At 38.3% G+C, this 72,089-nt stretch overlaps 2 protein-coding genes across 3 annotated transcripts; one reads left to right on the forward strand and one right to left on the reverse strand.

Moving 5' to 3' along the window:
* Positions 1-5,056: 5,056 nt before the first annotated feature.
* LOC132631911 (oxygen-dependent coproporphyrinogen-III oxidase, chloroplastic-like) lies at positions 5,057-14,510 on the reverse strand. Of its 2 annotated transcripts, none has more exons than XM_060347649.1 (9): positions 14,174-14,510; positions 12,448-12,773; positions 10,944-11,019; positions 8,188-8,282; positions 7,617-7,700; positions 6,235-6,322; positions 5,620-5,744; positions 5,429-5,527; positions 5,057-5,337 (listed from the first exon to the last, which is right to left on the reverse strand). In XM_060347649.1, the coding sequence occupies exons 1-9, from the start codon at positions 14,418-14,420 to the stop codon at positions 5,266-5,268; spliced, it is 1,212 nt and encodes a 403-aa protein (XP_060203632.1). In that variant the 5' UTR covers positions 14,421-14,510; the 3' UTR covers positions 5,057-5,265. The 2 variants fall into 2 exon arrangements, with proteins under 2 accessions (XP_060203632.1, XP_060203639.1); XM_060347656.1 differs by having other exon boundaries at positions 12,448-12,764; positions 14,174-14,506.
* Positions 14,511-22,257: 7,747 nt separating this feature from the next.
* LOC132631924 (jasmonate-induced oxygenase 4-like) lies at positions 22,258-41,352 on the forward strand. Its single transcript, XM_060347669.1, has 4 exons — positions 22,258-22,707; positions 23,255-23,419; positions 37,006-37,327; positions 40,807-41,352. Exons 1-4 carry the CDS (start codon positions 22,406-22,408, stop codon positions 41,029-41,031), a joined length of 1,014 nt encoding a protein of 337 aa, XP_060203652.1. The 5' UTR covers positions 22,258-22,405; the 3' UTR covers positions 41,032-41,352.
* The last annotated feature ends 30,737 nt before the right edge of the window (positions 41,353-72,089 follow it).

The following is a 72,089-nucleotide window of genomic DNA, read 5'->3' on the forward strand; positions in this document are numbered from 1 at the left end:
CGTTTTCACATCAATGAATAAGATGATTTAATAGGTATGCGTCTTATCTCGATTCACAATATTCTTGATCTATACTATATTCTTGGATTAATAAAAATTAACTTGCACTTACCTCAATCAACACATGTAAGAAGTAATTGTGAAATAAAATCTTATATCCTATTTTTTAAAAGTTAGCTTTCAGACTTGAGTAGATCAGCTTAGTTCTTCTCCTTTCCTCTTAAGTACTATTTATTATCTTACTCTATGAAATAAAACTGAGACCAGATTATAGTCCAAGTAATTAATGACGTGGCTAATATTTCTGCGATAAAGACTAAAACTTTTGTAATTTTTGTTATAAGATAAAGTTTAGGGGGGAAAAGGAATATCAACAACTAGTTGCGTGTAAGGATTATGGTTGATGTGACTCAAACTGCTACTGCTATATATGTGAACAGTGTATGTGAGAGGGATGGAAGACTTTTTAAAATAAAAGATCAATGACACGTAGCAGCTATTTGAGAGAAACTTCTATTTTATCTAATTTAATTTTGTCTCATCAGAATAACCATAATTTTCATATGGATTTTTTATCATATAATTAATTATCAACACCAAGGATATAGCTTATTTTTTTCCTTTTTAACCAACAAATTAGCGTGGTAATCCCAAAATGAGATTTCACTCTAGCTCCAATTAACTCCTGAAGGAGGCCTAACCCAGGTAATGAATCACAGCGTTTAGAATTTAGATAGTATCGAATTTAACCGACATACACTGAAAATGCAAAAAACTTACATGAACACTATTTAACTGACATACACTGACAATGCAAAAAACTTACATGAACACTATTTAATTTAAATCATGTGTAAGAATAATAAAAATAATATATGTAGATTATTCAGAAAGGAAACAAGGGATACATCAGAAAAAATAAAAATCAATATAACAGATAATACAACTCAATTCTGATAGAAACCAAATTCAATTGCCCACACGCAAGAAACTATGTGCTAAGCAAGTTGGACCAATTATGTATAATAATAATAACAATAATAATAATAATAATAATAATAATAATAATAATAATAATAATAATAATAATATTTGAAATTGATGTTTCAAGGGGAAGTTTGATTGAAGCAACTGGGCATTAAAATTATCATCATTTAGTGCATTATCAATTTGCTCATAAGAAAATACATATATATATTTGGCTTTTCTTCATGTTGCGTTGGTCCATTCAGCAAGCATACTTGTTCACTTTGACCAAAGTAAACTTGAATAAAAAGAGACGTGTGGATGGCCTACCAATCATTTTGCCATAGAGGTGAATTTTTATTAGCTCCTTCATGCATTTCCTTAAAAAAAAATATTTCTTTGATCTTCTCATTATTTTCCCTATCTTGAAATTTTTCTTTCCACATCTTTAACAAAGACAGTAAATTCCATGCAAATATACTACTAATTGCTTTCTTCGCATCTGACTAAATCTTGGTGGACAAGGTTATCCAATACTTATGGCTAGCGAAGGTAACAGGTACCTCGTGGCATTAGTCGAGGTGCGCAATCTGACCTGAACACCATGTTATCACGAAAAAAAATTGAATTACGTAGCAAAGATTACACCAAATCACATGGTTTTATCAAGATTAAGTAATAAATCACAGTGAGAAACATATGTTATGAATCCATAAATTTGATATAAATATTGTGTATTAGTATTTTTTTTTTCCCCTTAATAATATTGCGATTTAAATAATGTCTTTCTGGTCATGAAGCAATATACGTCATGCAATTAGATAAGTCTATTGGTGTTTATCATTTTTCCACCAAAGATATTTGGTATTATAATGTGATGCATGACAAGTGGAAGGATCTTTAATTCAGAGATAGCTAAACTGAATGCGATTTAATTGGTATTTAATACTCATTTGTCCAGACCCAACATGCTTTCAATTTCCTGAGTAAATGCCCTACCCACCTCCTCCTGAATAACACAAGTTCCGACAGAATTTTCTCATGGTTCACAATCAATAAAAAAGATCTATATTAATTTTATATGAACCATACCATTTGCTTTGAAAGAGTTTGATAGTAACCATCTTCTTCTTAACTCAGGGTGAGAGTAAACGAACTGGAGGATCCATTAATGGATTCATAGGTTCGACTAGAGGTGGCAATTTGAGCCCATATTTAGAAAATTAGCCTATTTTATCCACATGTTAGGGAGTTGGTCACTCATATTTCAGGAGGGTAAATATGGGTTTCAAGTCTCTCTTTAACCCATAAAAATATGGGCAAATATGGATAAAATATGGATATCCATATAAGAACACACTAGACTCAATAACAACTCATTTTGAAAATGAAAAATTTCTTTCTTACTTCCCACCCCAATCCTTACCCCACCACACACGCCGCCATGCCCCCCCCCCCCCCCCCAACCTTTATTTCATATATTTTATTTTTCTTTTATAAAAAGCTTATAAAAAAGGAGAAATTTTTTTCTTACCTCCCACCCCAACCCTTACCCCACCACCCACCCTGCCATGCCCCCCCCCCCAGCTCCACACTTTTTTTTATTTCATATATTTTATTTTTCTTTTATAAAAAGCTTATAAAAAAAAGTGAAATTTTTTTCTTACCTCCCACCCCAACCCTTACCCCACCACCCACCCCGCCATGCCCCCCACCTCCACACACTTTTTTTTATTTCATATACTTTATTTTCTTTTGTAAAAAGCTTATAAAAAAGGAGAATTTTTTTTCTTACCTCCCACTCCGGTTCCCACCCCCACACCCACCATACCCCCTCCCCCCCCCCTAAAAAAAAATTCAATTTCATATATTTCACCTTTATAAAATTTTATAAAAAATAGGAAAAAAAAATTCTTACCCCCACCCCACCCCCCACCCCCCCGCCCCAAAAATCAATTTTGAAATATTTTACTTTTATAAAAGTTTTATAAAAATGGAAAAAAAAATTCTTACCCCTGCCCCACCCCCCACCCCCCCCCCCCCCAAAAAAATCAATTTCAAATACTTTACTTTTATTAAAGTTTTATAAAAAATGGAAAAAAAAAAAATCTTACTCCTGCACCACCCCCACCACGACCTCCCCCCCCCCCCCCCCCCCAAATTTCAATTTTCCTATATATTACTTCTATAAAAAAAAATATAAATAATGGAAAAGAATTTCTGGTCCCCTACCCCACCCCATCCCCTACCTCCACCCCCTACCCTGCCCCAAAAAAAAATCAATTTCATATATTTTACTTTTATAAAAAATGAAAAAAAAAATTCTTACCCCCACCCCACCCCCCTCCACGACCCCCACCCCTCACCCCTGAAATTTATATGAAAAAATTAATTTAACTTGACAAAAGAAAAAAATTATAAATATACACTTGAAATAATATTACACTTGTATAATATGGGTTAACCCATAACCAACTCAGTCATTTATCACTCAACCCATATTTATCCATATAAAATATGGGCGGTTTGAAACCCAACTCATTTTTGTTCAAACCCACCCATTTGCCACCCCTAGGTTCGACATAACTCGATATTTCAGTGTCGAACTCTATATATGTGTCTACCTATGTGCAGTGGCGGAGCCACTCATGGCCAAGGGTGGTCACCTGCACACCCTTGGCTAGAAAATGGTATTAGTATATGGATTAGATATTATAGTTAATTGGATATAAATTAAATTTTGAACACCCTTAAAATAATTGAGATAGATAGCTTAGAGTTTAAGGGTGTTCAATTTACCTAAAAGTCACGGTTTAAAGCTTACGTCAAACGCTCGTCATCTTCTTTCTTTTAAAGAAAACATACAAACAATGTCTGAAGCTACTTAGTTGATTTGTATTTGCACTTAATTTTTTTCATGTTCCGACTAAACTTATTTGTATTTGAGTTATGATTTGCATTTGGTTTATTCCTACGTTGGTTTGGATTACGTTGGACTCATTTGTTGAAACTCTTTTAGTCTTTCTTCTTTCCTTGTTATTTCCTAGAAAAGAAGAAGACGTATTGTTCAAAAGAAGACAACGAGATCTAATAGCAAGTTAACAACCACTTATTTTGTTCTCTTTTCCTTTTTAATTACTTCTATGAACATTTTAACTATCCCAATTTGTTCTCTTTTTTTTTTCCAAAGAATATTAATTAACCGTTATCTCTCGCTTTGTAACATTCTTGGAATTCTCTTGTTGTTCTCCACTTGTGGGATAACGTACACTGGGTATGTTGTTGTTTGTTGTTGTTGTCATTTGAAATGTAATCACCGTAAGAATTTTCTAGCAATGAAATTTATCAAGAATAACTTGCGAAATCAAATGGACCATAAATTTTTAAGTGAGTGTGCAGTGATGATGTTAAAAAAAAAAAAATTGTTGCACTCATTCATCAAAAAAAAATTATATAATCGTCAACATTTGAACAACCTTAGCAAAATTTCTGACTCCGCTACTGCCTACGTGTCTATGTGCAAAAAATAAGTATAGATAAAGTTAGATATTTATTTTAGAACTCATTAAGTCTTAATGGCAGAACTAGAGCATGCCGTGCGTGTTCAAGGTATCCTAGTAGCTTTTGCATAGACCATGTATATAGTTAAGAGATCAATTAAATATCTATAAATATTATCCCGTGAACACAGTTATAATTGTATATTAACTTGAGATCGTTGTAGGAACCATAAACTTCAAATCCTGATTCTGTCTCTGTAGGTCTAATGTCTACAGTGTTGAGGACAATACACGACTGAGGTTATGGTAAGACTCATGTACAAGTGATCAATTCAGCAATACACTAAGAATTACAAAATTAATCAAAACCTGTTGAAATTGTAAGTTAATAGAGGAGAAGATGTCTTTGGTCTGTTTTCACATGTTCTCAATCAGAGTGTCCAGATATATTCTGTCTTTCAAGGATTGAGATATCCGGGGTTTATGCTTACTACATCAATGGTAGCCACTTCTACGAATGATATTTAACACGAGATGGATATATACACGAGATGCTACAGAAGTAGATTTAGGCACCTTACACATCCACATAACAAACTTTCCTCTCATCATATTTAGGTTAGAAGCCTCACTTTTAGTAATATCATGAATCCTAACACATTTCTACATCAACCATTTCAAACCTTTCCTCAACCCCCTCAACACGACCCCCAACTAAAAAGAAGAAATCTAATCAAAGACATGGGAAGAGGACAAAATATAGAAGACCAAAACAAGTAAATTTTACATGGATTTGGTACTAACAGATCCATTCCTTAGGGTTGATACAAGCATCCAAGAGTTTCCATTCTTCAGACCCCTCTACTGGTTGCTGCATAGAATAACAATCATTTCATTTATTTGTTCATGTCCTTAAGAAAGATATCAACAGAAAGGACAACCAAAGCAGAAAAGAAACTTACATGGTCGTACTCCCAACGTGCAGTTAATGGAAGAGAAACAAGAATACTTTCAATTCTACCGCCTGTCTTGAGACCAAATGTAGTTCCACGGTCATAAACCTTCAATTACGAAGCAAAAGAGAACCAAGTCAAATCAGTTATTTCTTTTATTTTCTTAGCCAAATAAGACCTTAGGGAACGGAGTATTCTACCAAGTTGAATTCAACATAGCGTCCTCTCCGCAATTGTTGCCATGCCTTGTGTTCATCATTGAATGGTGTATCCTTCCTCTTCTCTACGATAGGAATATATGCTGGAATGACGGAGTTAGCACACTCTGCACTCAACAACTGATTCATCAGGAGAGGGTATTTTAATCCATTCCACCAATTGAAAAGTTTATTGTGCTTGAATTAACTTCCATCAGCAGATTAAGCAATCAGTTTGAAGTTTCAAATTATCAGAAAAAGGATCGGAGCGAATCTAGTTTCTAGCTATTTAAGCTTCAAGTAATTTTTCCTACTTGGCGAAAGACCAGTCAACTAATGGAGAACTGAAAGAGTGAACAGTAACTCATTTTAGCAGTTCTTAAAATCTTTGGACCAAAATGTATTTCCCATCTAGGATATGCATCTAAGAGATGACAGGTGCGCAAACACAATATAACTTCTGCTAGAAACGAGCTTCGCGGAAAAAAAGAAAAAAAAAAAAAGGAGTGAGTTTGCCTTTTGCACATAGAAGGAAGCTTCTCTATGATTACTTGCTTTGTTTCCTCCTTATTATGGAATATTTTCTAAATACACATAAGGTCTTTTCACACCATTTACCTGTAGAAAAGGAGAGAAGCATCTCCTGATCATAGTCGTTTAAATCGTCAAAAAATATTCCTCCAAGACCCCGCCTCTCACCACGGTGCTGCAAGACAATGAGCTCAGTGCAAACTTGATCGTGACATAACTTTAATCGGACAAAAAAAAAAAATGAATAGGCAACCATGGAAGAGTAACCCCATTAAAAGGTTCTAGTACTTTATCCCTTAATAACCGGAATGCAGCTTCACGATTCTTCACAAAGACTGCTGCCCTCAACAGAAATTCCAGATATGGAATATGAAAAAGGCAAGACTAAATACTGATTGTTTATACGATATTGCTTCCCATCTTGTTACTAGAGATGTAAAGGAATGCATAACTACATCCAAACAAAGGATCAAAAGCTCCTAGGAAACAGAAAAATTCAACTCACGCATGGATCAAACTCACACAAGTTAACCTCGGAAAAAGACAACGACACAAAGTAAGTCTGCTATTATCTAGGCATACAGTTCCATTAAAGGATCAATTTGCTTAGAAATCTCCAATGTTTTGTAAAGGTTTTCCTGAAACCCTCTGAATGCCTGGTCTATCTTCTCACAAGGAAAATAGCAACTTCAGCAAAGGGAGGTCAAATTCACATGTGAGACTCCTATTAGGTACTTAAGCAAGACTGCAATTAATTTATAAATTTGATCCTTAATTGACATTACCCCTGGCAGCACGCTTCAAGGGAAACCAAAGCTTGAATTGCAGTTTCAGGAATTGAATATGGAGAAATAAAAACTGATCAGAGGCAAACACAAAAACCAAAGAGCACTAAGGTACACCTTAATCAGGGGAGGTGCTTAGAGGGTTTTGTGTAACTTGACACTATTGTCCTTCGTGTCTGGTTAGACTTTGGGTTTTCTTTTTCTTTTTTTGGAAAAAGTTGTTGTTTTCTGTTTTGGTTCTTCAAGGAAATTTTTGTTATGTTTCAAACAAAGTTTAGTTATCAAATCAAACATAAGCTTGTGAAATGATTTCTATATTTTTTCCAATCCAAATGCCACAACTTAGATGCTGTTACATGTTAGACACATAACAATGGCTCTGATGTGGTTGGATTGAAATGATTTCTATAATTTTTCCAATCCAAATCCCACAATTTAGATGCTGTTACATGTTAGACACATAAACAATGGCTCTGAAGTGGTTGGAAATGTTAAATTGTTTAAAGTTCGATAATGATGGCTCTATTACAGCATTTTCATGTTTAGTGGGTAAATCTTCACTCCAGATTCTTTAACAGACCCTAGAGAAATTACCCTATTATTCCAGTTCTCCGGCAGATTCTGGGAATAGAAAGTTCATAAGGAAAACAACTTCTATCTGCTAGTAAAATGAAGCTCTAATACCTTTATATAGAAATAATCATCACACCACTTCTTGAAACGAGGGTAGAAACTAGCATCAAATTTGTCACAAGCACCTTTTTGCACCTGCAAAACAATGAACCTACTTCATGCAATGTAGACATAGGGTCGCAATCAAGTTTTAAACATCCAAGAGAAAATTCTGTGATAGACTATGAAGATCTTTCATTCTGGCCAAGCATGGTGTTGATGTTGGATAGTGATGCTCAAAGAGCAGTAACTACTTCGAATGGAGAAACTGTGTGGAAACACCAGGACAGACTGGGAAGACTTTGCAAAAGATAGAGATTCTTAGATGGTAGAAGAAATAAGGTCAGGTCAGATAGCGGGGAAGGACATACCCCAATGAAGGAAGCACTTCCAGAATTTAGATTTGTTGCCAACCAGGAAAGACATGGGACTTTTCTGTCACTTTTGCATGAATAAAGCAGCTCGTTCATGAAAAAAAAATCTCAATGCTTTTCTCCATGTTATAATTTTCAAAATTAGAATTAGAAATTGTGAACTAATGAAACAAAGATCTACAAGGTATAATTTTTTTGCATGCTTATACCGAATGGAAGTGCTTCACATCCTCCTCGAAAATGTAAGCAGGTGTCAGATCAGTACCACCTCCAAACCACCATTGCCTAGGTGCTCCTGGAGCATCTGCATTAAAATTGATCACAAGTAACGGATAATTAATATAGTTCAGTTTAAATTAAACAAGGTGCGGATAATCACAGTTATGGACTTACCAAAGGTATACTTTCGCAATCCTAGCTAACGACTAATTTACTGCTAGTCTCATTTCTGATGCAGACCCATATCATGCATTACTAAACTTTACCGGCGAACAGATTCATAAAATGCAAGAAGCACACAAGAGAATTGGAGCAAGAACACAAAATCCCAAACAAAATTTCTTAGTTAGTGATTTGGCATATTTCTATCTTAAAAAGGTAACAAATTTTTGAAGTAACTCTTTCAAGAATTAGCACTTCTGCAATAATATTCCAACTTTAAGCTCTACTCCAGTCGTTGTGGTCTGATGTCAAAGCTTCCTCCACCACATAGCTGTGTTTTCTATCTCCATGGTGTGCTGCGTACTGATGCAGTGCTCTCCACCATGACTGCCTACTACCATAGCCTCTCTTCAGGTGCAGCCACCCTCGCGTGTATCTCCCTGTGTGCACAATAATCCTTCATATTGCCCTTTCGATGGTGCTGCATGAGTCATGCCGGGCAGCCTCCTTCACATCATCGCTTATGAGCTTATCTAGTATAAAAGCAAGCTTGAAGCTGCTATTGATTGGCTCAAGCTATGAACACCCTAGGCAAATTTTACATCAGCATAACACATGGAGAGATGTTGAGTATATGAGGAAGCAAGCATTTGATCACAGTAACGCATTCTAAAGCCATGCAGGCAATTGTGTACTAGAATGTAAAAATAGGTGTCAGAGCCATCCCTCATGTATCCTTGTATATTGGTGGAGCAATCTCAGTGATGACGCTGAGTCCCTAAGGAAATCCTACATCGGCAAAACATGATAAAGTTGTTGGATATATAAGGAAGAAAGCCTTAGGCCTAGTGCCGCGTTCATAAGCTATGTATGCTCAGATCCAATGCAGGGAATAGCACTGGTGAACTTGACTGTTACACTCAGCTTCCAAAATGGCGGTTGAATCAAGCTCGAACACAAGTCGAGCCAAGCTAATAGGTAATGTTTGGTTAATCGGAATATAATTTACACCGAGTTTGGTTGCATCATAAACAATATATATGATTAGATCTTTTCGCCAATGACCAATTATATTATCCAATGAGCAAAAAAATAATTTGAGGGTCATAAACTAGCTGATTAGCTACAGATTACACCTCATGGGAACATATTATATGTAACTAATCTTCTTGCCTCTCTGACAACTTTATCTGTTAGATCAGGTGGTCACATAATTCAAGTTGGTATTAGAGCACGTAGAGGTCCTTCAAGTCTCAGCACGACTTATTATTACAAAATAATTTTAAGATGTTTGGCCAAACAACAAGGATCAGGGTTGGACGTGAGGTAATGCGTTACAGACTAATAGACCCAATAAGTAAATATGTGTAACATGTCTTTATCAATTTAAGCTTTTAGATTGAGGTAGTCACACAATTCAGCACCCTTCATGTATAAATAGAAGTTGGGCAAACCCACGACTCATTCCTCTTCCTTATCAGTCTTTCTTTTTCATCCTTTAATTTCCCCCAATGCCAAACTTCTGTCACTTGTGCCACAGCATTCATTTGGTACCACTCTTTTGCGCATCTCAAAAAAGCAGTACGTATCTCCTCCCCCATCCACAATTCCAAACGTGCACCACCCACCACCGTTCTATTCTCTTCTCCCTCCCTAGATCGCAATCTATTCTCATTCCTATACCAGGCAGAAACTGCCCTCCTGTACACTCAACCCCATGCCCACCTCCCCCTTGATGCCCCTGCATTCCTCAACTGACCTATTTTCTTATCACTCCCTAGCTGCAGAAATCTACTCTCTTCGACTCTTCCCCATCCCCAACCATTAATGTATCCTTCCCACTCAACCCTCATGCACCCACCCCCACCCCCCCCCCCCCACCCCCCACGTTGTTGCTACATTGCTATGGTTTTACTTTCGCAATGTATCTTCTTCCTCTAGTTGCTGCTCCTTCTCTTACTTTTTTCTTTGTCATTTGAGGATATTCTAATGACGGATGGAGATTAAGTTGTATATAAATAAATGTTCACAAAATTTACTTTTACACTAGAAAGATTAAATTGTGCAAAAGGTGCTTTTATTTTGAGAATAATGTTCTTATCTTGTTGTACCCAAAAGAAGGACGGAATTAGCATGGCATATTCTTCCATTTTAAATAAACAACAATCCCAGAAAATGACCTCCAGTTCATTGTGGCCCAACAGCAAATAGGAAGTAGCAAAGGAAATTACGCTCCACCTTGGAGCTGCATTAATTTTGATATCCAGTCCAATAAGAATTACTCTGACTGTTAAAAGGAGAAAACTGCAAAAGGTACACATGTGCTTTGCATTCTTAAACATTACTAGTTCCTGTGCAAACCAGGACAAGTGGATTTCACTCTCTAGTCATATGTCTATAACTGCAATATCTTTTCTATTATTATTTTCTTCCAAAATCTCAAAGAAAAGCACAATAGGTATCATTAAGATTCACTAGTCCTGCACAATCTCTTCTTTTCTCATAAACTCATAGTTTCTATTCCATCTCAATCAAAAGCAGATCAGCATCACAGAATAACAACCATAATTAAGAAGGGGAATACCTTTAGGAGCATCAGTCTCAAAGTAGCGATAATTAAAATGTACAGTTGGTGCAAAGGGGTTCTTTGGATGCAGAACCTGGTAAAAGAAATAAAACCTTATTAGTGATAATAATGTTTGGCTCGTGCTTTCAGGGACACATTCAAGTAGAAGGGACCAAGATTTGCCCAGAGAATAATATTAAAAGAAGTTGGTTACTCTAGTCCATGCTTATTCTTAACTAAGCAAGTGTAATCAATCAACTACCCTCAATCCCAAACTAGCTGATCCCAGAGATTGAAACCCCTATATGTTCCAATCTAATCAGGCAGTCATTATTACTGAGATTTTTAAGCTTTTGGTGTATATTAGCGAGAGAGTGATAAATCATAACAGCAACTCTTTTAAGGGAAAACTTACTTACCTCTTAAAACTATCTATTCATATATGATATAGTGACTCTAAAAACATTACTCCCAAAAATTAAATGCTGATAACCATAAAAGAAACAGAATTTTACATCATTGGCCTACAGCAACCTTCTAAGCTCACAGTCACATAGGTGGAGTTTAACTAAGCAGGTGACAACAAAAAGAAAACAAATTAACAATTAATGAATGCAACCATCTGTCCAAGCCTTGGTGGACAGAGTTACCCAGTACCTATGGTGGTGGGGTAGCAGGTACCCTGTGGAATTAGTCGAGGTACGTGCAAGTTGGCTCAGACACCACGGTTATAAAAAGAAACTAATGAATGCAATATACTTGTAGAATGCCATAATTTTTCAGAAAGGCATTCCAAAATCAATTAGAATCTCTTTGCATAACCTTTGGTTCTTAACCAGGCAAGTGCAATTGATATACTAAGACTCAATTCAAACCTAGTTGGCATAGGCAATTTGGATCCCTTTATTTATTCCACTCCAGTGTTATTAAAAGCGAAAAGCGCAAAAAAGCTCTAAGGTCAGCTTGGGCTTTAAGCGCAAAGAGCAAATAAAGTGTGGGCTTTAATGAAAAAAGGCGCAATGGTGAAAAAACACAATTATATATATGTTTAGTCCAAGACTAATAATAATAAGCATGAACAACAAATATATGGACAAAGAAATTGTAAAAACATTGCGATAAAGTGAAATATCAATTATGTAGTGTCACCTCTTCAAGAGAGGCTCATTGTCAAGGAAAACTATATCTTAGAGCCTTGTTGATGCACTGAAGCGCAAATAAAGCGAGGCGAAGCGCTCAAAATGTTTTGAGCCTCGCTTCAGGGCTTAAGCGCGCTTTAAGGGCGCCTTTGACAACACTGTTCCACTCTATTAGGGTATCCATTATTATGGGATTCATTCATCATAAAGACTGGTACTTCATATGGATAGAGTTTAAATATGCAAGTGGAAACAGAAAGAAAACAAACACAAAACTACTGAATGTAATATACTTTTTAAAGTGAATGCAATATACTTGAATCCCTCTGAATCACCAGAATCCGATTGCGACTAAGCCAAAGTAAGAAATGTGAGAAAATTACCGAGCTAACCCCAGCAGCGAAAAAGGGGATAGGACCAGGTTTAGCATTTCCATTGTCAACTGGCCTAGCAGCTCGATAAGCTTCAGGAGGCATAGTACCATAAACAACAGAGACATTAACACCAGCCTTCTCAAAAACATCTCCATCCTGCAATACCCTACTAATGCCACCACCACCACCAGGTCTCGACCAAACATCTTCCTTGAATTTAGCCCCTCCATCCACAGCTTCCAAAGCAGAACAAACACTGTCCTGTACTTCTCGAATCATCTTCTCGAAACGCGCTCTAACCGAATTCGACTTTGATGAATCATCCCCTGAAGAACCTCGAAAGAAAAAATATTTATTTAGAATTTCATAAATCTTTGAATTCTCTCTACAACTCTCCACTCTATTAACATAGCTAGTAGCACCCCTATTTATAATAAGTACAAAACCTACTTCAACTCAAAACTGGAAAACCTAATCCTATATAAATTTGACTATAAATCCTACTCCCTCCATCCATTTTTACTTGTCCATGTTTGACTTGGCACACCCCAAAAGTAGCAATAAATAAAATGCTAATTCTACTATATCACCCCTAATTAGTATAAATTATCTCAATAATTGAGATCAATCAAACATGCTTGAAAAGGCATGCAACCACTAACAATTCTTTGAAGTTTCCAACGCAATAATTAACAATAACGGTAAAATAGGTATGAATTGGTAAATTATCTCTTGATTTTCCAAACTGGACAAGTAAAAATGGGAGTAGTACGAAAACTACTTTAACTCAAAATAGGAAAAGCCTATTCCTACATAGATTTGACTATGAACGCACATAAATTAAAATACCAAATCCTAACCAACTTTGAATTAATTTTTTTCCAACAAACCTTCATCAGATTCTCTTAGAAATGTGTGTGGGCTAGCAGCACCCCTATTTATAATAAAGCACGAAACCTACCTTAACTCAAAACAGGAAAACCTATTCCTAGATAAACTTGACTATAAAACCTATTTATAGTACTCCCTCAGTTGGCACTATTTGACCAGGCACAGAGTTTCAGAAAGTTAGGAAGACTTTTGAAATCTGTGCCCCAAAACAAGCCTTAGATATTTATGTGGCCGTAAATTAATCCCTCCATTCCACAATAAGTGGTTTTTTAGGCCCATACACACCCCTTTAGAAATTGCTCACTCCTAGAAAATTAGGAGTATTTTTACTAAACTTACCCCTAATAAAGTTTTACTACTCCCTCCGTTCACGTTTACTTGTCCACTTTGAACTTTTCACGCTGTTTAAGAAATAATAAATGGAGTACATAATTTACCAATGTACTCATATTAATTGATGCATATTTTTATTGATTTGAAAAATGATTTGAAGTGAGTAATTAATACTATAGGTAAAACAGGAATAAATTGTCTTCTTTTCATATGCTAAAAGTGACAAGTAAAAGTGAAAATTTATTTTTAGAATACTAGACAAGTAAAAGTGAACGGAGGGAGTAATTTCTAGAAAAAGAAAAGGTAATTGATGAATCTTGACTATTTACATAAGAACCACTTATTATGAAACAGAGGGAGTATCTCATAGAGTTAAATTATTTTTAAAAAAATATACAAAGGTGACGTACGAGACTGGTTTTTTAACTCAGAACAGGAAAAGTTATTCCTATATAAATTTGACTATAAATCCTAACTAGACATAGAATTAAAATACCAAATCCTAACAAACCTTCATCGGATTCTCGTAGAAATGTGTGTGGGCGTTCAGTTTCGGGTGTTTCCTTCTCAATCATCCGTGATGATGAAGACATGGCTTGAACTTTTAACGAGTAGTGGTATTTTGGTCTTTCACTTGAATTGTATCTAATGGTAAGTGGTGGTAGTAATGGTGAAGAAGTGGTTAAGGATGAAGAAGGAATTGAATATTTGAGTGGGAAAGTAGAGGATGAAGGAGAAGAGAGAATTGAAGGAAGCATTGTGATGGTTGTTAGAAAAAAAATTGGGAAGATTGGGCTAGTGTCTAAATTGGATTTAGGAACGGTGGGGTGAAGACTATGTATGACCAATGGGAGATAAGAAATGGATTATTGGGATAAGAATATACCTTGCAAAGGGATAGCCTATTTTACTTAGTACAAATATGCTTCAATATCAAATGAGTTGGTTATGATTTTTCACTTGAGTATATTTTTCAAGAAAAAGGGCTAAAAATGACCCTTAAACCTATTGAATTTGACTTAAAAACATTTTTCTTCCAACTATTGAATTAAAAATGTCCTCAACATTATTCTTTAATTTAAAATTATCCTCAAAATTAACATTTGATCTGATGGCTTTATAAAAAAAACACGTGGCATTGTATGATTGGTCCAAGTGTTAATCCAATGTGAATTAAATTAGAGAAAACTTCAAAAATCACTATTTTTAGTAGCTAATTACCAACCGCACCTATTGTCACGACCCTAATTACCGATCGTGCGGGCACCTACCTTATTATCACTACTAGGCGAATCCTTACCCGTTAACTCATTAATCACTAGCCAATTTCAACTTCTTTAATCATTTATACTCTAACAATCAATAAATAAGTGAATAAATAAATTGTCTAACCAAGTCATAAATGATAAATAATATAAGTGCGGAAGTCTAACTATTAAATTCCCAAAATCTGAAAGTCATCGTACAAGGACTCTAACCAATAATGTCTAAAGAATGAAATATCTGTCAAATATAATAATAAATAATGCTTGTAATGAAAGTAGACATCTGGAAAGAAAGATCTCCAGCCGGCATGGCATGGATAGAAGCTCACCCTCGGATCTGATCAAGAAACTAGCTTCAAGCTAGAGATGTGGTCTGGGTGAAATCTCTGGAACACAATCTGCACTCAAAAAGGGTGCAGCAAGGTAGTATCAGTACAAACACTATGTACCGGTAAGCATCATAGGATAAGCATAAAATCAACAAGATAAACAAATAGGCACATAATACTCAAATCCAAGTCACAGAATATCCCATAACTAAATCACAACCTAAGATGAAGCTTCTAAACCACAAGTCTGTCCAGTCTCAATAATCTCACCCGATAATCACAAGTCCAAGTTCCGACCCTAGGTAGAGTCACTAATACACAATTTCACTTAGTCAATAATCATATCTATACCACAACAGCCGTTTCAACAAATCATACCAAAATCAGAACTAAACGAGCCATATAATAATGCAGAATAAAATGTAATGAAGTGCAATGCAAAATATAATGATGTGCAATGCAACGCACTGGCCAAATAATCCAAACCTGTATGCACATGCTAAATGGTAATGTTTTCCCCAAATAGTCATGACCTGCAGGGGACCCATGGTGTCCATGTACCACTCGTTCCGGAATGAACCTCGGACCACGAGCTCACAAGTAGGCCACATCGTCACTCTCTGTCGAATGTGTCTTAATAGATGTATATGTTCCATCTCAAAATCTCATCAACAATGCCTCATGATCTAACCACAAGGAATGACTCAAGAACACATATCAAGGCCAAAAACAATGAAGTACAGTCATAGTAACACAAGTCATAACAAGACTCACCAATAACTCTGCTCAACCATAGCCTAATTATACAACTATCTCAATCAATCAGTGAAGGGTATATATAAACACCTTCCTTTCAACAATTCCAAACCATTTCCATAACGTATGAATGTATGAATCCAGAAATGGGTGTAAATATGGTAAGTCAATGCACTAAAATAACAATGAAGTACAAGAAGTCATAATGCCATAAATCATATCAAGACTTATATAAATCAACTCAACTATGGAATGAATCATACAAACCATTTCAGTCAACATAAAGAGTCATGTTCCTCTTTACTTCCAAATATAACGAGTACACCTCACAACTAAGTCTTGTATCACCAAGGTGCTCCATTTTCTCATATATCATCATCAATACCAAGTCATAATTCAATATCAATATACATATGGAATGAGAATGCATGCCAAGTATAATATCACCATCAACCATAATCCATACGTCAAGTTTTCATCTGCGTATTATGATAAGTTTATATCACAATTCAAGTCTAAACTCATTATCCTTCCTTTCTCTGATGATATGTGTCACTATAAAAGAGAATTGGGTACAACATGTATCACAACACACCCATTCAGGTAGTAAGTCTAATCACAATAACAGTGCAGCAAGCCACCATCAACAACAACCAAACTAATAGAATTCCATCCCGAATCGCCACGGTATGAATACAACAACACTTTCACAATGCGTAAATAACTGTGACAAGCCCACATAATCAGAAGTCATACCAACCTAGCTAATATCCAACCAAACACCATGTCCGAAGACTTAATCATGCTTTCTCCCGTCAATTCTACACAACATATACGTTTCGCTAATCAAAGTCTAACTAAAGTGAGTCGTAACCTACCTCGAATTCAGAACATGAGCCACGAACTACTCCACACGAGCCTTCTGTTTCTGAAACGCCTTAGAACGGTCAAAGTCTAGCAATACAATGCTAAGTAAGCGATAAACCTTCTAATAAAACAAGAACAACAATTGGGAAGAAGACCCAATTACTTCTATCCTTTTCGATCGGATGAAACCATCTTTTAATGGTGAATTTATCATAACTTCTATCTCAGCAATCATACTATTCCAATTCATAGGTTTTATATTCAATTAAACCCCTTTCAAACAGATTTTAGGCCAAAGTTGCCGTTTTTATTAGAACCTCAAGTCTCAACATACAATTCTCATAATTAATAATGAAATTTCCATCCTAGAAAGTGATAGCCTGCACTCCTAGATGTTTAAGCAACAACAAAATCAACAATCCATTAATTATTTAAGGGTTTACTAATTCTAGGGTTCTAGGATTTTCACCCAACATTGATGGAACTTGAAGAAGAAGGGTAAAGGAACAAATAAAAGTGGGGACTTACCCTCCAAGATGCTTTCACCAATGAATGGAATAAAATTCGCCTCTTTCTCTCTTGAAAACTGTGTTTGGGGTTTTATGGGTAATGACTTCGAAATTTCAATATAAAAATAGGTTTCTGCCCCCGAGCTTCGCTTCAGCGGTCACGAGTTTCGCTACAGCGGACTTGCTGGTACCGCCCGCACGAAAATGACCATAACTTCCTCATACGGAGGCGAAATGTGACGATTCTCTTTGCTATAGCTTTGTAATTACGATATGGATCTAATGGTTCAATCGAAACACAAAACAAAGGTCATTTGATCAATCTGGAGCCCTTTATCCCCAAGGAACTACGGTGAAAACATCGAATACAAGCGCGACACAACCCAAATCCATATGAAACTCTTCGGAATCTCACCAAAACTTATGGACAAGTCCTAAATCATCGTACAAACTTGTTGAAACTTTCAAAATATTGACACGACCACCTTAACCCGATGTTGACCGTGGTCAACTCTAACTCGTTAACTTAACTAATTCCTCTACCAATGACTCAAATCACACTCAAACCTTTCGGGAACCAAACCAATGACTTCACTAAGTCATAAATCATACTAAAGGGTCCCGGGGAAGGATCAACATGGGTAAATGGGTCAAAAACACTATAACGACCAAAGGGGTCGTTACACCTATAATTTCAGTAATTACCATTTCGTATCAAAACTTTAACTGTCAGGCGTCTATATCAAAAAATTTCCCGTGATTGATTTCAATTTCTCAGTTCTATTACCGTCACATTTATCAATCATTCAATCTCAATCCAACCCTGAGCACGGCCATTTCTGGTGACCGTCTTTGCTCAGTCACACGACCATTAATGATTTGGTTTGGTTTGGTTTGGTTCTGTTTGATGTATTTTGTTAAAACCAAACCAATTATGATTTTTTTTTTTTGCAATACCAAATCAAATTAAAGTAATTCTTGGATTTTTTTCTCAGTTTGACTCAGAAAATTAATTTAGTCTGAATTTTCTTTTCTTTGTACACTTCTATTGTTACCTGCTATATTATCTTGTATTGTGTTATTAATTTACACTATATAATAGTATTTGTTTTGATTGTTATTTAAATTTTATTATACGATATTGTTTAATCAGTCATTATATAACGACATAAAATCTCATTTTATGTAACGACTAAACGGTGGAATCGTGTCACTATCTTAATTTTTTTTCATTTTATCTTTACTTATTATCTAATAATTCTATTTTATTCCTTATCCTGTTTTTTTTTTACTTCGTATCCAACCTTCTTATCCTCCAAATTGCTAAGTGACATATGTAAAGGCAGGAAACTATACAATCTACAGAAAAGGTGCAAAAATGTCCTTGGATTATCCCAAAAGGTTTAAAAATACCCTTCATCTATCTATTGAACTAAAAATACTCTCCATCCACATATTTTGGCTCACTTATACCCTTAAACTTAACAATCCACTCCTTTTTTTATTATTATTTATTACGTGGCGCCTCCTTATTGGTCAGGGGAAAAAAACCCACCCTCCCCACCAGATCTTTTCCTTCTACACGACCTATGACCTATGACCCATGACCCGATTCCCCTTTAAAAAAAACATATGCACATCATATCCATTTGACCTGCTTAATTCAGCACAAATTGCCATTTGGCACCGATATTAACAAGGAGAATGGAATTCTTTGAAGACGAGGAAAAGGAGAATTAAGACATTTAATCAATATTCTCCTTCTCATCCCTTTACGGTAATTACCAACAAAAGAAACAAGAAAGAATAAGTATTGAAGCACATGAATCAGTGGTTACCATATTTTGCATGAGCTCTATTTCTGAGAAGAGCAATTCATTCTGGAAAATCATAAACTTATGTCAGTGTTTTCCTCACAATAATAGGAACCAATGAAATCGGCCAACAAAACTGAATTTACATGGGTCATGGGCCATGTGTCATGGGTCGGGTAGAAGGAAAAAATCTGGTGGGGAAGGGTGGGGTTTTATTTTGAGAAAATTACACCCCATGTCAATTAGGGTAGCAATGCTACTAAAATTGACCCATTTTTTAAAATCTTACAAAAAAATGACCCACTCCCTCCTCCACCTCCTCCCCTCTCAACACTCACTCTCACCTCCATCACCTTCACTGCTCCACCGATCTAACTCCGACGAAGCAAGCCATCTCTAGCCAAACTACGCCCAACGATTTGACTGGATTTGCTTTTTAACGCCTTCACCGATTCCGGAGAAACAAGCCATCTCCGGTCAGATCTTATTGTTCCGGTCTAAGCAAGCCATCTCCGGTCAGATTTATATTGTTACAGATCTGACCGGATTCTCTTTTTAACGCGTCACCGGTGACTTTTTGTTTTTGTTTAAATGTTAATTGTATTGTTACAGATCTGACCAGATTCGCGTTTTTCCGGCGACCTCCAAGAACGCCGGCGAGTGCCCTTTTGGTGTATATGGGTGTATATGGAGGTATATGGGTGTATATGTATATAGGTGTATAAATATGGTGGTTGGTGTTGCTCCGGCGAGATCTGCGGCGATGATTGGTGGCAGGTGTATATGGGTTATAATATTGTAGATGAATGTATATGGGTTATAATATTGTATATGGATGTATGAGGGTTATAATATTATATAATATTGTATATGGGTGTATATGGATATATAGGTGTATATATGAGTTCTAATATTATATATGGGTATATATGAGTTATAATATTGTATATGGGTTAAAGCTTTGCAATGTAAGTTTTGGGCTATTTTTTTGCAATGTAAGTGACCAAATTGTATATTTATGAAATTTCCCCTATTTGATTTTCGACCAATAAGGAGGCGCCACATAATAAATAATAATAAATAATAAAAAGGAGTGGCTGTTAAGTTTAAGGGTATAAGTGAGCCAAAACATTTTTTTTGTGAGGAGTGCCTTTCAAATGCACTGGTCTTTAATTTTTGTCCCCAAATTGGTGGCCTTTAATTTTTGTCTCTTTCACCTAATACCATGAGGTTTGGGGTTTTAACCTCGGCTCAGTAAAAAAAAAAATCGCAAGATAGAGTTTTGTAGCAAAGTTAGGCCTGTTAGGGCCAAAGTTAGGCCTTAAGACAGAGTTTAGGCATGCCTGAAAGCAAAACTCTACGTTAAGGTAGAGTTTGCCTCAAAACTCTACCTGAGGCAGAGTTTTTTTTTTTTTGATTGAACGGGGGTTCAAACCCGAAACCAAAGGGTTCTAACAAAGGGAAAAAATTAAAAGCCACCAATTTAATGGCAAAAATTAAAGACCACCCCAAAACAAAGGCATTCCTGCGAATTGCCTGAGCCAAAATAGATGGATGAAAGGTATTTTTTAGGGAAAATTTCAGAACTATACAAGTTGATCACTTACATTGCAAAAAAAAGGGCATTTTACATAAATAGCAAACATTTAGGGGTTAAACAAGCTGCATAGCTAATGTTTCAATATTTACGTTCTGTAGCAAATCAGCCCAGCTCCCACATGTGTATTCAATTTTTTTTTAGCTGTATTCATGAATACAACAATTTTTTTTCAACTGTATTCATAAAATAACTATCTGTATTCATAAATTGGCTTGTTGTATTCATGAATACAACGAGTAAAAATTGAATACATATACACCAATAATTATTGTATTCGCTTTTTTCCACTGTATACAATTTTTTTCTGCTGTATTCATGAAACTCAACTGTTCATTTGTAGCTACTTTTTCACTGTATTCATGAAATAACTATTTATATTCATAAATGAGCTTGCTATATTGATGAATACAACAAGAAAAACTGAATACATAAAAATATATATACATAAAAAATTATTAAATACACTATAAAAAAATGAATACAATCTAAACATTTAATAAAAAAAAAGCTCAAAAAAGTGAATACAAACGCCGTATTCGTGTATACAACAACACCAACCATTAGCTCCGGCCAAATCTGCCGATGATTTCCGGCTAGATCGGCCGAAAATTTCACAATAACAACAACAACAGAGAGAGATAAAACCACAACCAACAGCAACAATAGCAGCCCTCACCGGAGCTTACTTCTCCGGCGAACCACAGCAATAACACCACCAACCAGATCTGGAGGATGCACAGGCCGTGGTCACGACGGCGACGAGAGGCATGGCGTCGTTGCTAGCAACCAGATCTGAGTGCACCGGTGAGCAGATCTCTTTTTTGGCTCTCACCAGCACATGTCTCACGTACGAGTCATCGCTTCCCCAGTCAGACCTGGCTGCAATTAACCTCATCAATACATTTTCATTTTATATAGACAACCTTACTTCTTTTTTTTTTTTAGATGAAGCAATAGGAAGAAGACTCACAAGCAAAATGAGCAGCGGGGAGTCAGGAGGTAACAGGCGATCATCGCCGGAAACCCAATCAAGAGCAACAGAGCCATTAGTGGAAGCAGTCGGCGTTTTCACCGGAGAATAGCAACGGCATTTTCGTCGGAGCAGTAGGGAGAAGAGGGACGGCATCTCCAGCGGCGGAGCAGTGGGGAGAAGAGGGGGGGGGGGGGGGGCGAGAAATGGGAGGGATGGGTTGGAAGTGAATAATGAGATGAGTATTCAATTTTGTGTGTATATATATATATATATATATATATATATATATATATATATAGTTATTAAATGGTATTAATACACAAATATTTGCTATGAGAAGTAATTAAGTTAAACTATAGCTACTAAATGTCAATACCCGCTATATGTTTGTTATAGCTACTAGTTTTTCCAACTTTTAAACCTTTTGATAGTCCAAGGCATTTTTGGACCTTTACTGTACAATATATAATACATACATTGCGAAAACAATCATCCGAACAAAGTGTTTTATCAATCATTCAATCATCACAATCCTCCCTCGACAGTTTCTCCTCAAGCACCGCCCATCAACCTCTTAATTTCAATATATTCCGATCATCCCTCCCTTTTATAAAATTCTATCCAAAAATCATGGAGGCTCTAAGAGTACAATTATTAGCTGAAAAAGCTGAAAACTCAGTACCATCTCAATACATACAACCACCACAAAACAGACCCCAAATACAAAACTCTAACCCTAACATTAAGGCAGCAATACCGTTAATCGATCTCGGTTCACGAAGTTCGAACCTTCTAGATGAACTGAAGAAAGCGTGTAAGGAATGGGGAGCATTTCAAGTGATAAATCATAAGGTACCGATTGGTTTGTTGGATGATATGAGGCGCGTTGGTCGCACTTTCTTTGAAGAGCGTACCATGGAAGAGAAACTTAGGTAATCGTTGAAACGTCCTACGTGACAAATTTAATACCACGAGATTCAAAGGACATTTTAGTACTCGCTCCATTCATTTTTACTTGTCCAGTTTGAAAAATCAAGAGATAATTTATCATTTCATACCTATTTTACCCTTATTATTAATTATTGGGTTGGAAACTTCAAGGAATTATTAGTGGTTACATAACTGTTTTAGTATGTTTGATTGGTTACAATCATTAGATGACTTAGTAATAATTAGGGGTGATATAGTAAAATTGTCATTCTATTTATGGCTCTTAACGGTGTGTCAAGTCGATACAGGACAAGTAATGGACGGAGGGAGTAAGTAGATTAGTTGTTGGATGAGTCTACTTTATTTGAGTTTAAATTTTAAACGAAGATTAGGTTGTTGAGATATTTTAGGCTTTTGAAATTATTCTGCAGATTTTTTGTTGTTAAGTTGGCTATTTAAAGCCCTCTATGCTTAATAAAAATATTGAGGGACATTTTCAATCAATACTTACAACCTTTTTTGCTACACCATCTTTTAAAAAACCAACAGGTATGCTTGCGATTCTGGTTCTCCTGCTTCTGAAGGATATGGCAGTCGCATGCTTGTAGCATCAAATGACACAGTTTTGGACTGGAGAGATTATTTCGATCACCATACTTTGCCATTATCTCGTCGCGATCCTTCTCATTGGCCCGACTCTCCTGCCGATTACAGGTTTTGCTGGCTTCTTCTCCTAATACAAGTAGCAAATTTTCTGATTTTTTGTAATGAACTCTCGATATATTCCATCCTTGCTAGATTTGGAATGAATTTACTGCATAGAGCAAATGGATATGTATGTGATTCATATAAATGACTACAACTAATTTGGATTGAAGGTCATTTGATTTGATAGATTCTGAACCAATGAAGGATAGCTAAAGCTAGCGTTTGGCCATAGATTTTGTGAAACTTGAAAAAAAAGAAGAGTTTTTGAAGCTGTGTTGAAAAATAGTTTGTGGAACTTGAAGTTGTGTTTGGACATGCATTTTACTTGGAAATAATTTAAAGTTTTGTGAGTGGAAGAAAAGTTTCACCCAAAAACTGGACTTGAAAATTTTTCCTCAATTTTTTTTTTGGAAAAAAAAAAAAATTCCAAAATCTATGGCCAAACGGGAGCTAAGTTTCCATGGTTAGTGCCTGGAAATTGGGTACGTTATTGTCTCTCATCGAGCTGACTGCGAGCAGAATTAGACCCAGGGAAAGATAATTCTTTTTTTCCTACTGAAAAAGTACTTTGTTGCAACCCAATATTGTGGCCTGGTGATCAATGGAGTGGGTGGAACCTGGGAGACCGGGATTTAAACCCCATCTACCTATGACTTGGTAGACAGAGTTATGTGCTACTTGAGTTGGTGAAAAAAGAATACTTTGTAGGCTTTAGTTGATAATGGCTTTACTTCATCAAGTAGTTCGTGATGGATTTTACTTTCTGTAAGCCTTACGATTTGGCATAGAATACTAAGGAAATGATAGTGTAGATTTTGCAAATTTTGGAGGTTTCAAGTTTTCTTATTTGATTAGTAGGGAGAAAGGGGAAACTTGAGTGCTTTTACTGCCTCCTCAGCGTCTCTGTTAAATGTCTGTTATGGTCATTTATGTTTTAAGACTGCTTTTCTAGAATATTCTTTCTTTTAATAAAGATAACATTATATATAAACTCCATAGCAGGGAATCGAAAGGTAATTAATAGTTTCTTGGTATTCCTGCAGTGCTTGTAGAAGTGTTAATATATTCTTTTATGAGAAACTAGTTGAAGTAATAGTAATTAGAAGTTGTTCAGGATAGGAATATCAATTTTTTTCCTTTCCTACCCCTTTGGACCCTGATCTGCATTATTTTGAGCCTAAAGCTGACTTTGTCCCAAGTCACCATCATCAAGCTGCTTTGGTGTACAGTGTACTCATGTTCCTACTTTTTTTCCACACCAAACTAAATATGAGAGAGGATTCTGCTCTTTTTACTTCATGAAAGGCTTGGAGTGGGAAGCCTCAAGCTCTTCTATGTGCTACTGAAATTGTTTTAAGTTTGTTATACATCATACAGAACTCTTCTTATTGCTATTAGGGATGTTGCTCTGTCTAAATGTGCACGTATGCTCCTGGTGCTTTGTTAAGCATGTCCATATATATGGTTTTGTTAACCCACTACCTGAAGGTACTAGGTTAGCATCCTCCCCATTTTTTAATTCTCAAAAATATCCCTACCAACATAATGCAAATACATTAAGGGCCTGTTTGGAAAGCCACCCTGTAATTGGATTTGGGTGTAATTACACAGTTTTGGCATGTTTTTCTGACCAAGTAATTACTTGGTCAGCATGTAATTGGGTGTAATTGAGGGGGTGTAATTACACTCTCCAATTCTCAGGGTGGGGCTGAGAATTGCAGGTAATTACATGGTGTAATTACAAGGTTATTTTTTTATATTTTAATTTCTATTATTTTAAATTTTTTCTTTTTTTCTTTTTAATTTTTTTTGTTTATTTTAATTTCTATTATTTTAAATTTATTCTTTATTTCTATTCTTTTTTCTTTTTTCTTTTTAATTTTAACTTTTTTATTTTTTTATTTATCAAATATTATTCTTTTTAAATTATTAATTTAATTTCTCATATTGCAACGTTCACTTCACGAGCCTCTCCATAATCTCTCACTTTTGTTCCTTTCTTATCTATTTTGTTATTTCACTTAGCTATATTATTATTCTAATTTTAAAAAATAACTATACCTCCTAATCTTAGAAATAATGAGTTATCCACAAACTTGACTTATACGGGAGATGTCATTAAATTTGAATTTCGTTGTTGAATGAGGTTATAGACAAACTTAACTTATAGTGAGTGATGTTAGGATTGATAGATTACTTCATATTAAACATTTGAATAATATTATGAAATTATGATTGTAAATATTAATTTTTTTTGTCAAACATATTGTAAGTATACGTGATGTTGTTGCAAAATGTACGTTTAGTTAGAATTTTTATTAATTGATTCAATTAAAGTTTTAATTATTTGAAATATGTATCAATTTTTTTTACAATATTAGTTACAGATTTATAATGGTTTAATTTTATATTTTCAATAAATAATATGTATCTTGAATACAATTGATAGGTTATTTTTTTGTCAAATTGAATAACGCCATTATATTTAAAAAATTTAATGTCAAACAACCATTCCATGATGTTCTTACAAAATGTGTACTTTTAATTTTAATAATTAATAAAGTAAAATATTATTAATTTGAAATATATGTATGATAATATTCCACCTTCATACTCTAATGTCCCTACTGAAGATGATCATGAGGACACAACTTCATATGAGCAAAGTGATAATAGAGAGGTAATACTACTCCTTGAAGCTAAAGACCTTCAATGGAAGGATGAACCTTGACAAATAATGCAAAGGTATTTGGATACAACGTCATACGCTGGTCATACTTATAAATACAGGATGAATTATGAAATGATTCTCTCTCCCACAGGATCGGGAGAATTTCAACATTTTTATCCTGCAAATACCAGAAAGTTTATAACTTTTCAAAAATTATATTTAAAAAGATCTTTTCTCCAGAAGAATGGGGAGTAAGTACGCTCAAAGAAAGAGAATATCTCCACCCTGAGCAAAAAATCCTGTTTAAATTCAATTACTGGGACTATGTGGAGAGCTTTCATAAAGCTTTATTATATGAAAATGCTAATAAAAGCATTCTTGGTTCATTAAAATATGTGCTAATGTTTATAAACAAAGCATACCAAATTGGTTTTGTCAATGGTGGATAAATTATGGCCCATCAATAAAAAATTTACCAGAACCATTCAAAAGTTTATATACTGAATGGGTCGAGGTTTCTCTTAAATTAATAGACTTGGAGAATGATAATACATTTATTGAGAGACTTGCTAATATGTATTTCTTCATCGAATTTTCAATTCCTTGGATTATGAAATGGTCTGTGGAAGTGGGTTATACCTCTCAAAATATTCCTTGTCTTCATAGAAATTTTTATACAAAATTCACCCAAAAGTCAGACTATGGTAATATCCATGGTCAAGAACTAATTGATCAAATCAGTGCTACTATAGTCCATTATAAGGAATTAATACAAACAAAGCAATAGAAGGAAGCTCATAGCCCGTTCAAGCATATTGCAAAACGGATTCAGATGAACAAAGGACTAATGTCCAAATCAAAGATTATAGCTTCTCACATGGAAGGAGTTAAGAAAGATTTAATGCAAAATTTGGACATAGAACTGCCTTCCGATATATCAATGGCATCAGTGAATACTACAGATAATGATGACGAAGACAGTAACTATTTAGCCGGAGAGTCTCAGTCTTTAGATCATATCGAAGATATTGAAGAATATTTGAAGAAATTTCAAAGCCAGCTGGAAGAATCTTCTACCTCAACAAAAAACAAAGGGAAAGAAAAAGAATAAGGGACCCAACAGCATTATATCAACTCTTGCTAAAAAATAATGGACGACCTTTAATAATGAAGGAATTAACTTTAATAAAGTTTTTTGTTTGTTCTTTATCAAAAAAAAAAAAGAAGTTTTTTGTTTGTTTTCCAAAAGGCATTGCATTATTTTGCCTTTGATAAAGTTTTTTGTTTGTTTTTCAATAGGCATTGTATTATTTTGCCTTTCCTTTTTCTTTGTCGGCCAATTATGAAAAAATTGTCGGCCATTTTACTGTTTTGGATGTTTGTTATATCGATCCTCTATATAAAGGATCATTAGATTATTAAGAGAGGCAGGTTTTAGAACCATCTTCTCTCTCTTTGTAAAATACTCCTATTATAATAAAAGTTTGCAGTTTACAGTATCTCGACTTCTTCTGAGCACAACCTACAAGTTTAAGGTCATTTTTCCTTTATTTTGTTTTAAACTTTAATTTAATATTTATATTTAGCCTAAATGATAGGGTAAACACCTCGTGTTTGAACTATATCATTATATACTACTAAATATTATGACAAAAATGCTTTGATTAATTAAGATTCACATAAGATGGTACTAAGGTCAGGTAGAGAATAACCCAGGCGGGGAATGTCCAAACTCAAGTTGATGGTCCTGTTTGTTTGTCCGCTTTAGGGCTGTTTTGGATCTGTTCTGAGTTAGACAACCTTCATGCTAGGGTTATTGACCTAGTAAACGTCCCTCTGTAGTACTATCTTACCGTGCGATCCGTGTTGTTATATGGTATCAGAGCCATGGTACAAACGTAGTAATAGTTGATATAAGTTGAACACACACTTTAAAAATGAATATAATTAGAAGAAAGGATACTGTTAAAAACAGTAAAAAAGAGGAATATGATATGCCTCAATAATTAGATCTGCTTAATAGGTGGACTATCCCTAAAATTCAGCCTAGATTAGTATATTAAATGGGAACCTTTGAGAAATTAGGTCTCAAACAGGTGGTAAAAACCACTGAAGAAACTATTACAATTGATAGTGATCGTGCTACTTTTAGATTATTATCTGAAAGTGATTTATCCCCTTATAGGGAAATATGCGTATTGGGTTACTACAGGTTGCATTCAAGCCGCTTACATTAAGAGGCTTCCTGAAAGCTTTATAGCAGTTTTAAGAGATGGCAGGAACCAAAACTGGAAAAAATCCCTAATAGGGACAGTCCAAACCAGTTTAGCATATGGTACTCTGTATATTTTAATGCTTATCCTAACTTGCAGGATGAAAATTCTTTAAATGCTTTAATATTAAGTGTCAAGTTACATGGCTATGATTATATGCCTGGAACTGAAGTTATATGTATTTGCTATAGGATATATTTTAAACCATTATATACTATGAATCCTATGTGCAAAATTATGGATTTCAAAAATGAAACTATTTTAATAGAAACTAACTTTGGCAAATCCAAAGTTACTACTCGCAGACCTATTAAATGGGTTGAAATTGATTTTCTCAAAGAATGGGTCATAGAGGGAGCTGCCCCTCCACAAAATACATATATTGCTGAAATTGAGCAGACCCCATATGAGACTATGAAGCTAAGGTTCGCAGAACCAAAATCCTTGATAGGCAAAGTTGAACGTAATAATATCGACACAAAATGTGGGCATTCAAGAGGAACTTAGACCCAAAGGTGGATCCGATTGATGTGCAAGGAAAGACAGTTGGATATGTTATGTACTGAACCCACAACATCATCTCCTAAGTACATGGAAGAGGAACAGTGGCAGACTGTCACTAATAAGTCCGGGGTTAATTCTCCAGGGAAGATATCCCAAGCACAGGATACAATGCTCAGTAATGCATACATTGCCTTAATGGAGGATACAAATGGGTTTCAGGTATCTGCTTCCCAACCTATAGGAGAGCCGATGAAGCCAGGTGTAGTAGGGAGTAGTAGTAGTGGTTCCCTCCCTCCAAATAAGACATGAATTTAGTTGCATGGAATGTAAGGGGCATGAATAAAGTGTATAAGCACAAGGAGTTAAGGAAGTTTTGCAATACAAATAAAGTAGTTTTGATAGCAGTTATAGAAAATAGAGTGAAAGAGAATAATGCACCAAAAATTATAGAGAAAATAGCTGGCACATGGCACTGGACTGCAAACTACCTGAAGCTCCAGGGGGGGAGGATATGGATATTATGGAACCAAAATCATGTGGAGTTTAACACTACACATACACACCAGCAATTTATACATGGACAAGTTACTGTCTTGCATTCTCAGGTGGTGTTTGACCTTAGTATAGTATATGGGATGCATACCATACTGGATAGAAAATCCCTGTGGAGTGATCTCAATGGCATACTCAACAATTTGAGGGGACCTGGACTTGTTATGGGGGACTTTAATACTATCTTAACTGCTGAAGATAGAATGTATGGCAATCCAGTACTAGATAGTGAAGTAAGGGATTTTGGAGAATTCATCCAAGACTCCGGACTGATAGAGATGAAAACTGTGGGCAAGTATTTCACCTGGTCCAATAATCACATTCTCAGTAAGATTGATAGAATTTTTACCAATGCAGCATGGCTACAACAATGGCCTCGTATGGAAGGGACTATTCTTGAAGCCCAATTCTCAGACCATAACCCATTGAGTGTGTACTTTGACAATGCACCTATGAAGAGGCAGGGGTCATTTAAATTCTATAATTACCTAGCTGACCATCAAGACTTCCTACAGGTAGTTAATACCTATTGGCAGAAGCATCAGCAGGGAACAACAACCATGATGAGAGTATGGAAACAACTGAAACAAGTACAAAAAGGGATAAAAGGGCTAGCCCAACAACACTATTCCGGGGTGGACAAAAGAGTAGACGAGGCAAGAAATATTCTACAGGCTGTTCAAGTCCAACTCAGAGATCATACAAGATTCAATGAACTGGTACAAGAGGAGAAAATAGCAAAACAGCAGTTGGAAAAATGGCTCATGATTGAGGAAAGCATTGCACGACAAAAATCAAGAGTTCAATGGCTTAAGTTGGGGGATACTAATACAACCTATTTCCATGCGTGTTTGAAAAATAGGCAAGCTCAGAATCAGATCAAGAAATTAGTCAATAGTGATGGAGTGCTGTTACAATCAGAGGCTGAAGTGGAACAAGAAGTAGTGGGGTTCTATAAAGGCTTGCTGGGGACGGCAACACCACGAATTACTGCTGTGATACCTGAGATCATGTTAAATGGGCCAACACTTAACAGACAACAGCAACTTGGATTGGTTAAACCTGTTGATAGAGACGAAATAAGAGCAGCACTACAGAGCATTAACGATAACAAAGCTCCTGGTAGAGATGGGTTTAATGCAGTATTTTTCAAGAAAGCCTGGCCTGTGATAGGGAAAGATGTGGAAGATGCAGTTTTGGAGTTCTTTCAAACAACAACTATGTGCAGACCTGTTAATTGTGCAGCAATAACACTGATCCCAAAGGTAAAAAATCCTTCATCCATCAAGGAGTTTAGGCCTATATCATGTTGCACCATCCTCTACAAAATCATTTCCAAGATTTTAACAAGTAGATTGCAACCAGTGATGGGCCATTTAGTAGATAATTGTCAGACTGCCTTTGTGCCAGGAAGGCTGATATCAGACAATATACTTATGAGCCATGAGCTAATAAAGGGTTATGGAAGGAAGTCAATATCTCCAAGGTGTATGGTGAAGGTGGATATGCAAAGGCATATGATTTGGTGGAATGGCCATTTATTGAACAAATCTTGAGACTACTGGGTTTTCCTGAGATATTCACTGCATGGATAATGGAGAGCATGACCACTGTCTCTTATTCTGTGGTGATAAATGGGAAGGCAACTGTTCCCTTTGCTGCAAAGAAGGGACTATGCAAAGAAGGGCCTACGACAGGGAGATCCAATCTCCCCTTTCTTGTTTGTTCTGGCCATGGAGTACCTAAGCAGGCTCGTCAAACCTTTGAAGCAAGTGAAGGACTTCAAATATCACCCTAGGTGTGCCAAAGTCAACTTGGTACATCTAGGCTTTGCTGACGATTTGTTACTATTTTGCAGGGGGGATGTGCAGTCGGCCAAGACTCTAGATGATAGATTCTCACTATTCTCTGCTACATCTGGACTTACTGCTAATAAACAGAAAAGTTCTGTGTACTTTGGAGGGGTGCCACTGTCCACTCAACAAAAGATCTTGGATGCACTTGGGTTCTCCAAGGGAGAATTTCCATTTAGATATCTTGGTGTGCCTTTGAGCACAAAGAGATTAACAATACTCCAATGTGAACCTTTGATAGAGAAAATGCTAGGGAGAATCACATCTTGGACTGCGAGGTTTTTATCATATGCAAGCAGAACTGAATTACTTAAAAGTGTACTGTTTGCCATACAAACATTTTGGGCGCAAGTGTTCATTCTGCCGAAGAAAATCATTGAATTCATTGAGTCTATATGTCGGAGATTCCTCTGGACAGGATCAGCTGAGTTTTCCAGGAAAGCTCTCATTGCGTGGGAAAAGTTATGTTGTCCTGTGGTTGCGGGTGGTTTAAATTTGATAAATATAGGGTTATGGAACAAAGCAAACTGCTTTGGTACCTATGTAAGAACAAAATGAAGCTATGGGTGCAGTGGGTTCATGCTTATTACATAAAAGGCCAAACAGCTTGGACAGTGTCACCTAAATCTGCCTCTTGGGTGATTCAGAAAGTGTTTAAGGCAAAGCATTATATGGAAGTGGCTAGATACTGTGAGGAGGAGGTCATACAAATGGAGAGATTTTCCATTAAAACAGTATACAAGCGGCTTCAAGGGGAATTCTCAAAGGTGCAATGGAGGAAGATAATTTGTAACAACAAAGGAAGCCCCAAATGGGTCTTTATACTTAGGTTGGCTATATTGGGCAGGTTGGTAACTAAAGAAAGACTGGCTAAATGGGGCATACAAATAGATCCTGATTGTGTCCTATGCAAGCAGTCTCACGAAACTCTATCTCATCTATTCTTCCAATGTCCATACACTGCTGGGATATGGAGTAAGATGCTGGCTTGGCAAGGAATATCTAGGGGGGTTAAAGGATGGAATGAAGAAGTCATTTGGGCTATGAAGTACTGTGGTGGCCAAAGTAAGGGTGCAGCAGTTATCGTGTGACATTGGCTGCAGTCATATACCAAATTTGGAACGAACGAAATGCGGTGATATTCCAAGGCAAAACCAGACCTCCTCATATTATTATCAAACGGGTTATCCAAGAGGTACTACTTAGGTTGAGTCTGGTCCCTAAGCTGGCAAGATATGTGAGCCGGTTGAATTTTTATCCTCTTTAGGCTGAAGTTAATGTAGTTCAGGTGCAGGTGCGTAGTAGTAATGCGAGCATACAACTGGGGTTTGTCCAGTTGGCTGCCTTGAAGTGTAGTTTTCTTTTCGTTTGAGCTGTAAACAGTCCCTTTGGTAATGAATGAAATGTTTATTTACCAAAAAAAAAAAAAAATCGACACAAAATCTAGATTGACTAGATCATATTCTTCATATCATTCTTATATTTTGCTCGTGGATTATATTGTCAAATCTCCATCTAGAGCTTCTACTTCTCAGATCAGAGAAACGGATAATAATAGAATTGATAGTATTATAATTGAAAAGGATAATATTGTCAGTGGTTTTCAAGACCCGGAATTAACCGAGTCAGAAATGGAATTCCCAAGTATTTAATGGATAAAGACCAAAAAATTAATTTTAGTCGGGGATCACCTGCAAGAAAAAAGATCAGTGAAGAATTTTTTAAACCCAGATGGGAACCAATTAAAATATTGTTTTTTTTGAAAATTTTGATACTGAAGAAAGAACATTTTTTCAAGAGGAATTTTACAAAGACCTTTCACAAGTTAACAAGATTATATCTTTTGTTCCTTGGTTTATGGCCAAATATGTCGGAAATTATATTTCTGTTTTAGAAAGAGAATATAGGTTGACTAATGGAGAAAGTGTTAATACTATTTTTCCTCCACAACAATCTTTTCAAATTGAGAAAGACGATAAGGTTCTTCATTTTGTAGCTTTTTCAAATTATTTGAAAATGATACTTTACAAATCACTGCTAAGCATATTAATATTATGCTAAAACAACAAAATTACACCAATATTTGGGTGAACAAATTATTTTATTACATGATAGAATTGAAAAATTGATTTCCGAAATCGGAAAACTACATCATTCTGCTGGCTCTAATGAGAAAAAGCAGGAAACCATTGCCATTCCTATTGTGCAGCCTCTTCCTGAAATCAAAGACTTTAAATCAAAAGCATTTTCAGAAATGGAAAAATTGCTTGATGAGAAATTTAAAGGTTTGAAAATTAGTCCGTTAACTGTGGAAGGAGAAGATGCGTATGATTTTGACCTTTCTGATGATGATTACAAACAGAAAGTGTCTGATGAAGTTAATAAGTTAGAAAAGTATTCTAGTAAGCCTACTCAAATGATGTTTTACAATCCTCGTCCCGCTCCTCAAGATATGTTATTTGAAGAACAGAAGTATATTGTTAATAACAGTTATAGTGGTAAACATATTTATGAGTGGAATATTGATGGTTATACTGAAAGACAGATTTATATGTTTGTACATAGAATGCTTATGTACAGTACAATTTGCAAAGCAAATACTAACGGCGGTAGGACTATTGCTGAGATGATTATTGCTGGTTTTACTGGCTAATTGAAAGAATAGTGGGATAATTATTTAACCCAAGACCATCGTAATCGGATTTTCAATGCTGTCAAAGATGAACCGGGCACAGCAGGAACAACCCAAGGACAGAATGTTGTCTATTCTTTGGTTATTAATATAATCGAACAGTGAAAACATTAGGACTATGCTTTAGAATTTAAGTGCAAAACCCTTACCTCATTTAGATGGTACAATGATGTATTCCTTAGCAGGGTTATGGAGTTACCCGAGTGTAATAACTCCCACTGGAAGTCCAAGTTTATAGACGGACTACCTAGTCTTTTTGCAGAAAGATTTAGGAAAGCTCTTAGAAAAGGGGAAACCATTGTATTCAAGAAGGTTTATCCTTATGTAATGAGATTAAGCTGAATCAACAGATTAAAGGACATTGTCTAAATGAAAGACACCAATTAGGGGAATTCTGTGGACAATTCGGTATGGAAATTCCCAAAACCAAAGAGCCTGATAGGCATAAAAAGAATAAGAAGGAAAGAAAAACGCTTGGAAAAGAAAGCAAGACGAAAAAAGGAAGGATTTTATCAAATCCAAGATCTTGCTGGAAATGCGGTAGAACAGGTCATTATTATAAAGACGGAAAAGTTAAGGAAAAATTTAAAAGCCTTAACAGTGATGAAGAATTGAAGGATACATGTCCAAATTGTTATTGAATTCAGAACCAGAGGATTCAGGTTTTGATTCAGATACATCAAAAAATTCGACTTCAGATGAAGATCTCAGAAAGTTGTAGTTCTTCGGATGCTGATGAGGAATGTGCTCCTTGTCAAACATTCCCCGTCTGGGTTATTCTCTGCCTGACCTCAGTACCATCTTATGTGAATCTTAATTTTTTTTTTTTTGGTAATCATATGTGAATCTTAATTAATCAAAGCATTTGCCATAATACTTAGTAGTATAGAATGATATAGTTCAACACAAGGTGTTTAGGCTAAATATAGATACTAAATTAAAATTTAAAAGAAAATTACCTTAAAGTTGTAGGTTGTGCTCCGAAGAAGTCGAGATACTAAACTTGTAGGTTGTGCTCAGAAGAAGTCGTGATAATGTAAACTGCAAACTTTTATTATAATAGGAGTATTTTACAAAGGGAGAGAGAAAATGGTTCTAAACCTGCTTCTCTTAATAATCTAATGATCCTTTATTTAGAGGATCCATACAACAAACAGTAAAATGGCCGACAATTTTTTCATAATTGGCCGACAAAGAAAAAAGGAAAGGCAAAATAATACAATGCCTTTTGAAAAACAAACAAAAAACTTTATTAAAGGCAAAATAATGCAATGCCTTTTGGAAAACAAACAAAAAACTTTATTAAAGTTGATTCCTTCATTATTAAAGGTCGTCCATTATTTTTCAGCAGTAGTTGATATAATGCTGCTGAGTCCCTTATTCTTTTTCTTTTCCCTTGTTTTTTGTTGAGGTGGAAGATTCTTCCAGCTGGCTTTGAAATTTCTTCAATATCTTTGATATGATCTAAGGACTGAGATTCTCCTGCTAAACAATTACTGTCTTCATCATCAATATCTGTAGTATTAACTGATGTCATTGATATATCGGAAGGAAGTTCCGTGTCATTACTAATCTGTGTAATTACTACCAGAGTAATTACACCAATTCCAATTACCAGGTGGCTTTCCAAACAGACCCTAAATGGAAGGTCATTTTTGTCTTTCACCCAAACGTCCTTCCCGCCTTTACATTTTGTCATTTCCATCGAAACCCAAGTCTTCAAGGCCTCATCCTCCTCAATATTCTCTTTGAAAGTGTTGTGGTGGATTTTCTGGGTCATCTTTACAAGGGTAAGAACCGGGAAAGCTCTATAAGGTGTGGTTTTTGAATATGGAGAGGTTGTTGACAATAAGAAAAGGAGAAGTCTTAAAGATGTTCAGTGAGGAAGTGGGTACTGAAGATTCTGTATTCTTTTATCAAGCCCCTATTCATAATGCTTTCCGTAGGTTGTTGGATTATTTTAGTTGCCAGAAACATCCTTAATTAGAAGCTTACTTGTCCTAATTCTAACATAACACTATAATAGTACCCAATGGAAGGTCATTACTTCATTAAGTTTTTGGTGTAAAGAACAATATGTAGAAGAGGAAGTTCGGTTAGTGGACTTTTTACGATTTCTGTAAGTATTTCTCTTCAGTAAAGTGTAAATTTTTGGACGTGGCCAGCATACTCTTAATGCTGAGGAATACAAAGTTACCAGTTTCAAAAAAAAAATAGTACCTAATTGGGTAGTTCTGGTCTTTTATTGAAATGAAGGCTTTTCTGGGCAGCTTTTTTTTTAAACCCGTGAATTTTTTTCAATTCAGAAAAAATAAGAAGATTGCTAAGAATTTTTGTCCAATTTCCATATTATAGATTTTTTCGATTCCGAAAGCAATAGGTGAATATTAATCTGGGAATAAATAACATGGGGGGATGAAATGAAAGGAACGAAGAGATCTGAACTGGGTTCAAATTTTTTCTTTGAGTTAAAAAGACAAAACTGTCCCTCTAGTTTTTATATTTTAATGTGTTGTTGAGGGCATTTAAGGAAAAGACAAATGGGGAGGGTGCTGACATATATATATATAATGTAATATGTGTGTGTGTGTTCATAGTAGAGCAAAATTAAGCTCAAATCTGTAATAAATGGCTCCTGAGAAGGTACTTGCTGCAGTTAGTTCTTGAGCCAGAGTTACTGCCCATCAATTGAGAGTTCTAAATGAGAAAAGAAAACAAAATTGAAACGGCAAAAGGAAAAGAAATAGAGGCAAAGCAATCGAATCCTCTTTTGCCTTATCATCCTTACATGGATCTTTCATTTGGCTTGATATACCGTGTTGAAAGGGTGTGACTTTGGTAAAAGTATGTTTTATGGATTCTCCGAATTACACTAAAAATTAGTAAAAGAAAAACTGCACATATCTAAAGCGGATATTTACACACGCGTATCGGATATGTACTTGTAAACTTCTGCATTGAGTGTCCATCTGTTCATGGATTATCTAACTCATCTTTTTTCCAATTATCACCTAAAGTTAATCACTGACAATGTCAATTTGTTGCAGAAAAATTGTGGCAGAATATAGCGATCACATGAAAGCCCTTGCTCAGGAACTTCTTGGTTTTATCTCTGAGAGTCTAGGCTTGACATGTCAGTGCATAGAAAATGTTGTTGGGGAGTTTTACCAAAATATCACTATTAGTTACTATCCACCCTGCCCTCAACCGGAGCTTACTCTTGGACTGCAATCACATTCTGACATGGGTGCCATTACTCTTCTCATCCAAGATGATGTAGAAGGTCTTGAGGTTTTCAATAATGGAGAATGGGTTACTGTAAATCCAATGTCAAATGCTATCTGTGTGATCTTAGCAGACCAAACTGAGGTTCTGTTTCTCGCTATGGTTACTGATTTATTCATGCTTTTGCTCTTGCACTGTTTTTGCTATGTTTTGCTTAAAATATTCAAAATAATACTATCATACGGAACCGTGAGGTCTAAACTTCAAATCTCAGCGGAAGCAATAAAACACTAGGTGATTTCTTTTCATCTGCCTAAACATTAGCGGGTAGAGTTACCTGGTAAAAGTGTTGGTGAGAGGTAGCAGGTACCCGGTAGAATAGTCGAGGCGCACGCAAACCGACCCGGACACTGCAACAACAACATACCCTGTGTAATCCCACAAGTGGGGTCTGGGGAGGGTTGGATGTATGCAGACCTTACCCCTACCTTTGTGGGGTAGAGTGCTTGTTTCCAACAGCCAAACTAACCCGGACACTAATCATAAAAAATATACTATCATACTGTTATGATCCCCATCCAGTTGTTTTGTGTCATTAATTTAAATAATCTTTAGAAAGATTTGTAGAGAACAAGTGTGCCAGGCTCAGGAAAGAATTAAATGCTCAAGTTATGGAGTCTGAATAAGGTCATCTTGGCTATAAAATATTCTTTAAATATTACTCCGTCCCAATTTATGTGATGTTGTTTGACTAGGTACGTAGTTTAAGAATGAAATAAAAACTTTTGAAACTTGTGATCTAAAACAAGTCATAGATATTTGTGAGGCTTTAAATGATCTCATTATGGGTAAAATGAGAAGTTAAAAGTTAGTTTCTAAATATAAAGGCAGCCCCGTGCACAAAGCATCCCGCGTTAGCAGGGTTCAGGGAAGAGCCGCACCCTAAGGAGTTTGATGTAGATGGCCTACCCTGATGCAAGTATAGAGAGGTATTATTCTTTTTGGGACAAACTAAAAAGAAAAGAGTATAACATAAATTGTGACGGATGGAGTATTTGCTTTTGGAAAAGGAGTTGTTTGGACATGAAGACAATTTTGTTTACAAGAAAACAGTTCTTATAAACTTTTCCATCGAGCTATCCCACGTAATAAAGTCTTGGACCAAACAATTCTATTATTTGTCTTGAAATTGTCTCTTTTATTAAATTCTTAAGCAGTACCTTGATATTAGCGCTACTAATATCCTGTAAGATATGTGTGTGTATAAATACACACATATATATGAGAGAGAGAGCGCGCGCGTTTTTTCAGTAACGTGCTAGAAAAAACTCGCTTAAGTTATTGATCAATGAAGAAAAGCTATACATATGAAGCTGAAATTATTTTAAAAAACAATCGGGTATAAGTGAATTTGTCAATGCATGTGCTATTGTTGTTTGTGACCTTGGTTTCTGTTTCCGCCACTCCCACCTGCCCCACCCCAAGCATTTAACAGGCTGGTTGTGGGGTTAACCCTAATCCAGTTGATTTTCAAATTGAGAAATCTTGGTCCTGGACAAGAATACGGAGGAAAGGTATGGGTACCGATGCTTAAAGGATAAAGGAAAATGCCATTTGTTGAACAATGTAGTCTGACTCCTTTAAGTGTCTGTTGTAACTGTTAACCTGTTCCAGTTGACTTTTCTATTGAGAAATTCATGGTCCTGGACCAAATTCCTGAGGAAAGGGATGGGTATCTGATGCTTAAAAGGCCACTAATAAAGGCCAATGCCATTTAGTAGCTGTGCTAATGTTTTCCTAATCCCAAGGGGTCATATTTGCTGAATTTGGCCTAGGAAAAAAGCTAGAAAATTTACAATTCCTCAGTCTGCTTTCTTTTTTATTACTTGAGCTAGCATATTTTTGGTCCTTTTAGTTTTTGTGGGGCTTTTTTTGGTTTTGGGGTGGGGGGCGTTGTGGATGCATTTTGTTTGTTTCACCTGAAAGTTTTAGGACTTCTTAAGTTTCTAGAGAAGATTGAGGGGAAAAGACTTTGCGAGTACAACAACATACCCAGTATATTCCCACAAGTGGGGTTTGGGGAGGGTAGGATGTACGCAGACCTTACCCCTACCTTTGTGGGGTAGGGAGGCTTTTTCCAATAAATCCTCGGCTCGAGAGAAAAAAGGATTTGAAGTATGATATCAAGAAAAATATGGCAACAGAGTAGCAAGATAAGAGCAAAAGAAGAAACAGATAGTAGTACACGTCTAAGAAAAGAATCTACGCGATTACTAACTAATACTACTAATAAGGAGAATACTCGGCTACCACTAACCTCCTATCCTAATCCTCGACCTCCACACTTTTCTCTAATTTCACGAGTCTCGAATTAAAAAAAAAAAAAAAGGGCGGGGGAGGGATGAACAAATTGACTGGCCTATTTTTCTTTTTTCTTTTACACAAAATATTGCCTTTAAACACTGATTAAAAGAGATGGGGGCTGATTATAAATAACTAAACACCTAAAAATATACAAAATACCCCACGTGCCCACACCCAAGCCCATTCGTTCAAGACTCCTCTTTTGCAAAAATTGTTGTTTCCAGGCCTCTAGTTGCATCTTCTCTTTTGAGTTTTGATAGTGCGATGTTCTTCTTTCTTCTTCCATTGCGAACTCCAATCACTTACAACAACTTTGTCAAGGCATTACTAAGGTAAATTTCTTCTTTTACATTCCTAGTTGTTTGTTAGAGGGTTTAGGGAGAATGCAACTAATTTTGTATTGGAAGAGTGAGATTAAAATCGCAATATCAAAAGAGAAGATGGAACGAGAGGCCTGGAAACGACAGCTTTTGCAAAAGATGAGTTCCGAACAAGTGTGGTTGGCTGTAGGGACGTGGCGTTTTGCATATTTATAGAAGTTTAGGTATTTATATTTCAGCTTCCATCTCTTTTAATCAGTGTTTAAATGATATATTTTGTGTAAAAGAATAAGAAAAAAAAAGGCCAGTCAATTTGTCCCTCTTTTTTAATTCAAGACTCACAGGGTCTTTTCCCCTCATTCTTCTCCAGTTTTTACTTGGGCATTGTGCTTCTCATTTTAAAGCAGGAACATCGAAGGATCTTAACCTAGGGGTTCTATGAAATTGTCATGACATTTTGTTTCTTCCTTTTCAAATTAAATGTGTTATTTTACTTCTAAACATTTTTTGGTGTGTACAAATATTTCTTAGAATCATTTATGTAAACGGAGTTTGAGATATTGGTTATTGTGACAAGTGACTCCAACTGTTGATGACATTACATATTGGTTTCTTTAGATGTAGATGTGAAAAAGTAAGACCCAACGGAGTATAAGTCTTTTGATTTTTTTTTTTGTTTTTTTTTATATGTTTCTTTTGATGTAAAAGATTTCGAGATATTATTTTGGCTTCACATAAAATAGAAGTGATTAAGTTCCGTTTGGAAATAATGCAGTAACTGACTAGCATCTTCTTTTGTGAGGTTATGCTGATCAAGCTATATTGTCTTTAGTCAGTGAGGGTGTTCAGTATTTTAGATCTTAATAGAAGTTGTATTTTCGTGTCAGTACCGTTTTTTGAATGCTATGATCTAAACTTCCTAGTGCTCTTTTCCTGAAGATCATAACTAATGGCGAGTACAGAAGTGCTCAGCATCGAGCAGTGACGAATGCTGGCAGAGCCCGGCTTTCAGTTGCCACTTTCCATGACCCTGCAAGAACAAGGCAAATTTCTCCAGCCTTCCATCCGCCTAAATATCGACCAGTGATTTATGGTGACTATGTCTCATCATGGTACACGAAAGGGCCAGAAGGGAAGCGGAACCTTGACGCACTTTTAATTTAATTGCTAACTGGGTTAGTCTTCTCTGCATTTGTTCATTCAATATAGGAAGGGTGTAATCACTTTATTTTACTTGGACAAACGTATATGGGGCTGTTGATCAGAATGGCAATCTATTGTCATAATGGTATACTGACTATATCCTTTGCAAAGCAAAGGGAATACTAATTGATGCAACAACCCAAAAAAAAAAAAAAAGTTTTAGTGAAAGTTGAAAGTTACATGTAATTATTCTGGTGTACCATGATGAGACCATTATCAAAGGATCTGTACCATGTAATTATTCTGGTGTTACATTAGCTGAAAGTTGTTTTAGTGCTTTTATTCCGTGTCTTAAAATGCAGATAATTGTCACAGTATGACATCCCTCTTAAAAAATGTGAATATGGATATTACCAAAATAGCTTCCACTTAACATAGCTCAAGTTTATGAATGAAAAAATACATTTAATTGATCAAAAAAACATAGCGCAAGTTACTCACATTGGTTGGGTCGGTATAACGTTATATTGATAGTATTTTTGCTAACAAATGAAATTAGAGCGATCTAATTAAGAAGCATTCAGTCAAATATTTTCATTAGTTGTTCGGATTTATTTCATTCTATCAATTGTTTCTAATTTTCTCGAGGAATGAAAGTTGTTGTGCTTATGGTTGTGTTAAAGAGTCGTTTTTGGTTCATGAACCAGTGAGATTCTACTAACAGAATTGTATGTGACAAATAATAATACACGAGTTATTGTGCGATGTTTACAACAACAACAACATACCCAGTGAAATCCCACAATGTGGGGTCTGGGGAGGGTAAAGTGTACGCAGACCATACCCCTATCTCGGAAGACAGGGAGGCTGTTTCCGAAAGATCCTCGGCTCAAGAGAAATCACAACGAGAAAGGTTAGATAAGCACAAGCAGTTCAAAACAGAATGCAAATGAAACTAAAGAAAGCGAATAAGTCAAAATAGAGCAGTCTGAAAAGAGGGAGCAGTAGCTACCACAGAAAAATAAGATAATCGAAGTGCAAGAAACCACATATAGTAGCAAGAAACAAAGGACAATAGACTATAGATCGAAACAACGACTACCTACTAGCCTTCTACCTTAATCTGAATCCTCCAAAACCTCCTATCTAAGGTCATGTCCTCGGTAAGCTGAACCTGCGCCATGTCCTGTCTCAGGACCTCTCCCCAATACTTTTTCGGCCTACCCCGACCTCTTCTGAAACCATCCATAGCTAACCTCTCACACCTCCGCACTGGGGTATCTGTGTTTCTCCTCCTCACATGCCCAAACCATCTCAGCCTCGCTTCCCTCATCTTGTCCTCTACTGATGCTACTCCAACCTTATCCCGGATATCTTCATTCCTAATCCTATCTCGCCTGGTGTGCCCACACATCCATCGCAACATTCTCATTTCCGCAACTTTCATCTTTTGGACGTGAGAGCTCTTGACTGCCCAACACTCTGCCTCGTACAACAAGGTCGGTCTCACAACCACTTTGTAGAACCTGCCTTTAAGTTTTGGTGGTACCTTCTTATCACAAAGCACTCCTGAAGCCAGCCTCCATTTCATCCACCCCGCGCCAATACGATGTGAGACATCATCGTCAATATTCCCATTTTATTGTGCGATTTTTGTGATAGAGAAATTAAGAATTAGCTTCGTTGATTAGTGTACTTGTACGAGTTTTAGCTTGTTAACGGGGTGGGATTTGGCGGATTAAGAGACGAACTAAAAATTAAGAACTTTACTTTAGGTAATATGATAGTTACACTATTTTAAGGTATGGGAGCTCCTCTATGCGTCCTCTTAAATGATATCGATGGACACTTAGCGTCAAAGTTCGCTTCAAATTTTTGTTCCTTTGTTTCGTCTCAATAAGTTGCTCAGTCAGCTTTTTATTTATTTAACTATTCTATTACACAGGGATCAGGGAAGGGAAGGGAAAGAGAAGAGCAGTGTCTGCTTTAGGATGAAGCTAATAAAACAAAGATTTTAGGTCCCAAAATTTTTAGGGCCCTAATTTTCACTATTATAGGTTTATAAACTAGTTTTTGAAACAAAATGAGTATTTTAAAGTAACAAGTATAATTTTTTAATTCAAAAATAAAAGAAATTTTTAAAATAGATTTAAACAATGCGAAGCATGTGAAAAATATTACTAGTGCTATCCAACAACCGGTTGGTAAAAACAATGATGTGTACATTTCATGCACAAGAAATTGTACTGATCATATTCCAATTAAGTTTATTTCATGGGTGCAATGCACGTGCATGAGCTAGTTTTATTGAATATACTTGAGACCTCTTGTTAAGATTTGGCTTTATGCCACCAATTTTATTGAGCCGCCGTTGTTCAAGCGTATGTGTATATCTGCCTCTGCTGAATCTCCGTTAACAAAAATTATCCGTCTGCGCCTCTCTTAACTTCTTCTCCTCCTGCCACCATTTTTACACACAATGTCTTCTTCATATACTCACACTGTCACTGCCACCTACCCCACACCCACTGCCACAAAAATGTCTTCATTTAAAAAAAGTACCACTACCACCTTCGCAAATCGGCCAGCTTCTGCCGTAAATAGGTAAGCCGCCACCCGTACTGCCTCCCCCTCTACCGTTACCACTGCGGCCTCCACAGTCACCCCCATCAATACCATCAACCAACGTCGGACACCAACAGTTTACCACCGACAAAACGTCGCTGTTGCAGCTGCTGGCGTCGCCCCCGTCAATACCATCAACCCACGTCGGACACTAACTGTCTACCACCGACAAAACGCCACTGTTGCAGCTGCTGGCGATGTTTCTGTCGGTGTTGCATTTGATCCGTCCTTGTACCTTATTTACCAACCTCAACGCTCGCGTTTCTTAGTCTCCGCAGTAAAAGTGTCTGAATTTAACCTCACTACCACCGTAGACGACACCACCTTCCTCACTACAAAACTAATCGTCACACTCTTGGCTAGAATTCCAAATATAAAACTGGTAAACAACTACAAGACCATCGCTATAACTGTACGGTCCAACCATATTGTTACAGCGAATAGCTCATTTCCAGGGTTTACTAGCGGTCCAAGTAACATTACTATGATCTAGTCCACTCTTTCCCAGGTGTCTCAGGTGCTTGACGTTAATTCAGTGCCGGTCACAAATCCAAACATGGCCTGCAGTGCCTCCCCCACCGCCTCCACCGTTACCACTGCTGCCTCCGCAACCGCCCTTGTAAAAATCATCAACCCACGTCGGACACCAATTGTCTACCACCGACATAACTGCCACCGTTGCAGCTATCGGCGATGTTTTTGTTAGTGCTGCATGTGGTCCATCCTTGTTTTCTCCCCCGGCAGCCATTGCTGAGGGGATTTTGTACCTAATTTATCGACCTCAACGCTCCTATTTTTTAGTCTTCGTGGTTAAAGTCTTGGATTTCAACCTCACTACCACCGCAGACGACACTAGCCTCCTCACTACAAAACTAATCGTCACACTTTTGGCCAGAAACCCAAATACAAAACTGATATATAACTATAAGACCATCGCTATAACTATACTTTCCAACCATATTATTATAGAAAATGGCTCGTATCCGAGGTTTAGTAGCGGTTTCGAGTAACATTAATATGATCTAGTGCAGTCAATGCCGGCTTTAGGGTGAAGCTGATAAAGCAAAAGCCTTAGGCCCAAAAAATTTTAGGGCCCATTTTTCACTATTATAGGTTTATAAACTATTATCTAAGAATCAGAGTTCAACATTGATGAAGCAAGGGTAGTCAAACAACACGCAAGAGGTAAACAACTAGCAACACATAACTTACCCTGGTCGGAAGAGGCGAAACCCATCTTCAAGCATAGATTCAAAGGCCCAGCATCACATGCGCTATCAATGTGGTGGAAAAGGAGAACAATGCAGGGATTCAAGCTCCACAAAGGTCGATTCAGTCCATGCAAGGCAAAAACACAGTAACAAACAGCGTATAGTGCACATATCGAAGACGAATATGCAAGGATGATGAAGAGGAGTTACCTAGGGTTCTTTGGAGCCAAAAATGACGATTTCTTCACTAATCCGAGTTGCAAATCATAATTCCACCGACGAAGAGGCAATTTTGGGCACCAATTTCTGGTCATTTCATCATTTTTGCAAGGTCGGAGTAGAGAGAGGCGCAGCTAAAGAGAGAGGGACAACAATGTGAAATATTAGGGCATCAAGAGATATCTGTTCAAACGTTATATTTTTTCTCTTTTTTCTGTTTTTTTTATTTTCGTTTTTGGACTATGTTGAATTTGCTTTTGATTATTAATAAATAAAAAACCTAGATGGATGAGTTTTTTTTCTTTTTAAAAAAATTAGTTTTTGAAACAAAATGAGTATTTTAAAGTAAAAAGTATAATTTTTTAATTAAAAAATAAAAGAAACTTTAAAATAGATTTGTACAATTCGAAGCAAATGAAAAATAACTACTAGTGCTATCCAAATACCGGTTGGTAAAAACAACAATGTGCACATTTCATGCATGAGAAATCATACTGGCCATATTCCAATTAAGTTTATTTCATGGGATGCACGTGCAGCACACGAGATGCACGTGTACGTGTGTGAGCTAGTTTTATTGAATATATATGAGACCTCTTGTTAAGATTTGACTTTAGGCTACCAATTTTATTGAGCTGCCCCCGGAGAAGAGAAAAGTGAAAATTAAACTCACAGGATTAGATGGAAAAACTTCCACAAGTACTCGTAGTTTGTAGACTGTAAGGGTCATTTGGTTGCTGGTTAGGCTATGTAGATATTAGTAATGCAGAGATTAATTATGCAGGGTTTAGATATTTATGCATTCATTGTTTCATCTTCTACCTTGCGTAAAATTAGACATAGAATGACTCATAACTTATCTTATAGTACATGTCTGGGTCTATCGGAAACAACCTCTCTACCTCCAAAGATAGGGGTAAGGTATGAGTACACTCTATCCTCCCCAAACTCCACTTGTGGGATTACACTGAGTAGGTTATTGTTATTGTTGATTGGAATGAAAACCAAACAATACAAAACAACTAAAAAGCTACCAAACATAGCACAACTGTGATAGTATTAATACATGAATAACTCACATCCTAACCATCAACCAAACAACCCCTAAGTCTTAGCTTAGGAGCTGTTATACAAGTATTGCTAATAAACATTATTTTATTCTACATTGTACTACGGATCAAGGAGGGGAAAACAAAAAAAAATAGCTCCTTCAGAGGTATTTCATTCTATTCCTGATGTATGACTTTTTGCCTTGATATAAGGATAAATTATTCTGAACAATATATAAAGCTCAACAATTAACTTTGAAACTCATCAGTAAAAACCAACGTCTTTATACTCCTATATTTTCTTGACTTAGTTGCCTAAAATCCAGAGAAATTCAATAATCACCACTCAACTGTTTGGCATGATTATGATACGAGCTAAGAGATTGAAGAACAATTATAGAAAGTAATCGAGTGTTCCTAAGGATTGTATGAGAAGAATCATTCCTGAACAAATGCACTCAAGCTCGATGAATTGTGGAGATATTGAGAGTTTTGAGAGAGAAGAATTAATATTGGAATTCCACAACTTGAATTGAATTATTACAACTGAAATGAAATGCAGATTATATGCTAATCAAATGGGCGGGAAAGTTGGTTATGCCAACTATTCAAATCCTAACAAAATCTGGGAAACACGTGCAGTAACTAACAACCCAACTAACTTGACTAATGATGCTAGAATTTGCTTAACTACTAATCACAACTGAATTTAACTAATACATCAAAATAGGAAAGAGTAAATTGAAGCTAAATCTGGATCATATTAATACCCCACCCTTCAGAATGATCCTTGTCCTCAAGGATCAAGGAGAAGCACTGGTGTCAAAATGGGGAAATCTTTGACTGAAAGCATACAGTTCCTCCCATGAACTGTCCTCAGGGGCAGCATTCAACCATTTAACCAAGACCTCAGTAATAGCTCGACCATTCTTCTTTGCCAATCTCCTATCCACAATAGCTTCAGAGGTCAAAAGAATATGACCAGACTCTAAGTGAACAACAGGCAAGGTAACATAAACACTGTGAGGACCAAGCTTCTTCTTGAGCTGAGAGATATGAAATGTAGGGTAGACTTTAGTGCCAGCAGGCAGGTCCAAGGTGTAGGCCACAGATCCTACTCTAGCAATGATTTTGAATGGACCAAAGAACTTAGCAGAAAGTTTTTGAAAGGAATGATCCTTAAGTGACAACTACCTATATGGCTGTAACTTGACAAAAACCCAATCACCAACAACATAGGATCTCTCAGTCCTGTGTTTGTCAGCTTGTACCTTCATCCTATTTTGAGCCTAACCCAAATGAAACTTCAGCTTCCTCAAGGTTACCTCTCTAGCCTGCAAGCTTCTATCTACGAAGTCCAGTTGAGAGTCAAAACGAAGGTATGGGAGTAAAGGTGGTGGCTTCTGACCATACACCACCTCATAAGGTGACATCTAGAGAGAGGAATGGAAAGAGGTGTTATACCACCATTCAGCTAGGCCCAACCAGCTGGGCCAGTCCTTAGGTTTGTCAAAAGTCATGCATCTCATGTAGCCCTCTAAGCATCTATTAACAACTTCAGTCTGCCCATCTGTTTGAGGATGGTAAGCAGTTGAGGTAAGCAAGGAAACCTTCTGAAGTTTGAACAACTCCCTGCAAAACTTGCTGAGGAAGACAATGTCTCTATCAGAAACAATGGACTTAGGTAATCCATGGAGCCTGAAGACCCCATCCATGAACAACTGATCCACCTCAAGAGCAATATAAGGGTGTTTGAGGGCCATGAAATAAGCAACTTTTCTCAACTTATCCACCACAACATAAATCACCTCCTTGCTAGCTGCCTTGGGTAATCCCTCAATAAAATCTATAGAAATATCTTGCCACACCTTCTCAGGTATAAGAAAAGGCTGTAGGAGACCAGGAGAAGCAACATTCTCCCCTTTACACCATTGACAAGTGTCACACTCTCTAATGAATGCATACATATCCTGCTTCATCTTCTTCCAATAAAATTCCTGCTTAATTCTGTGCAAGTTAGCAGTGATACCTGAGTGTCCTCCAGTAGAGATGTCATGGAAGAGAGATATAAGCTTTTTTCTTAGTGTGACATTATGCCCCACCATAATCTTGCCCTTCCTGCTAAGGATTCCAGCTTGGAATTGATATTAAAGCTTAGGAGACGCCCCAGATTGAATGGACTGTATGAAAGAGTGTAGATGAGTATCTGAGTGCCAGGACAACTTAACTTCCTCAATCAGATCAGCTTGGACACCAGAGATACTATATAGTTGAACCAATTCACTCCTCCTAGAAAGAGCCACCAAGTTCTCCTTACCCTTCTTGTACATGATGGAATAATCATAACCAAGTAATTTGACAAGCCACTTCTGTTGACTAGGGGTGGAAATTCTCTGTTCAAGCAGGTACTTAAGACTATGATGATCAGTCTTAATAGTAAAGTGCCTACTTAACAGGCAGTTTTGGGAATATCATCCTCACACATTCTAATTTGATGGTATCCAGACCTGAGATCCAACTTAGAGAAGTACTTTGCACCGTGTAATTCATCAAGTAGTTCTTCAATAACTGGGATGGGAAATTTATCTTTGACTAAGCTATTGTTCAACTCTCTATAATCTACACATAACCTCCATGAACCATCCTTCTTCTTCACCATGATAATGGGTAAAGAGTAAGGGATGGTACTAGGCCTGATCACCCTAGAATCTAGCATCTCATCCACCATTTTCTCAATCTCATTCTTTTCAACAGTAGGATATCTGTAAGGCCAGATATTCACAAGTGAAGTACCATCCTTGAGAACTATTCTATGATCATGATCTCTAGAAGGTGGAAGTGTTGTTGGAGTCTCAAACAAATCAGTGTACTGATCTAGCACCTTTTTTAATTCAAATGTTTCCACCTCATCTCTGTCATCTCCTTTTAGAGCAAATAGGCTAGCTCCTTTATCTTGGCCCTCCTCTAGGAGCAGTCCCATAGACATCGTACACAGCTCAGCAAGTTGAGCCAAAAGTTTATCCATCTTGTTAGTTCCAATCAGCTTCACAGCAGGAGGTTGGACACCTCTAAGTGAAACCTTCTGCCCTCTCATCTTGAACTCCATTTTCAGTTTCCTGAAGTTCCACATTATATCACCAAGAGTGATCAACCATTGAATTCCCAATACCATGTTTCACCCACCAATGGGTAAGATCAAAATGTCAGATTCAAAATCCACCCCTTGCATCTTCCATTCTAACTTCTTACATACATAGTGGCTCTTGACCTTGTTGCCATCAGCAATAGATACTGAGAAGGGAGCAATTGCTGTTAGTTTGCATCCTAGCTTCATGGCAGTATTGAGATCCAAGAAGTTATGTGTGCTTCCAGTGTCTATCAGGACCTGTACAACTTTGCCTTTGACTGAGATAGTCACCCTCATAGTCCTGAAATTATGCACTCCTGTCAAAGCATACATGGATACTCTAGGTAAAATAGATCCCTTAGCATCAATCTCCAATCCCTGTGCCATAATAGCAAATAATTCACCAGGATCCACCATTAAATGCTCTTTTTGATCTGGTGTCTCTTCACGCTCCTCCAATTCCAAACAAAACAACTGTCTCTTCTTCTTGCAGTTGTGGCCAAATGTGTACTTCTCATCACAGTTATAACATAGTCATTTACTCATCCTTTCCTCCATCTCAACAGGTGTAAGTAGTCTAGGACTTTTGTAAGCTAGTTTAGAACTGCCAGCTTGAGAATTAAAGAATTTTGCAGGCATGCTGGTTTTGGTATAAGGCTGGTTATAGTTGTGTGAAGTGGAGGGTGTGTACTTTAGCAGATTTCTGGGATTGGCTAGGATAGGGGTTTGGGTTAATAATTGTTGTTGTACACATATAGTCTGCTCCTGAATTCTAGCCAAACTACTGGCTTTAGCTAGAGTTCTAGGTCCCAACATTTTTACAGTCAAACCAATCTCAGGTTTCAATCCCCTTACAAAGCAACTCACCACATATTCCTCAGATAATTCTACTCTAGTTAGGAGCTCATCAAATATATCAACATAATCCTGAACATATTTTACTTGTCTGAGTTCCTTAAAGTGCCCCTGTCACGCCCCGAACCATGGCCTGGACGTAACACGGCACTCGGTGCCTGACTACATGTGACCGAGCGAACCACATGACTTGCTAAATCATCATGATGCATAACATAAGCGGAATATAACGTGAATTCATGATGAGCCTTTGTAAAACGTAATAATTCATAATACTTAATAAAGTACTTGCTTAAAACATGAGTGAGCCAAAATGGCTATACGACTCCAAATGTCTGACATAACATAACTGACTGGTCTAGTCTATGAAACCTCTATCATAAGTCTGACTGGAAAACATAATTACTGGGACAAGGCCCCCAGCATACCTTTACATGCAAAACTAAACAGAGAAATACAATGTTTAAACCCCGAATGAGATGGGGCTCACCGATAAGCTGGTACGAGTAAATCCTAATGATCAGAAGCGTCGTCCTGTAACTCCGTACCTGCATCGTGAAATACAGGCCTCCGGGCAATAAAAGGGGACGTCAGCACATTGAATGTACTGGTATGTAAAGCAACCGGAAGAAACAACAGGGGACATGGAATAACATGATAAGAACTGAAACTGAAAACTTGGACATGAACATGAGCATGAGCATGAGTACATATACGTATACATAACACGAGTAAAACATGATAAGTAGGGAGAGCATTTCATAAACCGACATATCATATCACCACGTGGGTACGTGGAGTCTGGTACCTCGCCGGACCAGCAGAGCCCCTATACCTTGCCAGGGTATAAGGTAGTAATTTACCACGTGGGTACGTGGAGTCTGGTACCTCGCCGGACCAGCAGAGCCGTCATACCTTGCCTGAGGTAGTAAGGTACCTGATGGATCCATTCAGTGTAAAATTAAGGTATCGTCTTATCTGGGCGGAGCGATCCTTGTCCTACGGTGGCTCCGTAGTTTCAGGCTATCTGAGCCTTCTCGGTAATTTGTGCAACTCCCAAAAACATGAACATAATATAGTTGGCTAAAAAGCCCATGAATTTCGTGAATTTACTTGTACTTGTCTTGAAATCATGATTTCACGAAATGACCTGTAAACATGGGTTCATGCAATAATCTTGTAAACATATCCTTGAGTTATGAGTAATACAATAGTTCATAATCATGTAATTTGTAGTTGACTTGAAAACATGTTTATGACTTGCAAAATAACTCATGCAGTTTCATATGAACATAATGAGAACACATGAGAAAGAATTCATGATTCATGGATTAAGTTAGGATTCCTAATATCCATAATGGAAGGTTAGGAATACAATAACGAACATAGATACGAAACTCGTGTACATACATACATAATTACGGGCTACCAATATGTTGGGTTTAATGCCCTAGGATTTGAACTTCATAGATTTTACGAAACGGATCATGGGGAAAAACGTAGAGGTTCCCACATGTAGATGGAAGTTCTACATACCTTAACCTCCCGCTTTTGAGCGTATCACAATGTCTTTCAATCCCTTCAACTTCAATCTATAGCAATACAAGTCATAGGAATTCTATATTAGCAACCATATCCATGTTTTGTTCATCTAAGCATTTTATCAAACACTTAATAGGCGTGAAGCTTTATAACCCTCATTAATGGCGTTTTCTTCACCAAATCCCCATCCTTTTACTTCTAGCTAATTCTACAATCTCCATTAGATGTAATTAACATCATTTTTCATCAACCATATGAATACAACAATCCCAAGTCAACAATCCAACAATTCTAGCATAATTCATATAATCATCTTCAACAAACCCAATTATTATTCTCCCAAGAATTCATCAATTCACAACTACAAGTGAATAGGGAGTAGAAACATTACCTTTTGGGTAGTCACCACGAAATCAACACCCCCAAGTCCGATCTTTAGCTTAAAATGATGACCACAACTTGTACTACAAATTATCCTTCACGAACTTTGGGATTTGGGGCCTTAAAATTGGTTGATTTTCTCCTTCTTCTCTCTAGATTCCCTTCTCTCTCACTTCCTCTCTCTAAAATCTGAATTTTGGAGAAAAAGTGGGCTGCTAGGGTTTTATTTTCTATATATACCAAGGGGAAAATGGGTTGACTCAACTTGAAAATGGGTCGGGACTGTTCTGTCTTAAAACGTCCATATCTCCCTATCCCGACGTCGCCTGTGAACCCACAACCTATGGTTGGAAAGGTATTTCAATTATCTACAACTTTCATTCTTTGCGTTTTTCCAAATTCTCAACTTACGATGGGGTTATGGCCTCCCGAAGTCAGGTGACCCGAAACTCAACTGCGGACCAAAACACGCCCATGTTACGGTCCCGTAACACAAGGGACGGACTGTAACGTGGCGTCGTACCTTGTCGAAAATTTTCAGAAAGTTTCTGGAAATTCTCCCTGTGTTACGGTACGCTGTTACGGTCCGTAACACAAGGTACGGCCCGTAACACAAGGGACGGACCGTATCTTGGGACCGTATCGTGAACGAAATTTCCAGTGAGGTTCTGGAAATTTCGTCTGTGTTACGGCTCACTGTTACGGCCCGTAACACGAGTTACGGTCCGTAATGTCACCGTAACGTAGACGAATTTTCCAGCGAACAGGCTTCAGTCAAATGGGCATAACTCTTTGCACAGATGTCCGTTTAATCCCCATAATATACCGTTGGAAATATATTCAATAGGGCTACAACTTTCATCAAGGAGGTTCTTCCAGATTCGCAATGGATCAAGGAGTTATCGCCGCCCGAAATAAGCCTATCAACCATTTTTGCAAACGCTCAAACCTTCAGTGTTTTCGCTAGACTTCTAATGATATGAGCTTAAACTTAGTTCCAAGATGCGGGGTGTTACAATATCTCCCCCTTGGGATCATTCGTCCTCGAATGATAGATAATGGTTAATAATATGGCTGGACATGGCTTGACTACATGAACGTGAAGGAAACATGACATGGTTATATGGAAACTTGAATAATGAGGCATGGACATGGGCACTGGATAGCTGACATGAGCGTGGAACATGTGACATAACATAACATGAGACATGAAAACTGACATGACGTAGTTTTATGAAACAACAGTGCCCAAACGTGAGACATGAATAAGGAACACATGAACTTGAACGTGAAACGTGAGGCATGAATACATAAGGGACATGACATGAAAACTAAAGATATTTACCTTGAAGTCCATCTGCCTGCTCTTCAAACAAGTGAGGATATCGGACTTTCATGTCCTCTTCGGCTTCCATGTGGCCTCTTCAACTTTCTGGCTCCTCCACAAGACCTTTACTGAGGCTACTTCCTTAGTTCTCAACTTGCGAACTTGACGATCAAGAATGGCTACAGGGATCTCCTCATAAGTCAACCCATCCTTAACTGTTATAGTATCAATAGGAACAACCAACGATGGGTCTCCTACACACTTCCTCAGCATGGACACGTGAAACACGGGATGTACAGCAGCCAAATCTTGTGGCAACTCAAGTTCATAAGCTACTAGTCCGATCTTTCGTAGAATTTTGTAAGGTCCAATATATCTGGGCCTGAGTTTTCCTTTCTTGCCAAATCTCATGACACCCTTCATGGGTGAGACTTTAAGGAACACCCAATCATCTATTGAAAATTTTAAGTCCCTTCGCCTCACATCTGTGTAAGACTTCTGGTGACTCTGAGCCTGTTATATCCCGTATTTTTGAACCTCGGAGCATCTGCTGGGGTGGGGCCCACATACCGAGATTTTTTTTTGAACATCGGAAAAGTCATATGAATCACATATGTAAAGTTAAACACAACTCATGAAGTACCTTTGGACCAAATCAAAGTGGAAACCCTCCAAACGAATATATTTAAGAAAACGTTTTCGGGTGACCTGACTTTGGGGGGAAAAAACTGTATTGTAAGTTTGGAATTTCGAAAATACCTTGAAATAGAAGTTGTAGATAATTGAATTAGCTTTCAATCCATAGGTCGTGGGTTCCCAGGTGACGTCGGTACAAGGAGTTATGAACGTTTTAAGGTCGAAAGGTCAGTGGGCTAGGCCCAACTCGGGACCAACCGAGTTGGCCCAAAAAAATAAAATAAAAATTTAGGCCCAATGTTTAAGGGGTGGCCGGCCAAGTGAGGCCCAACCCATGGCTTTAATGAATATTTCCATGTGCTAATTAATTATAAAGGGATCACTATCCCTTAGAAGGTTCAAGAGACTTAGAAGAGAAAGAAGAGCAAAACAAGAGCAAAAAAAAGAAGGCATTTCGGGTTTGGTGTGGAAAATTCACCACAAAAAATCTTGTGTTAAAAATTTGTATTTTGTGGTTTCCTTACTAAGTTGAGTCCCCTCTTCAACTTGGTGTAGTTGGTTTGGAGAAAGGAGGCCTTGGTTCACCAAAGTGATCACAAATTCAAGTAAAGAAGACTAGAGGAAAAGGTAAGAATTTATCCTTTATTCTTGTGTTATGGAGTTTTGTTTGGGTTGTAGTATATAGAAATGTGTTGATTGTATGGAGAAATGGAAGTTTGCAAAGTGGGTGTGTGGTATATATGTGTAGCCATGTGTATTTGTATATTGTATAGCCAAAAATGTATAGAATTCATGTTGTATTCTAGTTGTGAATGTGATGGAATTTATGTTGAGAATGAAAGTGGAATAAATTTGATTGAATGGAGAAAAATAGCATATGGCCGTGTGGTATATTTGACTTGGGAATGAAATGGATTAAGTTTGTTTAGAGTATTGGAGTGTTGTTGTAATGCTTGATATGTAAATGAAGTTAGAATGATATAAGTTTGTATTGAATTGGAATGTAGAAACTTATGTCGTTTTAGTATGGTTTTTCCGACATTAAGGAAATGAAGTTGTTTGGTTGTTAGTTGTGATGACCATTGATGAATTTGGAAGTTGGAAACTTGTTATGAAGTTGTATGCCAAAGATTTGATGTTTTGCATAAGTTATGATTTTGGCGGAAGATTGTATATCATGTATATCGAGTGTATATCTTAAGGAAAACGATATGAAATGTTTCTAGAACTATATGGTGATGATCATGATGGTTGTTGAATATGAAATTATTGATCTTAGTTGAAAGTTGGGTTGAATTGAAGATTATGTCAACTTGTGAGAAAAATGACTAGTTGAAGGATATTTGTGTTTTTAATGTTCATTGTTGATATTGTTGTTGTCGTTTGGGTTGTTGTTGATGATTTATAGCCGAGTTGAATTCTCGGGGTGTCATATGTATAGGGGAAGTGCTGCCGAAATTTCGGTAGCCAAATATGCTTAAAGTTGAAATAATGGCATTAATAATTCACAATAGGTAAACTTGACCAATTGCAGTTTTCGACGAAACGGGAAGTGAGTTTGGAAAGGCTTAAGGAGCGCGAAAGGTATGTAAAGCAACCCCAATTCTTCCCTTGGCATGCCCCTAGTGTGTTAGGGTCGGATCCGGGCCTCGAAGGACCTCTTGGCCCTCGGAATCCGCAAGACAATTTCAGTTTTTCCTTCAGTAGAATTGAACCATTTTGATACGCTTTTTCTGAAATTATGCAATTTTGCTCTAAATTATTCAGAAAGTCATAGAATGTTTGTATAACCTTTTTAGGTGATACTATATGCTTAGAGGGCACAATTTGAGCCCGCCACCTTGTTTGTCCCAAGGCGGGCCCGCTATTTACGGTTTTGCCCCTAATATGCTAAAGCTTCCTTTTTAAGCGATTTTTGAAAGAAATGTTTTGATTACCCTACTAATCGCCTAACGAACATTGATTTAAATATTCTATTAAATCTTATAAATTATTTTGACACCCGGAATGACTTCGGGAAAGTTATACTTCTGTAATTTATTATGATTTCCGAAATGCATTTATTATGATCCCGTCCGACTCCATTGGATCTGTTTGGCTTTGATACGCTTCATCGAGTCTTTGAAAACGTTTATGATATTTTTAAATTGCATTAGTTCCTCACTACTCCATTCGTGGATGTCCCAATGTTTCCCACACTGAGCCCGGGCCAGGATATGTTGTCAAGCGTGATTCTCTGCATTGTTCGCCGCGCCCCGATGTGAGGGGGTAGGTATACGCGTACATGGGTCTGTGGAGTATGATGTGCCATGTCCGCCTATTCTGATCTGATATGTATGGCCATTTTGATATGACATTATATGATACGGGGCCACGCCCCTTTTTCTGATTCCTCTGTATAGTGGCACCAGCGTCGGGAGGGTGGCCACATTCTGTCTGCCGAGTCCCGTGTCAGGGACCGGATATGATATGATATGACATATGTTTCTGTACGCATTCTGTCTGTTTTGGAAATATGCATTTGACACTCTGGATTCTGTACTCATTTTCTGTAACCATTATGATTTGACTTCTGTGATTCCGCTTTACATATTCAGTGCATATTTCGTACTGACCCCCTTTCTTCGGGGGCTGCGTTTTCATGCCGCACAGGTCCTGACGACAGGTTCGCTGATCCACACGTTTAGGATCCTATTTCTGCTATTTGGGGCGCTCTCTTCTACAGAGCCCATCTTTTGGTACAGTCTGTCACTGCTATCTGGATATGTACTTTGTTCAGGGTATGACGGGGTCCTGTCCCGTCTTATGATTATGATATGTTCTGTAGAGGTCTGTGGATACATCTGTGTGGGTTCTGTACATATGTTTGGGATGTTTTGTTTTATGATAGCCTTATCGGCTTTTGTGTGCCAAGTCTGCTCTTCTGCTAAATTCTGTAGCATCCACTAATGTTATTACTATATTATTATTCTGATAATATGCTAATTTGGGTATCGGGTACGTATAGGTGCCCAGCTAGGGCACTGGTCGCGGCCCACGGGGTTGGGTCGTGACAAAAGTGGTATCAGAGCAGTTCGTCCTCGGAATGTCCACAGACCGTGTCTAGTAGAGTCTTGTTTATCGGTGTGTTGTGCACCACGCCTATAAACAGGAGGCTACAGGGCATTTAGGATACTACCCTTCTTTTTGTCTTAGATCGTGCGATAGAGCTGTGTTATCAGGATGACCCCTCCCTAACGAGTGGCTATGTTTGCAGAGATGCCTCCAAAAAAGGCAACAGCGGCCCAAAAGGCCAAGTCAGCAGCCTTGGGAGAGACTAGCCGGGTCCAGAGGATTACCTGGGCCCAGACACATATTGCTCCGGAGACTTTGCCCCAGACAGAGGGTTCTTCTACACCGCCACTCGTGGAGGAGATAGGGGCAGCCGTAGCTGTAGATCGGGGGGCGGCTCCACCGCCAGCTCCCGCAGTTCCAGTACCTGAGCCTCCAGATCCACGGCCAGGCACTGAGGATCAGTCTATGAGGGAGGCAGTCCAGTTGCTGACCAGACTTGTGGCAGGGCAGGTTCAGGGGCATGGACTGGGAGGTGACCGGGCAGTCAGGCGTGATAGTTCGAGGGCCCGTGAGTTTTTGACTTGTAGTCCTCCAGAGTTCTTCGGGACAAAGCCCGAGGAGGATCCTGAGGAGTTTATCAGGAAGATGCGGCGCACTCTAGATTTGATTAATGCTTCCGAGACAGAGTTAGTCGCGTTAGCTTCGTACCGGTTATATGATGTGGCGCCAAACTGGTACGAGTCATGGGGGCTATCCAGAGGGGACGGCGCTCCCCCAGCGGTTTGGGGTGATTTTTCTCAGGCATTTCTTGGACATTTTCTGCCCCCAGAGTTGCGACGAGCCAGATCTGATAGATTCTTATTATTGAGGCAGAAGGGCCGCAGTGTCCGGGACTATAGTTTGGAGTTTGATTCTTTGGCCCGATATGCACCTACTGTGGTGACTACTATGGTGGACCGGATGCACAGATATATTATGGGGCTGGACCGGTATTTTGTTGATAGCTGTTTAGTATTGGCTGCCCAGCCCGGTATGGACATTGCCCGTATTCAGGCCCACGCCCAGGGCATGGAGGATCGGGGCAGAGGAGGACACCAGCCTGACAGGGGCCGGGATCGGAGACAGCCCAAGAGGGCCAGGTCATCTGGAGATTTTCGGGGCAGACAGCCCCAACAGCCGCAGCAGCCTAGCAGAGTTTCATCTCAGCCGGCGCAGAGCGCACCTCCCCAGTCTACCGGTCGCAGATTTGATAGCCCAGGGTATTCAGGAGCAGGCCAGAGCTCTAGGGCTTCAGGTTGGCGGACAGATAGGGGTTCTGGTCAGATGAGGCCACCCAGGGTTCAGTGTTCTCTTTGTGGAAGATATCATCCGGGAGAGTGCTACAGAGCCACCGGTGCATGCTTTTCTTGTGGTCGTCAGGGCCATTCTGTGAGAGATTGCCCGTATAAGGGTAGTTCGGGTGGTGCAGCGCAGCCTACCGGATCAGTCGCTGGGTCTTCATCGTCGTCAGTGGCTATGCGCCCTACGGGGCAGGGTTTTCCAGCACCAGCAGGTCGCGGCAGAGGCCGTGGTGGAGCTTCTGGTATTAGCGGTCCTTCGAACCGCATTTATGCTTTGGCCAGCCGCCAGGATCAGGAGGCATCTCCTAATGTCGTCACAGGTACTTTATTGGTCTTCTCTCGATCTGTGTATGCACTAATTGATCCAGGTTCGACTTTATCATATATTTCACCCCTTGTTGCCGGTAAAATTGGTATTATGTCTGAACCTATAGAGCCATTTGAGGTAGCCACACCGATAGGGGATTTTGTTGTAGCGAAACAGGTTTATAAAGACTGTTCTGTGATTGTTTGTGACCGTGACACTAAGGCAGATCTGGTAGAGTTAGATATGACTGAATTTGATGTTATTATGGGTATGGATTGGCTAGCTTCCTGTTACGCTAATGTTGACTGCCAGAATAAGGTAGTTCGCTTCCAGTTTCCCGGGGAGCCAGTTATAAATTGGGCTGGTAATACAGCATCGCCGAAAGGTAAGTTTATTTCATACCTTAAGGCAAAGAAAATGATCAGAAAGGGTTATATCTATCATCTGGTTCGGGTGCAAGACTTGGACGCAGAGACGCCGACACTTCAGTCAGTCCCCGTGATTAATGAGTTTCCAGATGTTTTCCCCGACGAGCTTCCAGGTCTTCCTCCAGAGCGGGAGATAGACTTCTCTATTGACTTACTCCCAGACACTCAGCCTATCTCTATTCCTCCGTATAGAATGGCGCCTGCAGAGTTAAAGGAGTTGAAGGAGCAGCTGAAAGATTTGTTGGATAAGGGCTTCATCAGACCCAGTACTTCGCCTTGGGGAGCCCCGGTATTATTTGTGCGTAAGAAGGACGGGTCGCTGCGTATGTGTATTGATTATCGGCAGCTGAATAAGGTAACTATAAAGAATAAATACCCCCTCCCCAGGATTGATGATTTGTTTGATCAGCTGCAAGGTGCTAAGTGTTTTTCGAAGATAGATCTTCGATCCGGTTATCACCAGGTACGAGTACGAGGGGCCTATATCCCTAAGACAGCTTTCCGGACCCGATATGGGCATTATGAGTTCAGGGTTATGTCTTTTGGGCTTACTAATGCCCCCGCAGTATTCATGGATTTGATGAACCGGGTATTCAGGCCATTCTTGGATAGGTTCGTAATTGTATTCATTGATGATATCCTGGTTTATTCTCGGTCTGAGGCGGAGCACGCAGATCATCTGAGATCGGTATTAGGGGTACTCCGGTATCAGAAATTATATGCGAAATTTTCTAAGTGTGAATTCTGGCTGTCTTCAGTGGCTTTCTTGGGGCATGTTATTGCAGCTGATGGTGTCCGGGTGGACACACAGAAGATTGAGGCCGTGAAGAATTGGCCCAGACCTACGACGCCCACAGAGGTACGCAGTTTCCTAGGGTTAGCAGGCTATTACAGGAGATTTGTGGAGAAGTTTGCTTCGATTTCAGCGCCTTTGACAAGGCTGACTCAGAAGGGAGCTAAGTTCCTGTGGTCTGACGCTGGTGAACGGAGCTTCCAGTTGCTGAAGGAGAAGCTGACTACAGCCCCAGTTCTGACTCTTCCAGAGGGACCGGACGGGTATGTTATTTATTGTGACGCTTCTGGCATGGGGTTGGGCTGTGTATTGATGCAGCATGGCAGAGTTATAGCGTATGCTTCCCGGCAGCTCAAGAAGCATGAGAAGAATTATCCTACCCACGATCTGGAGCTCGCAGCGGTAATTCATGCTCTGAAGATATGGAGACACTATTTATATGGCGTTCATGTGGATATCTATACTGATCATAAGAGTCTCCAGTATATTTTCATGCAGAGAGAGCTTAATTTGCAACAGCGGAGGTGGCTGGAGCTTCTGAAAGATTATGACGTGGATATTCTGTATCATCCGGGTAAGGCTAATGTTGTTGCCGATGCGCTCAGTCGGAAGTCTATGGGCAGTTTGGCCGATTTACAGCCAGACAGGAGAGAGATAGCCCGTGATATTCAGCAGTTGGCTAGTCTCGGGGTTCGTCTGGCCGATTCTGGAGATACACGGATTTCTGTTCGAGGGGTTTCTGAGTCATCCCTCAGGGATGATATTAAGCGGCGTCAATACGAAGATCCTGTCTTAGCTCAGTACAGGGACACAGCCTATGATAAGGAGAGGACTCCGTTCGAGTTTTCACCGGACGGTACTTTGTTATACAGAGGCAGGTTGTGTGTACCTGATATTGCAGGCCTTCGGCAGCAGGTTATGAGCGAGGCACATTATGCTCGCTATTCGGTCCATCCTGGGTCTACGAAGATGTACCATGATCTCCGATGCTTATACTGGTGGGACGGTATGAAGCGGGATATTGCAGAGTTCGTCGCCCAGTGCCCTAATTGTCAGCAGGTCAAGATTGAGCATCAGAAGCCGGGTGGACTGTTGCAGGAGATGGAAATCCCGACTTGGAAGTGGGAGGTTATTAATATGGACTTCATTACAGGTTTTCCTCGCACTCCACGGAAGTATGATTCCATCTGGGTCGTTGTTGATAGGCTGACGAAATCAGCCCATTTTCTTCCCGTCAGGACTACTTATTCCGCCGAGGATTATGCCAGACTCTATATTAGAGAGATTGTGAAGCTTCACGGAGTTCCTATATCTATTATTTCTGACAGAGGCGCCCAGTTTACGGCGCGTTTCTGGAGGTCGTTTCAGGAGGGTCTAGGGACTCAGGTGAGTCTGAGCACAGCCTTTCATCCTCAGAGCGACGGACAGGCCGAGCGCACTATACAGACGCTGGGGGATATGTTGCGGGCCTGCGTTATTGATTTCAGAGGCAGCTGGGATGATCACTTGCCATTGATTGAGTTTGCATATAATAACAGTTACCATTCCAGCATCCAGATGGCTCCGTACGAGGCTCTATATGGCAGGAAATGCAGATCGCCGATTGGCTGGTTTGATATTGGCGAGTCAGAGTTGATTGGCCCAGATATGGTCCAGCAGGCCGTGGACAAGGTAAAACTTATTCGGGAGCGACTGTTGGCAGCCCAGAGTCGACAGAAGTCATACGCGGATAAACGGCGTCGACCGTTGGAGTTTCAGGTAGGCGATTGGGTATTCCTGAAGGTATCGCCTATGAAAGGCGTGATGCGGTTCGGCAGAAAGGGTAAGCTCAGTCCGCGTTATATTGGGCCTTATCAGATTGTTCGAAAAACTGGAAATGTCGCCTATGAGCTAGATTTGCCATCTGATTTGGAAGCGGTACATCCGGAGCAACTATCGTACGAGGAGCAGCCCGTATCTATTTTGGATCGTCAGGTAAGGAGGCTTCGGAATAAAGATGTAGCCTCTGTTAAGGTACTGTGGCGGAACGATAATAGGGAGGAAATGACATGGGAGGCCGAAGAGGAAATGAAGAAGAAATATCTTCATTTGTTCTCTATACCCACAGGTAACCTTAAATCCCTGCTTTAATTTATTCCAATATCAATCGTGTGTCATATGTGATGTCTGTAAACATGAACTCCCCCAAAGTATTTTCAAACCCTATGAGATTAATTTAACATTCGAGGACGAATGTTCTAAAGGGGGGGAGGATGTTATATCCCGTATTTTTTAACCTCGGAGCATCTGCTGGGGTGGGGCCCACATACCGAGATTTTTTTTTTGGAACATCTGAAAAGTCATATGAATCACATATGTAAAGTTAAACACAACTCATGAAGTACCTCTGGACCAAATCAAAGTGGAAACCCTCCAAACGAATATTTTTAAGAAAACGTTTTCGGGTGATCTACCTTTGGGGGGCAAAGACTGTATTGTAAGTTTGGAATTTCGAAAATACCTTGAAATAGAAGTTGTAGATAATTGAATTAGCTTTCAATCCATAGGTCGTGGGTTCCCAGGTGACGTCGGTACAAGGAGTTATGAACGTTTTAAGGTCGAAAGGTCAGTGGGCTAGGCCCAACTCGGGACCAACCGAGTTGGCCCAAAAAAATAAAATAAAAATTTAGGCCCAATGTTTAAGGGGTGGCCGGCCAAGTGAGGCCCAACCCATGGCTTTAATGAATATTTCCATGTGCTAATTAATTATAAAGGGATCACTATCCCTTAGAAGGTTCAAGAGACTTAGAAGAGAAAGAAGAGCAAAACAAGAGCAAAAAAAAGAAGGCATTTCGGGTTTGGTGTGGAAAATTCACCACAAAAAATCTTGTGTTAAAAATTTGTATTTTGTGGTTTCCTTACTAAGTTGAGTCCCCTCTTCAACTTGGTGTAGTTGGTTTGGAGAAAGGAGGCCTTGGTTCACCAAAGTGATCACAAATTCAAGTAAAGAAGACTAGAGGAAAAGGTAAGAATTTATCCTTTATTCTTGTGTTATGGAGTTTTGTTTGGGTTGTAGTATATAGAAATGTGTTGATTGTATGGAGAAATGGAAGTTTGCAAAGTGGGTGTGTGGTATATATGTGTAGCCATGTGTATTTGTATATTGTATAGCCAAATATGTATAGAATTCATGTTGTATTCTAGTTGTGAATGTGATGGAATTTATGTTGAGAATGAAAGTGGAATAAATTTGATTGAATGGAGAAAAATAGCATATGGCCGTGTGGTGTATTTGACTTGGGAATGAAATGGATTAAGTTTGTTTAGAGTATTGGAGTGTTGTTGTAATGCTTCATATGTAAATGAAGTTAGAATGATATAAGTTTGTATTGAATTGGAATGTAGAAACTTATGTCGTTTTAGTATGGTTTTTCCGACATTAAGGAAATGAAGTTGTTTAGTTGTTAGTTGTGATGACCATTGATGAATTTGGAAGTTGGAAACTTGTTATGAAGTTGTATGCCAAAGATTTGATGTTTTGCATAAGTTATGATTTTGGCAGAAGATTGTATATCATGTATATCGAGTGTATATCTTAAGGAAAACGATATGAAATGTTTCTAGAACTATATGGTGATGATCATGATGGTTGTTGAATATGAAATTATTGATCTTAGTTGAAAGTTGGGTTGAATTGAAGATTATGTCAACTTGTGAGAAAAATGACTAGTTGAAGGATATTTGTGTTTTTAATGTTCATTGTTGATATTGTTGTTGTCGTTTGGGTTGTTGTTGATGATTTATAGCCGAGTTGAATTCTCGGGGTGTCATATGTATAGGGGAAGTGCTGCCGAAATTTCGGTAGCCAAATATGCTTAAAGTTGAAATAATGGCATTAATAATTCACAATTGGTAAACTTGACCAATTGCAGTTTTCGACGAAACGGGAAGTGAGTTTGGAAAGGCTTAAGGAGCGCGAAAGGTATGTAAAGCAACCCCAATTCTTCCCTTGGCATGCCCCTAGTGTGTTAGGGTCGGATTCGGGCCTCGAAGGACCTCTTGGCCCTCGGAATCCGCAAGACAAAATTTCAGTTTTTCCTTCAGTAGAATTGAACCATTTTGATACGCTTTTTCTGAAATTATGCAATTTTGCTCTAAATTATTCAGAAAGTCATAGAATGTTTGTATAACCTTTTTAGGTGATACTATATGCTTAGAGGGCACAATTTGAGCCCGCCGCCTTGTTTGTCCCAAGGCGGGCCCGCTATTTACGGTTTTGCCCCTAATATGCTAAAGCTTCCTTTTTAAGCGATTTTTGAAAGAAATGTTTTGATTACCCTACTAATCGCCTAACGAACATTGATTTAAATATTCTATTAAATCTTATAAATTATTTTGACACCCGGAATGACTTCGGGAAAGTTATACTTCTGTAATTTATTATGATATCCGAAATGCATTTATTATGATCCCGTCCGACTCCATTGGATCTGTTTGGCTTTGATACGCTTCATCGAGTCTTTGAAAACATTTATGATATTTTTAAATTGCATTAGTTCCTCACTACTCCATTCGTGGATGTCCCAATGTTTCCCACACTGAGCCCGGGCCAGGATATGTTGTCAAGCGTGATTCTCTGCATTGTTCGCCGCGCCCCGATGTGAGGGGGCAGGTATACGCGTACATGGGTCTGTGGAGTATGATGTGCCATGTCCGCCTATTCTGATCTGATCTGTATGGCCATTTTGATATGACATTATATGATACGGGGCCACGCCCCTTTTTCTGATTCCTCTGTATAGTGGCACCAGCGTCGGGAGGGTGGCCACATTCTGTCTGCCGAGTCCCGTGTCAGGGACCGGATATGATATGATATGACATATGTTTCTGTACGCATTCTGTCTGTTTTGGAAATATGCATTTGACACTCTGGAGTCTGTACTCATTTTCTGTAACCATTATGATTTGACTTCTGTGATTCCGCTTTACATATTCAGTACATATTTCGTACTGACCCCCTTTCTTCGGGGGCTGCGTTTTCATGCCGCGCAGGTACTGACGACAGGTTCGCTGATCCACACGTTTAGGATCCTATTTCTGCTATTTGGGGCGCTCTCTTCTACAGAGCCCATCTTTTGGTACAGTCTGTCACTGCTATCTGGATATGTACTTTGTTCAGGGTATGACGGGGCCCTGTCCCGTCTTATGATTATGATATGTTCTGTAGAGGTCTGTGGATACATCTATGTGGGTTCTGTACATATGTTTGGGATGTTTTGTTTTATGATAGCCTTATCGGCTTCTGTGTGCCAAGTCTGCTCTTCTGCTAAATTCTGTAGCATCCACTAATGTTATTACTATATTATTATTCTGATAATATGCTAATTTGGGTATCGGGTACGTATAGGTGCCCAGCTAGGGCACTGGTCGCGGCCCACGGGGTTGGGTCGTGACAGAGCCGTTTTCAAACGCTCCTGTATTAACTTAACTTTCCCCATAACCTGGTAAACCAAATCTGATCTTAACAACTCTGCTTCACCAACTTCGAATCAACCAATTGGTGATCTACACCTTTGCTCAAAAGGGTTTCAAACAGTGTTATCCCAATACTAGCATGGTAGTTATTTTTATAAGTATACTCAATAAGAGGCGGGTGGTCATCCCAATTACCATTGAAATCAAGGACACATGGTTACTGAACTGAATGAATACATGACTACTAAACTGCTGAGATACTAAATTGAATGTCTATTGAACTGACTGACTGAATACTGAGCTAACTGAATACTGGATTAGCTGAATACTGAGCTGGCATGAATACGTGAGTACTGGACTGATATCTGAGTACTAAGCTGACATAAATATCTGAGTCTTGAACTAACATGAATATCATAACATGAGATCTGAATAGCGTATCTGTCTGACCATTTGTCTGAGGATGAAAAGTTGTGCTAAGGTTCACCTCCGTACCCAATCCTTTCTGAAAGGATTTTCAGAAGTTCACTGTGAATTGAGCACCAAAATCTAAAATAATGGACACTAGGGTCCCATATAATCCGGAAATTTCATTAACATATGACTTGGCATAATCTTCTTGTTCAATCTGTGGTCTTAACTGGCAAGAAGTGTGCTGACTTCGTAAGTCTGTCCACAATCACCCAAATTAAATCATGCCTCCTAGGTGAACGAGGTAGACCTGATACAAACCCCATACTGGTCATTTTCCATTTCCAGACAGGAATATCAACATTCTGAGCCAAGCCACCAGGCCTCTGGTGTTCGGCTTTCGCCTGCTGACAAGTCGGGCACTTAGCTACAAAATCTGCCACATCTTTCTTCATATCGTTCCACCAGTAAATCCCATTGATATCATGATACACCTTAGTGGAACCTGGGTAAATGGAATACCTAGAGTTGTGAGCTTCTAACATGATTCGCTCTCTGATCCCATCAACATCTGGAACGCATAATCTGCCTCGATATCTAAAGGTACCATTATCTCCCTCCTGTTCAAAATCTAAGGCTTTCTATTCGTGAAGCCCCTCTTTCATCTGCAGCAAGTAGGAATCACCAAACTGCTTCTCTCTAACTTCAATGACCAAGCAGGAATGCCATGTTGTGGGCAATAACTCCACCCACTCCGGAGTCTGAAAGTCGAATTCCTAGCTTGGAGAAGTAGTGAAATTCTTTCACCTTAGTTCTCTTGTCTGCCTAAATCATGAGTTGTACTTCCCATACTTGATTTTTTTTTTTTGAGATACTTCCTAAAATACTCATAGTACGGTTGTGCGCTAAGTCTTTTACGAGCACCTTAAAGATTAGAGTCTTGTGCAATGGCACTACCCTTATGACACATAACTGGGCATGATCTTATAGCTTTTCTGTGATCGCCTAATCGATAGTAATTGAACTTTACACGATTCGTTCGACGATCATTCTACTCACTTCGGGTTTCCTCTAAGATGAGGCATATTCCTTATGGAGACTATCTCATTATGCCAACTTAACTAAACTGAGGTTCTTCATATCTCATACTAACCATTCAGGTCTTCAATTATCTCATTGGACTTACTAGCGATTTATGCATCTCCCCCTTAGACCAAGGCTAACATCTTATACTTATAAATTCTTCTCCTTTTGATGGGATTGCAATTAACATTCCTTATCTTCTGCAATTTCTTTGTACTCTACAACACTGACGATTTTTTTTTACTCACATCTGAGCAATTTCTCATGGGAAAAAACTAGATTTACTTACATGAACGGGTTGCTACTGTATTCATAACTGGCATACTCCATCTTAACGACTTAACTCTGCTCACACTGTAAATATTAGGACAACCCCTTTTTGACAACTCTTAAAGGCTATTCTTCTGTAGTTTGCTCTTTTACGGCTTAGCTGATTTCTTCTTCCACTAATCACTCTACTCTGAACTTAACTTAATCCCTTGGTTTCTAACACACATTCGGATGTATCCGAACTGTCACCCACTTAAGGTGTTCATCTGAATAGGAATTCAAATCATATTTCTCAAAGTCAGCCGTACTCGTAACTTAGTCAAATATTATTATTACTGTTGACATGGCTTTTCCAGACATATTACAAACTTATATCTCATTCTCCTTCTATTTCTAGGAAAATTTTGGCAGAGTTTCCTCTATATTTCTTACTATCCCAAAACCTACACGCAGGAAATACCAACAATGCCTCACAAGGCCAACATATATACATATATCATATCATATCGTAGCCACACAGGGCTCCCAATTTCGACAACTGTATAAAAATGATAAACTTACCTCATATGTCCAACTCAAACTGTACCTGTTACACTTTCCTGTTTATTTTCCCTTTAAATCTTTAACTGCAGATGGAGTGGGTCCTGATGACTTCCGGTAGAAAACTGTCTACCACTACTCCCTTGAGATCCTCCATGATTTACCTTTTTCCTGTTGACTTAGCTCTATATTTTTTTTTTTTATTTCTCTGGTATCCTCTCCCTGTTGTATTCCATTCTCCTTTCTCAAGAACATCATTATCATTCAACAAACCATTCATTCCACTACACCCTTCTCGGGCAACTTACATTGTATTCCACTTTCAATAGCACTTGAAGTCTCATTCGTTACCAGTAAGTACTGCACAATTGTACTCCCTATGGGTAAACATCCTTACTTGGACCTTAAATTTTCCGTTCATCTCCTGCGCATTCGAAACGTACGTAATTCGAGAGGAAAAGAAGTTTCTTATTGCTCTAAGCTTCACGGCACGATCTAGAGTAGAACGAAATAAGACAATCCTGAATGTCTTGGTGGTCAACTGTTTATATGTGTGGGGCCCTCACACATATAAAAGAGACCCCACTGGACACGGTTTCATAGACTCCCTAAAGATACTTGAACCTAGGCTCTGATACCAAGCTTTGTCACGCCCCGAACCATGGCCTGGACGTAACACGGCACTCGGTGCCTGACTACATGTGACCGAGTGAACCACATGACTTGCTAAATCATCATGATGCATAACATAAGCGGAATATAACGTGAATGCATGATGAGACTTTGTAAAACGTAATAATTCATAATACTTAATAAAGTACTTGTTTAAAACATGAGTGAGCCAAAATGGCTATACGACTCCAAATGTCTGACATAACATAACTGACTGGTCTAGTCTATGAAACCTCTATCATGAGTCTGACTGGAAAACATAATTACTGGGACAAGGCCCCCAGCATACCTTTACATGCAAAACTAAACAGAGAAATACAATGTTTAAACCCCGAATGAGATGGGGCTCACCGATAAGCTGGTACGAGTAAATCATAATGATCAGAAGCGTCGTCCTGTAACTCCGTACCTGCATCGTGAAATACAGGCCCCCGGGCAATAAAAGGGGACGTCAGCACATTGAATGTACTGGTATGTAAAGCAACCGGAAGAAACAACAGGGAACATAGAATAACATGATAAGAACTGAAACTGAAAACTTGGACATGAACATGAGCATGAGCATGAGTACATATACGTATACATAACATGAGTAAAACATGATAAGTAAGGAGAGCATTTCATAAACCGACATATCATATCACCACGTGGGTACGTGGAGTCTGGTACCTCGCCGGACCAGCAGAGCCCCTATACCTTGCCAGGGTATAAGGTAGTAATTTACCACGTGGGTACGTGGAGTCTGGTACCTCGTCGGACCAGCAGAGCCCTCATACCTTGCCTGAGGTAGTAAGGTACCTGATGGATCCATTCAGTGTAAAATTAAGGTATCGTCTTATCTGGGCGGAGCGATCCTTGTCCTACGGTGGCTCCGTAGTTTCAGGCTATCTGAGCCTTCTCGGTAATTTGTGCAACTCCCAAAAACATGAACATAATATAGTTGGCTAAAAAGCCCATGAATTTCGTGAATTTACTTGTACTTGTCTTGAAATCATGATTTCACGAAATGACTTGTAAACATGGGTTCATGCAATAATCTTGTAAACATATCCTTGAGTTATGAGTAATACAATAGTTCATAATCATGTAATTTGTAGTTGACTTGAAAACATGTTTATGACTTGCAAAATAACTCATGCAGTTTCATATAAACATAATGAGAACACATGAGAAAGAATTCATGATTCATGGATTAAGTTAGGATTCCTAATATCCATAATGGAAGGTTAGGAATACAATAACGAACATAGATACGAAACTCGTGTACATACATACATAATTACGGGCTACCAATATGTTGGGTTTAATGCCCTAGGATTTGAACTTCATAGATTTTACGAAACGGATCATGGGCAAAACGTAGAGGTTCCCACATGTGGATGGAAGCTCTACATACCTTAACCTCCCGCTTTTGAGCGTATCACAATGTCTTTCAATCCCTTCAACTACAATCTATAGCAATACAAGTCATAGGGATTCTATATTAGCAACCATATCCATGTTTTGTTCATCTAAGCATTTTATCAAACACTTAATAGGCGTGAAGCTTTATAACCCTCATTAATGGTGTTTTCTTCACCAAATCCCCATCCTTTTACTTCTAGCTAATTCTACAATCTCCATTAGATGTAATTAACATCAGTTTTCATCAACCATATGAATACAACAATCCCAAGTCAACAATCCAACAATTCTAGCATAATTCATATAATCATCTTCAACAAACCCAATTATTATTCTCCCAAGAATTCATCAATTCACAACTACAAGTGAATAGGGAGTAGAAATATTACCTTTTGGGTAGTCACCACGAAATCAACACCCCCAAGTCCGATCTTTAGCTTAAAATGACGACCACAACTTGTACTACAAATTATCCTTCACGAACTTTGGGATTTGGGGCCTTAAAATTGGTTGATTTTCTCCTTCTTCTCTCTAGATTCCCTTCTCTCTCACTTCCTCTCTCTAAAATCTGAATTTTGGAGAAAAAGTGGGCTGCTAGGGTTTTATTTTCTATATATACCAAGGGGAAAATGGGTTGACCCAACTTGAAAACGGGTCGGGACTGTTCTGTCTTAAAACGTCCATATCTCCCTATCCCGACGTCGCCTGTGAACCCACAACCTATGGTTGGAAAGGTATTTCAATTATCTACAACTTTCATTCTTTGTGTTTTCCCAAATTCTCAACTTACGATGGGGTTATGGCCTCCCGAAGTCAGGTGACCCGAAACTCAACTGCGGACCAAAACACGCCCATGTTACGGTCCCGTAACACAAGGGACGGACCGTAACGTGGCGTCGCACCTTGTCGAAAATTTCCAGAAAGTTTCTGGAAATTCTCCCTGTGTTACGGTCCGTAACACAAGGTACGACCCGTAACACAAGAGACGGACCGTATCTTGGGACCGTATCGTGAACGAAATTTCCAGTGAGGTTCTGGAAATTTCGTCTGTGTTACGACTCACTGTTACGGCCCGTAACACGAGTTACGGTCCGTAATGTCACCGTAACGTAGACGAATTTTCCAGCGAACAGGCTTCAGTCAAATGGGCATAACGCTTTGCACAGATATCCGTTTAATCCCTATAATATACCGTTGGAAAGCTATTCAATAGGGCTACAACTTTCATCAAGGAGGTTCTTCCAGATTCGCAATGGATCAAGGAGTTATCGCCGCCCGAAATAAGCCTATCAACCATTTTTGCAAACGCTCAAACCTTCAGTGTTTTCGCTAGACTTCTAATGATATGAGCTTAAACTTAGTTCCAAGATGCGGGGTGTTACAACCCCATTGGATCATCAAATAGTTCAGATCCAAACCTAGAATAGAGGCATCTAACATACTCCCCCCATCTAGGCCAATCTCTGGTCATCCTTTGCTTCATAAAGGCTTGGTGCCATTGCAATGCATTACCCTCCAACCTACATGATGCCAATCTGACCCTTGAATCATTAAGAACTTCCTCAACATCAAAGTATTGTTCACATTTATACAGCCAATTCTTCAGTCCAGTACTATCAAAACTAGGAAACTGCAGTTGATAATTGTGAGGAACATGCTGATTGTTAACAGCTCTTCCCTGCTCTCTAACAACTTCCTTCACTGGTGCTCCATTATCCTCCAAGTTCACATGAGGTATAGGTATAGGGCCATTTGGACGGTTCAAAGTTCCTACTAACAACCTTTTAATCTCCTCCATTGCCTGCGCAACCTTAGCATCAATAGATTTCTGCACTTTTGTGACAGTGTTCACTACTCCTTCCGTGGATCCTTTCAAGGCATCAACCTCTCTCCTTAATTCCTGCATACGTGTGTTATGATCTCTCATCTCGTAGGCCAGAGAATCACTGGCTCTGATACCAATGATATGAGCTAAGAGATTGAAGAACAATTACAGAAAGTAATCGAGTGTTCCTAAGGATTGCATGAGAAGAATCCATCCTGAACAGATGTACTCAAGCTCGATGAGCTGTGGAGATATTGAGAGTTTGAGAGAAAAGAATTAATATTGGCCTTCCACTACTTGAATTGAATTATTACAACTGAAATGAAATGCAGATTATAGGCTAATCAAATGGGTGGGAAAGTTGGTTATGCCAACTATTCAAATCCTAACAAAATCTGGGAAACACGTGCTAGTCACGTGCAGTAACTAACAACCCAACTAACTCGACTAATGATGCTAGAATTTGCTTAACTACTAATCACAACTGAATTTAACTAATACATCAAAATAGGAAAGAGTAAAATTG

The sequence above is a fragment of the Lycium barbarum genome, chromosome 1 (assembly GCF_019175385.1).
Source record: "Lycium barbarum isolate Lr01 chromosome 1, ASM1917538v2, whole genome shotgun sequence".
Classification (NCBI taxonomy): Eukaryota; Viridiplantae; Streptophyta; class Magnoliopsida; order Solanales; family Solanaceae; genus Lycium; species Lycium barbarum.

Excerpts from the sequence above, each read along its gene's own strand:
- LOC132631924 (XM_060347669.1), top strand. The coding sequence starts at position 22,406 with ATGGAGGCTCTAAGAGTACAATTATTAGCTGAAAAAGCTGAAAACTCA. Across the intron at positions 22,708-23,254 it reads ACCATGGAAGAGAAACTTAG|GTATGCTTGCGATTCTGGTT; the intron begins GTAATCGTTGAA and ends AAAAACCAACAG. Across the intron at positions 37,328-40,806 it reads TCTTAGCAGACCAAACTGAG|ATCATAACTAATGGCGAGTA; the intron begins GTTCTGTTTCTC and ends CTTTTCCTGAAG.
- LOC132631911 (XM_060347649.1), bottom strand. The coding sequence starts at position 14,420 with ATGCTTCCTTCAATTCTCTCTTCTCCTTCATCCTCTACTTTCCCACTC. Across the intron at positions 12,774-14,173 it reads TCTACGAGAATCCGATGAAG|GTTCTTCAGGGGATGATTCA; the intron begins GTTTGTTAGGAT and ends TTTTCTTTCGAG. Across the intron at positions 11,020-12,447 it reads TCGCTGCTGGGGTTAGCTCG|GTTCTGCATCCAAAGAACCC; the intron begins GTAATTTTCTCA and ends TTCTTTTACCAG.